The 72,089-nt window shown below is 36.8% G+C and overlaps 3 protein-coding genes and 2 long non-coding RNA genes across 5 annotated transcripts; 4 read left to right on the top strand and 1 right to left on the bottom strand.

Moving 5' to 3' along the window:
* Positions 1-2,760: 2,760 nt before the first annotated feature.
* Positions 2,761-11,813, top strand: LOC104099075 (ABC transporter B family member 9-like). The gene is made up of 12 exons (XM_009605966.4): positions 2,761-3,155; positions 3,951-4,005; positions 5,534-5,709; positions 6,466-6,687; positions 6,772-7,010; positions 7,103-7,628; positions 7,720-7,993; positions 8,133-8,811; positions 8,891-9,119; positions 9,593-9,859; positions 10,108-10,371; positions 10,908-11,813. The coding sequence occupies exons 1-12, from the start codon at positions 2,916-2,918 to the stop codon at positions 11,550-11,552; spliced, it is 3,816 nt and encodes a 1,271-aa protein (XP_009604261.1). The 5' UTR covers positions 2,761-2,915; the 3' UTR covers positions 11,553-11,813.
* A 4,409-nt stretch (positions 11,814-16,222) lies between these two features.
* LOC104099073 (eukaryotic translation initiation factor 4E-1-like) lies at positions 16,223-21,875 on the top strand. Its single transcript, XM_009605963.4, has 5 exons — positions 16,223-16,574; positions 19,200-19,365; positions 19,478-19,603; positions 21,491-21,556; positions 21,628-21,875. Exons 1-5 carry the CDS (start codon positions 16,327-16,329, stop codon positions 21,676-21,678), a joined length of 657 nt encoding a protein of 218 aa, XP_009604258.1. The 5' UTR covers positions 16,223-16,326; the 3' UTR covers positions 21,679-21,875.
* Positions 21,679-41,358, bottom strand: LOC138899443 (uncharacterized). The gene is made up of 2 exons (XR_011411070.1): positions 41,281-41,358; positions 21,679-21,797 (listed from the first exon to the last, which is right to left on the bottom strand). It is a non-coding gene; the product is annotated as an uncharacterized lncRNA (long non-coding RNA).
* LOC104099074 (eukaryotic translation initiation factor 4E-1-like) lies at positions 37,044-41,332 on the top strand. Its single transcript, XM_009605964.4, has 5 exons — positions 37,044-37,426; positions 38,897-39,062; positions 39,174-39,308; positions 40,972-41,037; positions 41,116-41,332. The coding sequence occupies exons 1-5, from the start codon at positions 37,176-37,178 to the stop codon at positions 41,164-41,166; spliced, it is 669 nt and encodes a 222-aa protein (XP_009604259.1). The 5' UTR covers positions 37,044-37,175; the 3' UTR covers positions 41,167-41,332.
* Positions 41,359-54,790: 13,432 nt separating the features above from the next.
* On the top strand, positions 54,791-58,975 carry LOC138899622 (uncharacterized). Its single transcript, XR_011411373.1, has 2 exons — positions 54,791-57,158; positions 58,695-58,975. It is a non-coding gene; the product is annotated as an uncharacterized lncRNA (long non-coding RNA).
* The last annotated feature ends 13,114 nt before the right edge of the window (positions 58,976-72,089 follow it).

The following is a 72,089-nucleotide window of genomic DNA, read 5'->3' as shown; positions in this document are numbered from 1 at the left end:
TTCAGCTCTTTTTTCCACTCCTTCCTCTTCAAGTCGCTTGAGTACCTACTCATTTGTTAATATCCTGAATTGCAAGAAAAGGATTATCTGAGGTGATGATCAAAATGATGGCTAAAGAATTCCAACTTTAAGTAATAAATTCCCTAGAAGAGAACAGAAAGGATATTGGGTAACTCTATAAACTATGCAGTAGGATTTAATCAAAGATAGCAGCTATCGCTTAAGTAGTTGTATGTTATTATAGTCCAATACTTATCTAAGTAAAGTATCTCCTAATCCAAAAAATATAACAAATAAAACTAACTTACAAAGACTGCAACAATCAATTACATACTATTTGGCTTAACAGAAATCAAGGACAATATTATCATGAATTTGACAGAAATACACAACAATTTAAATGTTAAACAACTCTGGTAAAAATTTGGTGGAGTATTGAATTTGGTGATATTGGAATCAACAATCCTAAATAGACACATTCTAGAATATGATTACATAAATATACACGGACTCTGTTGCACAACAAATTAAAAGCTATAGCTATATATAATGACATAGTAATAGGTTTTCTGGTGTAACACAAAGTGGGAAGCTTAGTCGACCAAAGGTTTGACCCAAAAATTCTCAAACGCTCTCTTTATGGCCTGAAACAAGCTCCCCGAATGTGGAATAAATGCCTCACTGATGCCTTACTTTCACTAGGATTTTTGGGATCCAAAACTGATAGTTCATTGTTTTTAAGTGTGCTGGTGAAAGAAAACTCTTATGTCTGATCTATGTTGATGATATCTTAGTTCATGCATTGCCCTTTGGATATTCACTGGACTGCTGTCAAACGTATTCTACGATACATTAAGGCAACTCCATCTCATGGCTTGTTTTTTGCTAAAGACACATCCACCTTGCTGCATGGGTACACTGATTCAGACTGGGGAGGTGATGTAAATGATCGAAAATCTACTATTGTGTTTGCTATCTTTTTGGGATCTAATCTCATTTCATGGGCATCACGTAAGCAACGAGCAATGTCACGCTCTAGTACTGAGGCAGAGTATAGAGCTCTCGACTGCCACTTCAGAAATTATTTGGACTGCGCATCTTCTTCGTGAGATTGGTTGTTTTTCTTCTTCTATTCCTACTCTATGGTGTGATAATTTAAATGCTACGTATTTGACAGCTAATCCCATCTTTCATACAAGGACAAAGCATATGGAAATTGATTTTTATTTTGTTCGCGAGCGAGTTCGAGCAAAGTCCTTATATGTTCGATATGTAAGCTCTCATGACCAGGTTGCTGATGCATTGTTAAAGCCTTTGTCAAAGAGCAGATTCTTGCAGTTGAAGACCAAGTTAGCAGTGGTTCCTACCCCTCCTCAACTTGTGGGGAGTGTAAAGGATAATCCTAGACCAACTAAAATTTTGGTTAAAGTTATCTATTTGTTGTGGGTTTAGGTTCCCTGTAGTATACAGACTTGTATTATATTGTTGTCTGTATGTCTACAGACTTAGGAGTCTTATACATTATGGAACTCCATATATATATATATATATATTCCTGTTTTTATCACACATGACAAGCAGTGAATGAAAGAACTTTTCATAGTTGTTCTTTTAAGATCTTTTTCTTCTACATTTAAAGTCCTGAAAGTGAAATTAATAATATATTTGTCTAATAAATTCGTACCAAATATAAAGAACATTTACGAATTCTTTACTTTGACACAAGCCCTATTATGATTAATTTAGCATATAACTAAATTTTCCTGCGCCGAATACTTTTCATTAACTCTCTCTCTCTAGATTCAGCAAAGTTTTATAGCTAGTGGTCCAAGAAAACAAAAGCATAAGTTTTTTGTTTACTACAAATTGAAACAATTTTAACTTATAATGTTATATGCATGGTGATTAAGTCATTTATAAGTTAATTGCATGTAATTTATACGATAAATATTACTTGATAATCGAAGAAAAATGTTAACTAACACTAACATGTTATAATATGTTAATTACACTTATCCTGTAAAAAAAATTATTTAATTTATGCGAGCGATGTATATAACTTAATTTTAATTAAAATATATGTAGGATAAAGAAAAAATTTGGCGTAAGGTCCTGATATGACTCTAATCTAGACACACATTCTTCTCTAGGCAAAGGTGTATCCACCCTATGTGTCCTGTAGCCCACAAATTGCATTTCTAGAAGGAGCTGACTGTACAAATTAAATGAGCTACTAATTATGTGCATGGAGTTAAAAAAAAGTATTTTTAACTTATGTATATAATGACGGTGTAAATAAAATACGTAATGTTACGCTAAGTCGCTAAATTATACGTGTAGTGTAAAACTACTTTTGTACTGTCAATATATAGATGTTAAACTCATATTAAAATTATTTAATCGTCATTGCGGTAGGCTACAAAAAGAAAACTTAAAATGGTTGTCATTATATATTGTCTCCGTCTCATTTTACGTGAATATATTTAACTAGACACAAGTTTAAGACAAAAAAAGAGATTTTTTAAACTTGTAGACTAAACATGCCTTGATATTTGTGTGAATATAAAAAATTAAACGAAAAGTTTAAAAATTAAATTATTTTTAAATATAAAAATGCATGCATCATTCTTTTTGGACAAACTAAAAAGAAAATAGTGTCACATAAACTGGAATGAGGCGCGCAATTTATTGGATAACAACCATTGAGTAGGCTTGTCTGTATCGTACCCTTTGGGATGCGGCTCTTCCGCGAACCTCCGTGAATACTTAGATAGTTTGAACACCGAGCACCACTGGGTGCTTATAAATGGGCTTGTAGGCATATAAGTGGATTTCCTTCTCTCACAACACTTTCTCTACATTTATATAGCTTTCAACTCAACTCATTTCATAAGCAAAACTAGAAGTAGAAAACAATGGCAGAAGGAGGAGAGCCTTCATATGCAAGGAGGAAAGAAGAAGAAGATGATCAGAGAGTTCCATTTTATATGCTTTTTGCTTTTGCAGACAGAACTGATGTAATATTGATGTTGGTGGGAACTTTGGGTGCCATTGCATCTGGAATTTCAAAGCCATTAATGTCTCTTATTTTTGGTGACCTTGTTAACTCTTATGGGAAATCAGACCAATCTAACATTCTTGATCAAGTTTCTGGGGTAATATATATATATATTCATCTTCCCTACTTCATCGGATTACTATTATTATTATTGTTGTCGTCGTTATTATTATTGTTATCTTCTTATGAAAGGGGAGCCTTGAGCGACGGTAAAGTTATCTTCCCGTGACCTATAGGTTACGGCATGGGCGAAGCTACACTCTTCTCTTGTAAGAGTGGTCGATTGATCACCCTTTGTCAGAAAATTACATTGTATATATATAGGTAAAATATTAGGTTTTAGATGTATATATAATATATATTTAACACACTTTGTCGGATTGTTTTTTGCTTCTTTCAAGTTTGAATATCCGTGGAGAAATTTCTGACTTCATCACTGGGTTAGGGGTTCGAGCCGTGAAAACAACCACTAATGCTTGAATTAGGGTAGGCTGTCTGCGTCACACTCTTAAGGTGCAACCCTTCAACGGATCTTACGTGAACGTGATATGATTTGTACACCGGGCTGCCATTTTTTATTAATACATACCACCATATCAATTAATCACTTAAATCTAGATTACTTTGGTCCAAAAGTATATACCAGATACCGAATGAAAATAAAATAATACTAATAATTATGGATGAGCATATTTATTTTTAATATTGGGGTGTAATATTTGGATGATCAATTCAGATAGGAGTAAGAGTACCTAGAACTATTGAATCAAATAAAATTTTCCGTTACTTGAAATAGTTCCTTTTTATTTTCCATAATTTTATATTTCATTTAATTTATTCCTTTATTGTAAACTTTAAGAAAACTAAATCAAATGCTCTATGTAATGTGCAGATATCCCTTAAGTTCGTCTACTTGGCCATTGGTTCAGGCATAGCTTCACTATTCCGTAAGTTTCTTCGAATTATTGTTTGAATTTTGATATTGATTTCTTTTCTTAATTCTTTTTTTAAAAGCTACATAATAATGCTACAAATTATGGTTTTATTTAATATTTTTATAACATGCCAGAAAAAACTGTAGTTAAGAAAAAAATTATGTGATTTTTCATGTAGCAATTATATGTCATATAAAATGAGGCAGAGGGGCCAAAAGAAAAAAAAAAAGAAATTAAAATCCACACTTAAACTATCTCAGCTACATGTAACAATTAAAACTAATCATGAGTTGATAACCTAAAAACTATGATAAGTTATGTTTCACAAGTGTTGCTGCACCAGTGTCAGATCCTCCAAAGTTACATTACTTTTGGATGATCCGAGACGCACCCACTAACATTTTCGGAGAGTTCGAGCAACATAAATGATAAGTACCTAACGACTTTATATTAAGCGTGGGTTGATAACCCGAAAACTATAGTAAGTAATCTAACAAGTTAAATTGCCCTAATAGTGCATGCAATAACCATTTACATTATCAATATATTTAAATTTAATCATTTCGTAAAATTATGTATTGAAAGCAATTCCACCAAAAACATAAAAAGGGCAGCCTAGTGCACGAGGCATCCCGCGTTCACGTAGGGTTCGGGTAAGGGCCGCACCCCAAGGAGTGTCTACCCTAATACAAGCATTAGTAGCTGTTTTCATTTTCCAGGGCTCGAATTCGTGGCATGTAGACCATACGAAGATAACTTACAAAAAATACAACCTTACCAAAAACCATAACACATGCACATAACTCGAAGTTCTTGACAGCATAGGAATATGTTTATTTTGATCCTGAATTATAACATTGGACATTAGTATTCTTGTAGGGCACTTTTGGTCCAAGTAGATAATGCCCACTAACTGTTTGTTGGAAGTCCTAAGTTAGTTTAAATGTTGTCCCCCTCCATTTTATGGGTAAACATTGTTGATCCAAAAGTGGGACTCAAGTTATATGCAATATATGGTGAAATCACATGTAAATTTTTTTAACATACTACCCATACATAAAGAAAAAGAGAAGCTATTTTTTTGGAATCAAAATGCTTGTGGTTTTGCACTTTCCACCAACAAAGTGTTCAAGATTTACAAACATGAAGGGATTATTGATGTTCAAGGCTATATATTACGGATCAAAATAAACCTACACCATTACTTTAATGTTTATGTTGCTTGGATCATAGAAAAATGTCACTGCAGCAGTGTCGGAACCTTCAAAAATGCATAGCTTTTGGAGGTTTCGACATGCACCCAACGACATTTTTTAATGATCAAGAACATAGCTTTAAGGACTATTTAAGCTGCTTCTTTTTTCTCCTATCGGTTGAATCAGACATGCTTTTGTTTATTATACTGATCAGATGGGGCGAAAAATGTATGGGATGCAAAGTGATTAGTAAAATAAGCTCAAGAAGAAGAAGATATAGCACCAATTTGATGAACATGCCCTGTTTAATGTTTTAACTCTTGATGTCTATTTAACCATTTCAGAGATAGCATGTTGGGTGGTAACTGGAGAAAGGCAAGCAACTAGAATAAAATGCTTATACCTGAAAACAATCCTAAGACAAGATATTGGATTCTTTGATACTCAATCGGCAACAGGGGAAGTTATTGAAAGAATATCGGGAGACACTATTCTAGTTCAAGAAGCCATGGGTGACAAGGTTAGTTCTAACTCTGTAATAGCTATTATTTTCGTTGTATTTACTAAATTCACAACTGTCTCTTACTCCCTCTGTCCCGATTTATATGACACTATCACTATTTTGTGGAGTTAAATCCTTCGGCCATATTTTTCTAGCATTTTCACAAATATATTTAAATATAAAATATGTTAATTTTAAGTTTATAACACTTCTATATGGTTTCTAAATATGTAATTTAATTTCAAAATATATTACGGAATTTGTGGTTGAATTCACATTGAAAATTAGTTGTGAGGATCCTTGTACTTTGAAACCTGTAATCCTTGTTAAAACGCATGGAAGAACTGTAAGTCATGCAGATTGGGGGAGGGCAGTGAGGGGGGAGCACCGAGTTGAAGAAATTCAACAACAAACTCCCCCCCCCCCCCCCAACTACGCCTTAATCTCAAGTTAGTTGAGGTCGGCCATATGAATCCTCAACATCCATTTTGCTCCATCATAGATTGACTAGTACTGCAACCCTCATCCTTTATCTAGATTTGAGACAACCAGTACGTGCATGCTCATACATGGGGAGTTACTCTTGCATTTTTTGTATATTTCATTCGGAAACAACCTCTTTACCTTCCAAGTAAGGGGTAAGGTTTGCGTACACACTACCCTCCCCAGACCCCACTTGTGAGATTATACTGGATTTTTTGTTGTTGTTGTTGTCGTCATTCGTAAAGACGTTGTGCTTTTGAAATAAGGTTTCTTATAGCTTGAATGTATTAGGTTGCGAATTTCATTATGAACATCTCAACTTTCATTGGAGGATTTGTAGTCGCGTTTATCAAAGGATGGCTCCTCACACTAGTGTTACTCACATCCATACCTGCAACCGCAATTAGTTTTGGATGTGTGGCATTAGTCTTGTCCAAAATGTCAGGGAGTGGACAAGTTGCTTATGCAGATGCAGGAAAGGTGGTTGAACAAACAGTGGGAGGAATCCGAACGGTAAGAATTTATCTTTTAAGTAAATCGAGTTACATATGTGCTTATGATCATTCCAGTTTATTTAACTAGTCTTCCATTCCCTAGGTTGCTTCTTTCACAGGAGAGAAGTTAGCAATAGAAGATTATAACAGTAAGCTGGAAAGTGCTTATAGTGCTACTGTCAAACAAGCGTTGGCTTCGGGACTTGGACTTGGCACAATACTAACGCTTATCTTCTTTAGTTATGGACTTGCCATATGGTATGGAGCCAAATTAATCATAGAGAAAGATTACAAAGGTGGCGATATCATAAGTGTAATTTTTGCAGTTATGTTAGGTGGAAGGTAAGAATAAAATGATTGGCTTTACGTAATCCATTTGATGTTGTCCTTGTGATTTAGTTATTGAATTACAATGATCCGCTTCTATGTTTCAGTTCACTAGGTCAAGCATCTCCAAGTTTGAATGCATTTTCGGCAGGGCAGGCAGCAGCATACAAGATATTCGAGACAATTAAACGTACACCAAAAATTGATCCATATGATCCTAGTGGGATTAAATTGGAAGATATTAAAGGAGAAATTGAGCTTAAAGATGTGTATTTTAAGTATCCAGCAAGACCAGATGTGCAAATATTTTCTGGATTCAAGTTATATATTCCAAGTGGTAAAACAGCAGCCTTAGTCGGGCAAAGTGGAAGTGGAAAATCAACTGTTATTAGTCTGCTAGAGAGATTCTATGATCCCGAAGCTGGTGAAATACTTATAGACGGAGTTGATATTAAGAAATTTCAACTCAAGTGGTTGAGACAACAAATGGGGCTAGTAAGTCAAGAACCTGTGTTATTTGCGACTACTATACGGGAAAATATACTATATGGGAAAGAAAAAGCTAGTGAAGAGGAGATCAGGAATGCGATCCAGCTCGCTAACGCAGCTAAATTTATTGACAAGCTTCCGAAGGTCGAAGCAACTTTTTTTTTAAGTAATATAAACACTTCAACATATTTTTTATTTCTTAGATTCAACTAACATTGTGTATATATATTTGCAGGGGCTGGACACGATGGTTGGTGGGCACGGTACTCAGATATCTGGTGGGCAAAAGCAAAGAATTGCCATTGCAAGGGCTATTTTGAAAGATCCAAGAATTCTTCTACTTGACGAAGCGACTAGTGCATTGGATGTGGAATCAGAACGCATTGTACAAGATGCTCTAAGTAATATAATGATAAATAGGACGACTGTGGTTGTTGCCCATCGCCTGACAACCATTAGAAATGCTGATCTCATTGCCGTTGTGCATCTTGGGAAATTGGTTGAACAAGGTAATACATGTACTACTCTCCTCGTTCTAATATTGTTGTTGGACTAATGAGTATCGGACCTAATTAGAGGTCGTTGGCGCCTATATCCTTGTTTGGTTTCCGAATGACAAGTGTTATACCCTTTTGATATTACTTCCAGGAACGCATGATGAGTTGATCAAAGATCCTGAAGGAGCATATTCTCAACTTGTTCAAATGCAGCAAAAGACTAAGCATGTCGAAAACACCAAAGGAAAAGAAATCGAGGACTTGAACGCACAAAAACGTTTGAGTTATTCGAAGAATGTTTCTAGTAGGAGTAGGAGATTCTCTCTTTCAGGTCGGAAGTCTGCGAGCAAAGGATCAAGCAGTAAATTTTCCTTTGCATATGACTTGGGAGTTTCTGGTGTCGTTGATTTCCATGAAAGTATCCGAAGGGAAGATGGAGCTGGAACCAGTGAGTATATTGCAGATACTACGAAAAAAGTCTCCACTCAAAAGCTAATGTCACTCGCATACTTAAATAAGCCTGAACTTCCCATAATGCTAGTGGGAACCGTAGCTGCTGCTATAAATGGTATGGTTTTCCCTGTATTTGGTCTTCTGGTATCAACAATTATCAAAATCTTTTACGAATCTCACCATGAACTTCGAAAGGATTCTCGATTTTGGGCTCTAATGTTTGTGGTTATTGGAATTGTTGTCATGATTGTTTCACCTTTGCAAAATTATGCATTTGGAGTTGCTGGTGCAAAACTGATCCAACGAATACGTTCCATGACATTCTCTAAGTTGGTGTACCAAGAAATTAGTTGGTTTGACGACCCTGCAAACTCATGGTAAATTTGCTAGTCGATGATATTTGAATGTTTTCTAAACTTAGCCAAATTTCTTGACTCTGAATTTTATTTTATACAGTGGTGCTATAGGTGCAAGACTATCTAGTGATGCTTCGACTATCCGGAATATGGTGGGGGATGCATTAGCAACATTAGTTCAAAATATTTCCACTATTGTAACTGGTTTAGTGATAGCTCTTATCGCGAATTGGATTCTTGCACTTATAACCATTGCTATAATGCCTCTTCTGGCTTTGCAAGGGTATATACAGATCAAACTTTTGCAAGAATCAAATGATGAAGCCAAGGTATTATATTCCTTAATAAACTAACCCTTTTCCCTATTGCGTTTTGAATTTAACTTATATACACTAAAAGGTGTAACTTCATTTTTTCACTAGTAGTGCAATTTAACCTGTTGTAATAGGTTGCCTACCTTATTTTTTAAGATAAATAGTTTCACGTATTATGGAAGTTACCGGTAGTTATATTTTAGGTGACCTCACAGTTTTAAAGAATTTACTCTTAAGAAGGGGAACCTTGGCGTAACTGCTAAAGTTGTTGCCTTGTGACTAGAAGGTCACGAGTTTGAACCGCGAAAACAGCCGCTTGCAGAAATGCAAAGTAAGGCTGCGTACAATAGACCCTTGTGGTCCGGCCTTTTCACGTACCCCACACATAGCGGGAGCTTAGTGCATCGGGCTGCCCTTTTTATAAAAGTTACTCTTAAATTTTAAGAAGCACGTCAGCGAATGTGAGTGCGTTATTGTGTGTTTGCCAGGTAATGAATGAAGAAGCAAGTCAAGTTGCAAATGATGCTATTGGGAGCATTAGAACTGTTGCATCATTTTGTGCGGAAGAAAAAGTGATGGAAATGTATCAAAAGAAATCAGAAGCTCCTTTGAAACGAGGAGTGAAAAACGGATTAGTTAGTGGAGTTGGTTTAGGCTTTAGTAATTTCGTGTTGTACTGCCTTTATGCGTTAGTATTCTACCTTGGAGCCGTTCTTGTGAAGCATGACAAAGCGAAATTCTCAGAAGTTTTTAAGGTACATATCTATAACTTTTTGAGTTTAAGTCGTATATACTGACAGTGCAAATAACTTTTATAATATAAGAGCAATTTAATCGATTATAATATGTTAGTAATCTATTCACCACGTTATTATATGATATGAAGAATTACCTATTATTGTAGCTCAACTTAATATGATAGTGTAAAAATTCTTTATATTGTCAGTGGACACAACATAAACACAACTAGCATTAGAGTTCCCTAAACAACTTTCTTTTGCAGGTCTTTTTTGCTTTAACGATGGCATCAATTGGGCTTTCTGTTCTTAGCAACCTTCCCTCTGATCTGAGTAAAGGTAAAGGAGCTGCTGCTTCAATATTCGAAATACTCGACAGCAAACCGAGAATTGATTCTAGTAGTAATGAGGGCATTACATTAGATGCTATCGAAGGCAATATTGAACTCCGGCATATTAGCTTTAGATATCCCACAAGACCAGACATGCAAATCTTCAGAGACTTGAGCTTGAGCATTCCTGCTGGAAAGGTATTTTTCCTATTTCATCAATTCTTCGTCATAACCTATTAATAGTTGTCACGTATAGTTCTGTCTACATCACACCCTTAAGGGTGCGGCCCTTCCTCAAACCATGCATGAATGCGGGATGCTTTGTGTACCGAGCTGACCCTTTTTAAAATCTAGCACTAAGAATGCTTAATAAACTTAAAGGTTTAGCTAGTTTTTGGTTTTTAAATCATTTGAAAATAAATATTACTATGAATTTGCAAACTATTTACATGAAAATAAGAAAGTCCATCTAGTTCTCCAAGTAATTAATAGCTCAAGTAAAATGAGACACTGGGAGCATTTACTATTACGATAAGGATTTATGTTATGTACGCTGACAATGTAAAGATTCTATAAATGAATTTTAACATGTGATATCAGGTTGGTCACTATTTTTAATTACAGGTTTTCAATTAATGTTTATCACATAAATTTATCTGTAATTATCTTATAAGTGGCCTGATTGTGTAAATGCATCAAACTTAAACTCGACAATGTATTAAAATTTCTTGCAGACAGTTGCGCTCGTTGGAGAAAGTGGTTCCGGGAAGTCAACAGTTATAAGCCTGCTAGAGCGATTTTATGATCCTGAGCAAGGTAGCATATATCTCGACGAAGTTGAGATAAGAAAGTTCAATTTAAGATGGTTGAGGCAACAAATGGGATTGGTAGGTCAAGAGCCAATACTATTCAATGAAACAATTAGTTCTAATATTGCTTATGGTAGAGAAGGAGAAGTGACTGAAGAGGAAATCATTTCAGTAGCAAAGTCATCAAATGCACATAACTTCATATCTTCATTGCCTAATGGCTATAATACAACAGTTGGAGAAAGAGGGGTTCAATTATCCGGTGGACAAAAGCAAAGAATCGCCATCGCGAGGGCCATATTGAAGGATCCGAAAATACTTCTACTTGATGAGGCGACTAGCGCGCTTGATACAGAGTCAGAACGTATAGTACAAGAAGCGTTAGATCGAGTGATGATGAATAGAACAACTATCGTCGTTGCACATCGTCTAACGACAGTTAAAAATGCAGATGTTATTGCTGTTGTTAAAAATGGTGTTGTTGCTGAGAAGGGAACACATGATATGCTCATGAACAATCCTCAAGGGGTATATGCATCTTTGGTTGCACTTCAGACAGGAGCAACTTAATTCAAGAACTCTAGCTTTAAGCATGGCGAAAGTTTTTGTATTTGTTGGATATTATTCTAAAGTTTTTTTTAAAAAAAAAAATGGAAATGTTTACATTATTATCTTCATATAGTTTACATTTAGCAGAATGTATAGTGAAATAAGTCATTGTTTACAATGAAATGGACTTAGCCAGGGTTAAGCATGAGAAAGTTCTTATATTTTGGTCCATACATTTCACTACTAGTATTTATCAATGAAATTAAATTAGCTGCAAGTTGACATGAAGTCCATCACTATATTTAAAAAGTCACACCATTTTGTTGCATATTGAAACACAACTAATATTGTAAAAATTGTACGGGCTAGTCACTTTTCGGGCCAGTTTTAAAAGATAGTCTGTGTTTGAAAATTTGTTAAAATGTACTCATTTTTAAAGATAAAACATTATGAGCATGTGGAACCGAATTTAAAAGAGTGAAAAATCCTGAATATTGTCCTGATTCTTAAAATATATGATATCGTCATGAATTTCAAAAAGAAAAAAGAAAAAGAAATAAAAATCATGATAGTATCTTTGATTTCATCCAAGATACTCTCGTGAAGTTTCACATTTTAATGTTCCAAATCCATAACAATGTCATGGATTCCGAAATTAGCTATTTTTGTGGCTATACTTCAACGGCAAAGGTACAAATATACCCATGTGTTTTTAAAAATGGTCTAAGAATACCCCTCGTTATACTATTGGGTTATTTATACCCCTGCAGTCATACTTTGGGTTCAAATATACCCCTCATTTAAACGGAGGGACGCGTGTCATCGTCCTGTTGGTCAATTCTAAATATCTCCTAGTTAATTAAAAAGACTCATTATTCATACCCGAAAAAAAAATTTCTAAAGCAATTTTTTTTTTGTAAAAACTGGAAAAAACTGATTTATTTTTTTACTAAAAACTGAAAAATATTTTCTAAAATAATATTTTTGTAAAAACTGGAAAAAAAATATTTTCGTTTTTTTTTCTTTCCAGTTTTTAGTAAAAAAAAATTCAGTTTTTTTTAGTTTTTACAAAAAAGATTGCTTTAGAAAATTACTTTTCGGGTATGGATAATGAGTCTTTTTAATTAATTAGGAGATTTTTAGAATTGGTCAACAGGACGATGATACGTGTCTCTTTATTTAAATGAGGGGTATCTTTGAATCCAAAGTATGACTGCAGGTGTATAGATAACCCAATAGTATAACGAGGGGTATTCTTAGACAATTTTCGAAATTAGAGGGGTATATTCAAACCTTTGCCGATCCTTCAATTACAAGTCCAAAAAATGGCTATTTTTGAACTTTAGCCACTAGTGTTCCACCGTCTTGGAAAAATATTATTTTAAGTTTAGTCCAAACTTAAGGGACTATTTTTCAATGACTTATGAGGCCATATCCAACCCTTGCCTCCATTTTCTCCTCCAAAATGGAGTAAAGTTACTCCAACCATTACTCAATTTTTTACTCCAAAAAAAAATATTCTATTTTATATTCTTCTCTCTCTTTAATATTATATTATTATCTTTTATTTAAATTTTATTTTCTTATTTTTATTAAAGAAATTTTATATTTTTTTCTTTTTTACATATTCATCACATATAATTTAATGATCGATGTGGATTCTATTGTCGATCCGACTCGTCGTGAATTTTTGCGACAAGAACAACAACGAATAATGTATAAAAGAAGTCAACAATTTTCACAGTCACAACCACAACAATCCTCGGCTCCATTCACTCAATACTATAATAATTTTGGTGTATCTGGAAACGACATAAGTCCCTACTAAGTTATTATGCTATTTACCGTAGTTTTAATTTTTATGTATTTTAATTTAATGTATTTTCAAATTTCACTTTTCAATTTTAGCAACATCTAATATTTTATATTCACACCTTTCAATTTTAGCAACGTCTAATATTTTATATTTGCACCATTCATTTTTTGAGATGATTATATATTTTTTGTACAATTGTAACTTATAATAAAGTTAACTTACAATTTTACATAAAAATAATAAATGCACAAAAATTAATTTATCAAAATTATACGCCAAAGTTAAGATATAAAATTAATATTATACAGATATTACATAAACATAATTATGTATATATAAAGAGATAAATTAAAAGAGTTAAATAATAAAAATAATAATAAAGTAAGGATAAATAGTAATTGAGGAGATGAATAGTGTCACTCTGGAGTGACACTATTCATCCCCTCAAATACTATTTATCCGAGTAACACTATTCATCCCCCATTTTGCAGCCAAAAATGGGGAGCATTGGAGCCACAATTTGGCAAAATGTGACCGCATTTTGGAGAAATGGGGGAGCATTGGAGCCTCAATTTAGCAAAATGTGACCGCATTTTGGAGAAATGGGGGAGCATTGGAGCCGCAATTTAGCAAAATGCTAAATTGCGGCTCCAGAAAATCGGTATTTTTGAAATCTAGCCACAAATATTTCACCGTCTTGGATAAATATTATTTTAAGTTACAGTCCAAACTTAAAGGACTATTTTAATAGTTTTTGAGTCCGTGACCATTTTTCAATTACAAATCCAGAAAAATGGATATTTTTGAAATTTAGCCACTGATATTCTACCATCATGGATAAATATATTATTTTAAGTTATATTCCAAACTTAGAGGATTATTTTTAATGACTTTTGAGTCCGTAATTATTTTTCTTTTACAAGTCCAGAGAATAGATATATTTGGAAACTTTAGCCACTAATATTCCAGAGTCTCGGATAAAGATTATTTTAAGTTACAATCCAAACTTAAAGGACTATTTTTAATGATTTTGAGTATGTGGCTATTTTTCTATTACAAGTCCAGAAAGTTGATATATTTGAAATTTAGCCACTAATATTCTACCGTCTTGGATAAATATATTATTTTAAGTTACGGTCCAAACTTAGAGGACTATTTTTAATGACTTTTGAGTCCGTGATTATTTTTCTGTTACAAGTAGGACTGCTTATCGGGCGGATTGGACGGTTAATTACTCTTAACGGTTTGGCTTAACGGTTATCGATTTTTAAATGTATTAATCCGCTAGCCACCCGATAAGATATCGGGCGGATTGGTATCGGTTTAGCTCTTATCGGGCGGTTTATCGGCCTAATGCAATCTATATTGCGTGCATTAACTATTTGCTGACCGCCTAGCATACAAATTCAGAATAGAAAATTACACATTGAGTCCAGACATACATGTCTGTTAACGCCTACATAAGAATGATGTAGTGTGTCATGTGTTGTAATTGTAGGCTACATTACATCTCAAAGCAGACTACATATGAGTCCAGACATACATGTCTGTTAACGCCTACCATTAAATCCCAAAGCAGACTATATTACATGAGTCCAGACATATATATGTCTGTTAACGCCTATCATATTAATTCAGAATAGGAAATTCCAGTCTATATTCAAAGTGAGTCCAGAATACATATTTCAAAATGATTAATCCATAAGTAAGCAGTCTACACAGAAATGTTTGGCCTGCAGCTAACACCTAACAATGCTTGAGTTTCTGCAACTTCAAAGTTCAAACAACAGCTTCAAATTTCTAACTTAAACTCTCAACCAGGCATTTCACGCTATATCATTAACCATACAAACAACACCGAGCAAAAGACAGTTATGTATAGAAATAGGGATGATTATAAGCAGTAAATAATTTACAGGAAACGCAAATGCGCTCTTTCCCCAGAACATAATTCAAGACAGTACTATCGTCAATATTGTGGGATAAAAGTTGTGGCACAACACTATTGTTCTTCTATTAAACATAAACAACATGCATTAGTTTAAAAAAATAAAAGCAGAGGTGAACCATAGATAGCAGCTTAAGCAATCTTGTTGTAGGGTGGGAGAATAAGCTAAGCTAATAGCTGGAAGAAGTGGAAGAAGTGGAAGGGTTTTTGATATTTAATATATATATTCTTAACGGGTTAACGGATTATCCGTTAAGAAAATTGAATAATCCGCCCCCAAACCGATAAGCCGTTAATAAAAAAATTTTAATCTGTTCCCCGTCCGTTAAACCGTTAACCCGATACCAATAAGCCATTAAGCTTCGATTTCGGTTCGGTTTTCGGTTTCGGTTCGGTTTTGAATACCCCTAGTTACAAGTCCATAGAATAGATACATTTGGAAACTTTAGCCACTAATATTCCACCGCCTTGGATAAAGATTATTTTACAGTCCAAACTTAAGGGACTATTTTTCAATGACTTTTGAGTCTGTGACTATTTTTCTATTACAAGTCCAAAAAAATCGATATTTTTGAAATTTAGGCACTAATATTCCACTGTCTCAGATAAAAATTGTTTTAAGTTACGGTCCAAACTTAAGGGACTATTTTTTACTTTTGAATTTAAAACTATTTTTTAATTACTAATTCAAAAATAGCTATTTTTTTTTAACTTTAACCACTAATATTAAATGATACTAGATAGCCACTCTAAAGACTGCTATCAATGAAAGTGTATTCGAAATTTTAATTTTTCAGGTCAAATTTTTAGAAAAAAAATGTTGAGAATTATCCTTACTTTTTAGTTTAAAATTTCAGTATAAAATAAATAATGACTAATTTCTAAATATCATCAAAAAATAATCTTGGATAAATAAGTTACACTCCAATTGAGGAACAGGAAAGTCTTGAACCAAAGAAGAACTACAAGTACCCTTTTCCTACTAAAATCTATAGCTAAAAGCAAGCAAAGTACATCGAAAACACACGAAAATGGCAGAGGAATCTGAGAAATTGCGGGTAGATGAAGTAGAAGTAGCCGACGATGGACCTGAAGAAGGAGAAATCGTGGGGGAATCAGATGATACGGCGTCGTATTTGAGCAAAGAAATCAAAGCTAAGCACCTGTTGGAGAATTCTTGGACTTTTTGGTATGATAAAAATACGAAATCTAGACAAGCTGCTTGGGGTAGCTTCCTTCGCGAAGTTTACACTTTTTCCACTATCGAAGATTTTTGGGGGTAAGCCTTTTCATATTCCCTCTGTTCCAATTTAGATAACAGTCTTTCCTTTTTAGTATCCTTAAAATTATATCTTTCTATATTTAGTAATAATTTAGTTTTAAAATATTATTTTACCCTTAATGTGATTTATAGCCACACAAATGTATCACTCATTTTAGATGAAAAAAAATCCTTTTTCCCCCTTAAAACTCCGTGCCGAATCAAACACTAGTCATGTTAATTGGGACGGAGCGAGTATTATATTTCGTGTTAGGTTGTTGTGTTCTTTGGTTGTAAGTAAATCATGGGGTTTTACTGTTCAAGAATTTTGTGGGTGCTATAGGATTTTGTTGAATTATGGTTTTGAATAGTTCCTGAATATCTGCCTTCATATAGGGGAAATTGGCTGAAATCTTCAATTTTATGTGACACTAAATCTGTTAAAAAAAAAGACACCTTTATATATTTCGAAATAATAAGTTTAAACTTCTCATTGTACTGTTCATGAGATGATTTGTAGCCACACAAATGTCTATCTTGTTTTAAAGTTTTTATTTTTCCTTATTAAACTTCATGCTCAGTCAAACAATAGGTCTATTGGAAATAATTTCTCTATTCTCACAAGGTAGAGGTAAGGTCTGCGTACACACTACTCTCCGTATACCCCACGGTGTGGGATAATACTGGGTATGTTGTTGTTGTTGTTGTTGCTCAGTCAAACAACATTACATAAATTGGGACGGAGGGACTATCTTGTTTGATTTTCAGCTTAAGGAACTTTTGTTTCACAATTATCAGATTTTTCCTGTCCTTGCATTTTTTGTTACCTTCCTTGGTGTTCAGTTAATGCAGCAACGAGGGGCAATCTTACTTTGGAGTGCCTGAATTGGTTTGAGCTTAAATTTATGCAAGTTGTATTAGTACCTACATTGCTTTGTTGATGCTGTTGTAATGTGTAACTGACTTTTCCAGTTAGTTACTTTAAAAAATGGAATTTTTTCTCTCAGTTACTTACCAATTTTAGTTTTGGTTAATGGATCGAACTCATTACATTTAACTTTCAATGAATAGATATATCCTCTTTGGTGGTTGGAAGACAGAGAATTATCTGGTGTAAAGTAGGGAAAGTGCAAATATGAAAAGAGATTGAGACATTTTGGATGGGGTAAAGAATGACCCTAGAAGTTCTAGGAAAGTAAAAGTTACTTGTTAAAAGTTCATTCTCTTCGGTTCACCACCTTGTCTAGGAATCACTTTAATTCGGTTATATTGTCGGGTAGTTCTTTTGCTTCCAATATAAGAACATCTGACCTGTTAGTCAAATATCCATATTAGCAACTAAGGATATGTTGCAGGCACTATTTTGAGCTAATAAGGTAGTGGATAATGCTTTGGTTTTAGTTTTCTCTCCTAAGCAGGATATTATAGTTACTATTTTCCAAGTACCAATTATTACTTTTCTTAAATGCACATATAAAGGGCTGTCAAATTTAGCCCAAGCCCCAATGACCCGCCCAACACGCTCAAGGTTGGGCTGTTTATTGACCCGCCCATTTGTTGAACTCAACCCAACCCATCTCAACCCTTTTAAAGTTGTACTGATATTTAGCCCAAATTGATCCATGAGTAACTTTGCCAGAATATCTTAAAAATAATTCTTTTTTGTTTGATATGTTATATATGGCCATAAGAAAAGAAAAAGTCTTATTTAGTATTATACAATTCATAAGAAAACAACACATATTAATTAAAGTTTGGTAAGAGTTGGGCGGGTTGGGCTATGACCCAAATTTTAGCCCATCTTGGCCCAACCAATCTCAGCCCAAGTAATTTTTGGGCGGATCAATGACCCGCTCATTTATTAACTCAGCCCATTTTGACCCGCCCATTTGACACCCTAAGTTCTTACCTGTGACGTCTCTATGTGCATTTGTCTTCATATACCAAGCTGATTATTCATTTAAAAAGATAAAGATATCTGCTTTTCTATTCCTTAATTAGGCTAAAATTACACTGATCTCCCCTCTAGATTGATGAGACTAAACGTAGCTGCAGACCAGTATTTCAATGTCATTCTTGGTTATTTAAGTTGTCTGGTTTGAGTTAGGTGGTGATGATTTGAAATTGGTGTCTGCCTTAGATGCATGTTGTGTTGCTCGGATGCGGGCGCGGGTATACCATAGTGGTGCAGATCTAAAGGCCGGATCTGTCATCACATAAATTTTAGGATTCGGGGATATGAATTCAAGTACGGGTACAGGTGTTGGGATACAACCAATAAATGTATATTACTACATATATAAGTATATATTTCGATTAATTAAAGTTATTAAACTAAATCTAATAATTCTTTTAATAAACTATAAACACCTAATCCGGTGTGGATTCCACACCCACACCCATGTCGTGTTGATACGGGTGCGGCAAAGATTTTGAAGAGTCCGCGCAACATAGGATGCGTGCACCTTGTTTGGTGAGTTCTTTATCAGTCTAATTTCTCAAGGCACTTGAGTTATTGTACAACTTGGACTATGTCATGCCTATTTTGATATTCTGCATCTTGGATTAGATGTTTTCAAATGCTATTATCCTGTTAGCTCTTGATGAAATCCTTGAACCATCTCGCTTAAATTCTGCAAACAGTGTTTACAATAATATCAACCACCCAAGCAAGTTAGTTACGGGAGCAGACTTTCATTGTTTTAAGCATAAAATTGAGCCAAAGTGGGAAGATCCTGTATGTGCGAATGGAGGGAAGTGGACAATGAGCTTTAGTAAGGGTAAATCTGATACCAGCTGGCTATACACGGTATGCTGAGGATATTTTAATCCAGTTCTTAATGTTAGGGCGCACTCTCGTAAAGTTATTTTCCCCTTCGATATTATTTCAACTCTTATTTTCTCATTTGGGATTATTGTAGCTGCTGGCAATGATTGGACATCAATTCGATCATGGAGATGAAATTTGTGGAGCAGTAGTTAATGTCCGAGGTAAGGAGGATAAAATAGCTTTATGGACCAAGAATGCTGCAAATGAAACAGCTCAGGTAATTTGCTTGTTACCAATGAAATAGCCTATTTATATTACTCCCTTTGTTCCAATTTATGTGATGCACTTTCTTTTTTTGTCCGTCCTCAAAAGAATGATATTTTTCTATATTTAGGAACAATTTAACTTTGAACTTTCTATTTTACCTTTAATGAGATGATTTACAGCCACACATATCTATAGCTTGTTTTACCACAAGTATCAAAAGTTATTATTTCTTTCTTAAACTCCGTGCCCAGTCAATGAGAAAAAAATGGGACGGAGGGAGTACTTTTTATTTTTGACGTCAATGACCAGGTTTGTCATTTTCGTGGACCAAGCGGGCAGACAATTTTGTTGTGTGCATATGTGGTGCTGATGTTTATTCAAGAAATACATCATCTAAACCATCTTGTGATGCCATTTAACAATAATGCATAAGATAACGAGGTTGTGGCCTAGTGATCAATGAAGTGGATTGAGAACCATGAGGTCTCAAGTTCAAATCCCAATGGAGGCAAAAGCACTAGATGATTTCTTTCTGTTTATCCAAGCCTTGGTGGGTAGAATTACCCAGTACCTGTGCTGGTGAGAGGTAGTAGGTATCCCGTGGAATAGTCGAGGTACGCTACGCACAAGCTGGAGTTGACACCCCGGTTATAAAAATATTAATAATAGTAATAATGATTATGTCGGCTACTATTAGTTTTGATGTGTGTATGTTTTTTTTCTTTTTGTGTGTGTGTATTAGTTTCATTCCTGACATAACTTCTTTTGACAACTAGAAACTGATGTATAGTACCCTATGACATACATGTAACATTGGGGATATTAGAAGTTAGAGGGGAAGTCATCAGATATATAGGCATATAGCACAGTTGTCAAACTTTTTAGCTTTTGATAGTGAATTACTTTCATGAAAAGCTGGAAGCAAAAGAAATATGCTTATGGATGAAGCAAAGTGCCAATTTGTCTGCGATAAATTATTGCTTCATTGGCAATTGAGTTATGTGAAGCTTGGATGAAGAGAACTTACAGAGGAAAAAATAATGATGCGGACTGGTCCAGGTGTAGGATGTTATTTCTGTGAAGCAGTGATATTGTTGTCAAATAGTCTGTTGCATTCCTGCTTGATATGTCGTTACTAAGTATTTAGTGTTATTAGGAGATTTTGGCATCATTCCAAGATCTGCAGCCGGTTCGAAAAGTCTTTGCAATTCTTTTATCCCAAAGGTTAAGTATTTTCTTTTTTGGTGTACCATCTGGTACCAGGTACTCACTGGCCCGACTAATCGGAATTCGTGCCGCATAGGGACTTCTTAAAGGGGAAACGCTCCCTATTATATATTTCTCCATTCATAGGGCTCGAACCCGAGACCTCTGGTTAAGGGCATAGGGAATCCCTTGGTGGTCCCAAGGGTTAAGTTTTATTTTATGTTTGATAAAATACCTTTTTCTGTCACCCCCTTCCCTTATTCTGCTAGAATATATAGTGGTCGACGTTCCCCGATTCCCCCTTTTTTGATGGCCTCATCCATTTGAAATACCAGGCCGTTTTAGTCTAATTTCGCAAGTGGATCCCCTTTTGTGCATCATTGACAATATTGAATCCTTTCAACTATTACCAGTTTGTTAATTTTTATGTTAATAGTACTTGACATCATGTTTTGGGTTTAATAAATAACCATAGTTGAAAACACCGAAAATCCTTTCACCAGAGAAAGTCTTTCAGATTTTTAACATGGAAATCAAGTTTCTGAAGTTCATTGTTAGATTAAAAATCAATAGAATTGAATACAAGAAGTGGAAAAAAACAGAGAACAAGACAACAAGTCGTGGAACTGCATTTTCGCGGGAAATAAATTAACCAATTCTCACCAGGTTCTCTTGAAACTTCTCTCTGCAGGTTAGCATTGGTAAGCAATGGAAGGAGTTTCTGGATTACAGCGACTCGATTGACTTCATATTTCATGTATGGCATCTTATTTATGGTATGCCTTGAAATCAGTTTCTCATAATTTGCTAAACTCATGTCTTTTGCAGGAAGACGCAGAGAGGCACGGCAGAGGTGCCAAGAATCGTTATACAGTGTAGTTTTCTTGCTACAATGGGGGAATGCAAGAAACAGAATCTGGACTGGAAAGGTTATAGACATTAGCTCTGTTTGTACAATCATCTATCATATGATAAGCTGCCACTTGACAGTTTTAGTCCTGCCTCTTTTTCTAACAACTTGTTTGAATAGTTGTTATGTATCGTTTTCATAATGTATCATATCGTATTGTATTGTATCGTTTTGATGTATCAAAACAAATATTGCATTTAAAGTAACAATACGATATCATACAATAGGTAACAACCATCCAAACAAGATGTAAAAGAATAAAATCTAAGTTGGCATTTTTCGTTGTTATTTTTTCTCCACAACTTATATACGAGCTTCAACTCACCAAAAAAAATCGCTTCAATTTTTATAACAATTGAAAAATGGCATCCTCGACAAACCATATTCATCAATTTGTCAAAACTTTTAACATATTATTTTTTTCACTTTAATTCACCCAACAACGTTTAAATATGTATTGATAAATATGAATGTCACTCTCAAATCAGTTCTTAACACAAATCTTTTTAATACCCTGCTAATAGGTGAAAAGATGTTTCAAATTTGACACACAATAGACTAAAGTAGATAAGCAAAAAAGTATAGGCTAATTTTATAATTATGGTATAAACAACTTTGGGATTACTAATTCAGGAATTACAAATTCTATCAAAACGTGTGATAAACTAATCCTATATTTTATTGTGGTATTATAATTCCCATCTCGGATGAAGACTAATTTAAGTTATAGTCCAAACTTAAGGGCCAAAAAAAAGAAAGAAGAAACTTAAGGGACTAATTTGGTTGTCTAAAGTTGGAAAAAAAGTCTTAGAACGAAAAAACTATTTAAATACCCATTTCCCACCAAAGCTAAGTACATAACACCAAAATGGCAGGGGAAGCGAAATCGTTGGAGGAAGCTGAAAACTTGAAGGTGAATAAAGGAGAGGTGGTGGACGATGGACCTGAGGAATGAGAAATAATGGGAAAATCCGACGATACGGCGTCGTATTTGGGAAAAGAAATCATAGCGAAACACCCATTAGAACATTCTTGGACTTTTTGGTTTGATAATCCTATGACTAAATCTAGACAGGCTGCTTGGGGAAGCTCCTTTCGTGATGTTTACACTTTTTCGACTGTCGAAGACTTTTGGGGTACGTATTTCATATTTCTCGTTGTTGTTCAGCCTTTTAGAGATTTATATGCGAGGACAAAATATGGAAAAGGCCCAAAAATGAGTTGTGGTATTCGAAATGGATCAATTATAACTTCCGTTTAAACTTGAGTTCAAAAATGATCCTGCCTTTATAGAATGAGTCTAATAATACCCTTGTGTTATTCGAAATGGATCAATTATAACCCTCGTTTAAATTTGAGCCCACCAATGACTCTGTCATTAAAGAATGGGTCTAATACTGTTATTTCTCTCAGTTAGTAATGATTAGGGGTGTAAAATGGATATTTAAAAACCGACAGAACCGTGCCGAACCAATTTTTAGGTTTCTTTTAATAAAATCGTAGGTTTTTATATAAATCTATAACCGTACCGATAATTAGGGTAGGTTTTTATTTTATAAAAATAAATCGAAAAAATATTGAACCGTACCGAATAAATTTACATGTGAATATATGTTTCACATGTAAACATATCAGACCTATTATAAGACCCAGTATAAATATATGTTTCACATGTAAATTTATTCGGTACTGTTCGATATTTATATATTAAGTTTAAAAATGATAATGGGTCTAATATTTATAAAGAATGAGTCGAATAAGTTTAAAATTTGAGCCCACTAATGACCATGTCGTTAAAGAATGAGTCTAATATTTATATTTGTAAATAATAATGTATTAATATAAATAATGTACAAATTTTAATACATTATTATTTTTAAACTTAATATATAAATATATGTTTCACATGTAAATTTATTCGGTACAGTTCGATATTTTTTCGGTTTATTTTTATAAAATAAAAAACCTACTCTAATTATCGGTACGGTTATAGATTTATATAAAAACCTACGGTTTTATTAAAAAAAATCTAAAAATTGGTTCGGCACGATTCTGTCAGTTTTTAAATATTCATTTTACACCCCTAATCATTACTAACTGAGAGAAATAACAGTATTAGACCCATTCTTTAATGGCAGGGTCATTGATGGGCTCAAATTTAAATGAGGGTTATAATTGATCCATTTCGAATAACACAAGGGCATTATTAGACCCATTCTATAATGGCAGGGTCATTTTTGGACTCAAGTTTAAACGGAGGTTATAATTGATCCATTTCGAATACCACAAGGTTATTTTTGGGCCTTTTCCCGATAAAATATTAAGAACTTCTAGTGTTTTTTATTTTTATTTCTATTGTTTTTATTATTATTTTTTATTTCATATAATATTGTCATAAGATGATTTTCTAGCGCTTCGCGTTCTTTCTATTTCATTCTGGGATATGCATCTAATATTAAAATAATAATATTAAAATAATAAGTGAAGTAGTTTTTGTCTGACCAATCGGCTCGGACACCAGATCGACCGTGCCCGCCTATTTTGTCTCGCCCTAAATGGAGGTCTAACTCTTCCTGAAATTGCGCTTAGTCTCGCTACCTCTTTAGTTGCTGTCACGACCCAAAATCCTAACCTGTCGTGATGGCGCCTAGCGTGGTACTAGGCAAGCCGATATTTATGAAATGACTCCAACACTTAACAGAAAACAGATTTTAAACAGTTTAAATGATAACAACTTCTCATAAACAGGATAGAAAATCCAAAATACGACACAAAAATTCCCAACATCGGGGTGTCACTGAGTACATGAGCATCTATACATCACCAGTCTGAAAAACACTGTCTAATATAGTCTGAAACTAAATATAATAAGCGAAAAGATAGGGAAGGAGAAACAAGATCTGTGAAACGCCGACAGCTACCTCGAATTCTCTAGAAGATCAAGCGTGCGCGAAAATCAACACCCATTGCGTCCGGGAATACCTGGATCTGCACACAAAGTACAGGGTGTAGTATGAGTACAACCAACTCAGCAAGTAACAATACTAAATAAAGAAATGAAAGTAGTGACGAGCTTCACAGTTATAGTTCAATTACAGTGATTTCAAATAAGAAAGTTGGCATGCTTTCAAGTTCGATAATTAAGGCCAAAACAGTAATTTCATGTCAAGTTCAACTGAAATAGAGTGTAATATCTTCCAGAAATTATAAAGGCAGTGATACATGGCACCTAAGTGCAAGAATAATGAGATCAAATGCATCCTCTCAGGGCCACAGTCACTCAGCCTTCCCATTCACTCAATAGGTACCTGTGCTCACTGGGTGTGTGTGCAGACTCCGGAGGGGCTTCTTCAGCCCAAGCGCTATAATCTGCACGGATAACTTACGTGCTGCACGGACAACTCACGTGATGCACGGATAACTCACGTGCTATAATATAATATCTGGATCCGCACGGACAACTCACGTGCTATAGTATAATATCTGGATCCGCACGGACAACTCACGTGTTGCACGGACAACTCACGTGCTATAGTATAATACCTCACAATCAGGCCCTCGACCTCACTCAGTCATCAACCTCTCTAGTCTCCCAGGCTCTCAAAAATCATAATCAACAGCCCAGACATCAATGATATGATGCATAAAAAATGAACAATAGAGACTGAGATGTAATATACAAATAAACTATGACTGAGTTCAAACAATAATTTAGCGGATAATTCGACATGTACACGACCTCTGTGGGTCTCTACAATGCCAACACGTAGTCTAAACATGATTTGGGGTTAAATTTCTCTAATACATGGAGAATGTACAAATAACAACATATTATATAACTACACGGTTCCACGGAATTTGACCAAGTCGCAATTCCTACGGTGCACCCTACACACCCGTCACCTAGCATGCGCGTCACCTCAAAACCAAATACATGACATGAAATACGGGGTTTCGTACCCTCAGAACCAAATTTAGAACTGTTACTTACCTGAATACGAGCAAATCTCTACTCCAACACACCCTTGCCTCACGAAGCGGCCTTTGAATGCCTCGAATCTAGCCATAAACAATGCGATATAATCAATACGGGCTAAAGGAATCAACTCCATAAGAAAATGCTAAGTTATTAATCAAAATCAAAAATTAGCTCAAAAGTCGCCCCCCGGGCCCACGTCTCGAAATTCGATAAAAGTCACAAAACCCGAAAGCCCTCTCAACCACGAGTCTAACCATACCAAATCTATCAAAATCCGACACCAAAACGTCCCCCAAATCCCCAAATCAAACTCTCAAAATTCCTAGCCTCAAACTCCCAATTTACACCTTAAATACACACCAACTAGGTGGGAAAATCAGTGGGGAAACAATATTATTGATCAAAAATAAGCACAAGGGACTTACCTCAAGAATCCCCTCGAAAACCCTCTCAACAATTGCCTAAACCGAGCTTGAAATAAAGTCAAAATCGCGAACCCTTGCTTTTAAACATTCTGCCCAGGCTTTTCGCACCTGCGGCCATGTATCCGCACATGCAAAACCACTTCTGCGGTCAATTCCCCGCTTCTGCGGAAATCACTTAAGTCCCCCAGGCCCGCATCTGCGCTCCAGGTTCCGTACTTGCGGAGGCGCTTCTGCGGCCTTCTACCCGCTTCTGCGGAAATAAGCCCCCCTCACAATTCCGCATATGCGGAGCCTTGCTCGCACCTGCGGGCTCGCAGATGCGGTTAGACCCTCGCACCTGCGCCCTGCCCAGTCCAGCCCAGCTCCGCTTCTGCGGTTCACTCCTCATTTCTGCGAGATCTCACCTGCGACCCCCACTCCGCAGGTGCTATTACACCAGAAGCTGGTGAGCTTCAACACTTCTCTCAAACTTCAAATCGTTCCGTTAACCATCTGAAATCAACCCGAGGCCCCCGGGACCTCAACCTAACATGTCAACAAATCTTAATACCTCATACGAACTTAGTCGAGCCTTCAAACCACCTCGAACAACATCAAAAACACGAATCGCACATAGATTCAAGCCTAATGAACTTTGAACTTCCAATTTCTACAAACGATGACGAAACCTATCAAATCACATCCGATTGACCCCAAAGATCAACATCCGGACAAACATTTTAACTTAAGTTTTCAACCTTGAGACTAAGTGTCTCATTTCATTCTGAAATCACACCGGACCCGAACCGACTACCCCGACAAGTCACATAACAGCTATAAAGTACAAAATGAGCAGTAAATGGGAGAACATGGCTAAGACTCTCAAAATGACCGGCCGGGTCGTTACATCCTCCCCCTTTTAAATAAATGTTAGTCCCCGAACGTGTCTAGAAACATACCTGGAGTCTCAAATAGGTGTGGATATCTGCCCCGCATCTCCCGCTTGGTCTCCCAAGTAGTCTCCTCAACTGGCTGACCTCTCCACTTCACTTTCACCAATTGGAATAAAGTACGCAGACTTGGTCAGCTGATCCACAATCACCCAAATAACATAGAACTTCCTCGAAGTCCGTGGGAACCCAACTACGAAATCCATGGTGATCCGCTCCCATTTCCACTCTGGAATCTCTAACCTCTGAAGCAATCCACCCGGTCTCTGATGCTCATACTTTACCTGCTGCCAGTTGAGGCATCGAGCTACAAACCCCACTATATCCTTCTTCATTCTCCTCCACCAATAATGCTGCCTCAAGTCCTGATATATCTTCCCGGCACCCGGATGAATGGAATACCGCGAACTGTGGGCCTCCTCATGAATCAACTCGCGTAGCCCTTCATATTAGGCACACAAATCTGACCCTGCATCCTCAATACCCCATCATCCCCAATAGTAACATCTCTAACATCACCGTGCTGAACTGTGTCCTTAAAGACAAGCAAAGGAGGGTCATCATACTGGCGTTCTCTGATGCGATCATATAAAGAAGACCGCGAAACCATACGAGCCAAAACTCTGCTCGGCTCGAAAACATCCAATCTGACAAACTGGTTGGCCAAGGCCTGCACATCCAAGGCTAAAGGCCTCTCTGTTACTGGTAGATATGCTAAACTCTCGTAACTCTCCACCTTGCGACTCAAGGCATCGACCACCACATTGGCCTTTCCGGAATGATAGAGGATGGTGATGTCATAATCCTTAAGCAGCTCCAACCATCTCCGCTGCTGCAAGTTAAGATCCTTCTGTTTAAATAGATGTTGTAGACTCTGATGATCGGTGAAAACCTCACAAGGAATACCGTACAAATAGTGCCGCCAGATCTTCAAGGCATGAACAATAGCTGCTAACTCGAGGTCGTGGACATGATAGTTCTTCTCATGCACCTTCAGCTGTCTAGACGCGTAGACAATCACCCTACCGTCCTGCATCAACACTGTGCCGAGACCAATGCGCGACGCATCATAATATACGGTATAGGACCCCGAACCAGTAGGCAACACCAACACTAGGGCTGTAGTCAAAGCAGTCTTGAGCTTTTGAAAGCTCTACTCACAATCCTCGGTCCACCTGAACGGAGCACCCTTCTGGGTCAATCTGGTCATAGGTGCCACATAAGACGAGAAACCCTCTACAAAACGACGGCAATACCCCGCCAAGCCAAGAAAACTCCGGATCTCCGTAGCTGAGGATGGTTTGGGCCAACTCTGCACTGCTTCAATCTTCTTCGGATCTACCTTGATCCCCTCACTCGATACCACATGGCCCAAAAATGCCACTGAATCTAGCCAGAAATCACACTTCGAAAATTTTGCATAAAACTTCTCGTCCCTCAGGGTCTGGAGCACAGTCCTCAGGTGTTGCTCATGATCCCCCGGCTCCGGGAGTACACCAGAATGTCATCAATAAACACAATGACGAATGAGTCAAGATAGGGCTGAAATACACTGTTCATCAAGTGCTAATGTTGCTGGGGCGTTGGTCAGCCCTGTGAGAAAGCACGGGAGAAAATATATTATTGATATTGGATGTTCAATATAATACAAGATGTCCTTATTTATAGCTATACTATACAAGGACATACTACTCCTATTCCAATGTGGGACAAGATTACACTATGTACATAGCTGTAAACTAATACTCCCCCTCAAGCCAGTGCATACAAATCATATGTACCGAGCTTGTTACATATATAACCAATACGAGGACCAGTGAGAGACTTGGTAAAAATATCTGCAAGTTGATCATTCGACCTTACAAACTTTGTAGCAATCTCTCCTGAAAGTATCTTTTCTCTGACGAAGTGACAATCAATCTCAATGTGTTTAGTTCTCTCATGGAACACCGGATTTGATGCAATATGAATGGCAGCTTGATTATCGCACACAAGTTCCATCCGACTGATTTCACCAAATTTTAACTCCTTGAGCAATTGTTTGGTCCAGACTAGCTCACATGTTGCCATAGCCATTGCTCAATATTCTGCTTCTGCACTAGACCGAGCAACTACATTCTGTTTCTTGCTCTTCCAGGACACTAAATTGCCTCATACTAAAACACAATTTCCAGATGTAGAACGTCTATTAGAAGGTGATCCTTCTCAATCAGCATCTGAGTACCCAACGATCTGCTCATGACCTCGATCCTCAAACTGTAACCCTTTGCCTGAAGCCGATTTTATATACCGAATAATGCGGACAACAGCATCCCAATGACTATCACATGGAGAATTCATAAACTGACTTACAACACTCACAGGATAAGAAATGTTGGGTCTAGTCACTGTGAGATAATTTAATTTTCCAACTAGCCGCCTATAGCTTGCAGGATCGCTAAGTGGCTCCCCCTGTCCTGGCAGAAGTTTAGAATTTGGATCCATCGGAGTGTCAACAGGTCTGCAACCTATCATCCCTGTCTCCTCAAGAATGTCTAAAGCATATTTTCTTTGAGAAATAATAATACATGAGTTAGACTGGGCAACCTCAATACCTATAAAGTACTTCAATCTGCCTAGATCCTTAGTTTGGAAGTGTTGGAAGAGATGCTGCTTCAGATTGGTAATACCATCCTGATCATTGCCAGTAATAATAATATCATCAACATAGACTACCTGATAAATACAGAGACTTGAAGCAGAGTGCCGATAAAACACAGAGTGATTAGCTTCACTATGAGTCATGCCAAACTCCTGGATAACCATGCTAAACTTACCAAACCAGGCTCGAGGAGACTGCTTTAGACCATAAAGTGACCGACACAAGTGACATACAAGGCCACGAGACTCCCCCTGAGCAACAAAATCAGGTGGTTGCTCTATATAAACCTCATCCTCAAGATCACCGTGAAGAAAGACATTCTTAATGTCCAGCTGATAGAAGGACCAATGACGAACCGCAACCATGGATAGAAAAAAGGCGGACTGAAGCCATTTTAGCCACGGGAGAGAAGGTATCACTGTAATCGAGCCCAAATATCTGAGTATATCCTTTGGCAACAAGATGGGCCTTAAGTCGATCAATCTGGCCATCGAGACCAACTTTGACTGCATAAACCCAACGACAACCAACAGTAGATTTACCTGAGGGAAGAGGAACAAGCTCCCAAGTACCACTTGTATGTAAAGCAGACATCTCGTCACTCATAGCCTGTCGCTATCCTAGATGAGACAACGCTTTACCTGTAGACTTAGGGATGGAAACCGAGGACAAAGAAGATATAAAAGTATAATGAGGAGATGACAGACGATGATAACTTAAACCGACATAATGAGGATTAGGGTTAAATGTGGTCCGTATACCTTTCTGAAGTGCAATCGGTTTATTAGGAGTAGGGCCCGCAGTAGGAGCATGGTCAAGTGCAGGACGAGAACCAGTTGGGCTTGATGTAGGGCGCGAACGACGATGATAAGTCAAGAGTGGTGTTCCTGTGGTTGGGGAACTATGAGGAAAAATACTAGACTTCTCAACGGTTGGTATGGGTGAAACCTCTGTGGTCAAAGGTGGAGGATGAGCTATAGTAAACTCCTCAAAGATCGGTATAGGTAAGACCTCAGATATATCATGGTGGTCAGCAGAAGTAAAGAAAGGTTTAGACTCAAAAAATGTGACGTCAGCTGACATAAGGTACCTACGAAGATAAGTTGAATAACAATCTGAACACGAGAATAACCAAGGAAGACACACTTGAGAGCACGAGAAGCTAACTTATCTTTCCCAGGGGCTAAGTTATGAACAAAACACGTGCTCCCAAAAACACGAGGTTGAAGAGAGTATAAGTCTGATTAGGGAAACAATACTGAATGCGGAATCTGATCCTTGATAGGAGATGAAAGTATCCGATTAATCAAATAACAAGTTGTGAGAACTGCATCGCCCCAAAAACGCAACGGAACACAAGATTCAATTAGAAGTGTGCGAGCAGTCTCAATAAGGTGCCTATTTTTTCTCTCTGCAACCCCATTTTACTGAAGGGTACAAGGACAAGATGTTTGATGAATAATTCCTTGAGAAGTCATAAACTGCTGAAACTGAGAAGATAAATCTTCTAAGGCATTATCACTGCGAAAAATGCGAATAGAAACACCAAATTGGTTTTTGATTTCAGCACAAAAACTCTAGAATATAGAGAATAACTCAGAATGATCTTTCATTAAGAAAAGCCAAGTACATCTTGAGTAATCGTCAATAAAACTAATAAAATAACGAAATTCCAAGGTTGAACTGACTCTACTAGGACCCTATATATCAGAATGAATTAAGGAGATAACAGACTCTGGATGACTCTCAACACTACGCGAAAAGGAGGCTCGGGTATGTTTCCCAAGCTAACCCGACTCACAATCTAATGTAGACAAACTAAATAAACTAGGCACCATATTCTGAAGTTTGGATAAACTCGGATGTCCTAAACGTTTGTGGATTAGGTCTTGAGGATCTGTAACTAGGCATGTTGTGGAAGGACTGAGTGAGTTAAGGTAGTAAAGGCCTTCTGATTCACGTCCTGTACCAATTGTCCGTCCCGTACTGCGGTACTGCATAATAAAGGAATCATCAGTAAAATATATACCACAATGGAGGGTACGAGTCAAATGACTAACAAATGCAAGACTAAAAGGACAGCCAGGGATATAAAGAACGAAATCTAGGGTGATAGAAGACAAGAGGTTAGCTTGACCAACTCCTTTTGCCTTAGTTTGACATCCATTGGCTAAAGTAACAGTTGGAAGAGACTGTGAATATACAATATTCGATAAAAGTGATTTATTACCAGAGATGTGATCAGAAGCGCCTGAGTCCATGACTCATGGTCCAAGAGTACTAGAGTGGGAAACACAAGCAAAAGAATTACCAACAACAGAAGTTTGGGCAACCGAGGCTACTTGTGGAGATGTCTGCTTACTTGCTCGATACTGAAGGAGCTTATTATATTCTTCTTTAGATAAAGAAAATCGCTGGTTACCTGTAGTCTCGGTCTGAGAAATGTAAGCATTTTTAGATGGACGACCATGTAAGGAATAGCAGATTTCACGAGTGTGTTCAAGTTTGTGACAATAAGAACACTTGGGTCTAGATCTTCCAAAACGACCTACTCCTCGTCTATTCTCCATAATTTGAGACGCCCGAACATCCACTGTATGGGATGCGAGAACAGAGGAATCAAGTATCTGTGATGAGATCACTCGGTGACTTGGTGCTGCAGCAAGGCGGAGTTGGTTTAGGTTTTAGTAATTTCGTGTTGTACTGCCTTTATGCGTTAGCATTCTACCTTGGAGCCGTTCTTGTGAAGCATGACAAAGCGAGATTCTCAGAAGGTTTTAAGGTATATATCTATAACTTTTTGAGTTTAAGTCGTATATACTGACCGTGCAAATAACTTTTATAATATAAGAGCAATTTAATCGATTATAACATGTTAGTAATCTATTCACCACGTTATTATATGATATGAAGAGTTACCTATTATTGTAGCTCAACTTAATCCGATAGTGTAAAAATTCTTTATATTGTCAGTGGACACAACATAAACATAACTAACATTAGAGTTCCCTAAACAACTTTCTTTTGCAGGTCATTTTTGCTTTAACGATGGCATCGATTGGGCTTTCTGTTCTTAGCAACCTTCCCTCTGATCTGAGTAAAAGTAAAGGAGCTGCTGCTTCAATATTCGAAATACTCGACAGCAAACCGAGAATTGATTCTAGTAGCAATGAGGGCATTACATTAGATGTTATCGAAGGCAATATCGAACTCCAGCATATTAGCTTTAGATATCCCACAAGACGAGACATGCAAATCTTCAGAGACTTCTTGAGCATTCCTGCTGGAAAGGTATTTTTCATATTTCATCAATTCTTCGTATAGTCCTGTCTACATCACACCCTTAAGGATGCGATCCTTCCTCAAACCATGCATGAATGCGGGATGCTTTGTACACCGAACTGACCCTTTTTAAAATCTAGCACTAAGAATGCTTAATAAATTTAAAGGTTTAGCCAGTTTTTGGTTTTTAAATCATTTGAAAATAAATATTACTATGAATTTGCAAACTATTTACATGAAAATATAGTACATGAAAATAAGAAAGTCCATCTAGTTCTCCAAGTAATTAATAGCTCAAGTAAAATGAGACACTGGGAGTATTAACTATTACGATAAGGATTTATGTTATGTACGCTGACAGCGTAAAGATTGTATAAATGAATTTCAACATATGATATCAGGTTAGTCACCATTTTTAATTATAGGTTTTCAATTAATGTTTATCACATAAATTTATCTGTAATTACCTTATAAGTGGCTTGTTTGTGTAAATGCATCAAACTTAAAATCGACAATGTATTAAAATTGCTTGCAGATAGTTGCGCTCGTTGGAGAAAGTGGTTCCGGGAAGTCAACAGTTATAAGCCTACTAGAGCGATTTTATGATCCTGAGCAAGGTAACATATATCTCGACGGAGTTGAGATAAGAAAGTTCAATTTAAGATGGTTAAGGCAACAAATGGGATTGGTAGGTCAAGAGCCAATACTATTCAATGAAACAATTAGTTCTAATATTGCTTACGGTAGAGAAGGAGAAGTGAGTGAAGAGGAAATCATTTCAGTAGCAAAGTCATCAAATGCACATAACTTCATATCTTCATTGCCTAATGGTTATAATACAACAGTTGGAGAAAGAAGGGTTCAATTATCCGGTGGACAAAAGCAAAGAATCGCCATTGCGAGGGCCATATTGAAAGATCCGAAAATACTTCTACTTGATGAGGCGACTAGCGCTCTTGATACAAAGTCAGAACGTATAGTACAAGAAACGTTAGATCGAGTGATAGTGAATAGAACAACTGTCGTCGTTGCACATCGTCTAATGACAGTTAAAAATGCAGATGTTATTGCACTAGTTAAAAATGGTGTTGTTGCTGAGAAGGGAACACATGATATGCTCATGAACAATCCTCAAGGGGTATATGCGTCTTTGGTTGCACTTCAGACCAGAGCAACTTAATTCAAGAACTCTAGCTTTAAGCATGGCAAAAGATTTTGTATTTGTTGGATATTATCATTTTTTTTAATAATATGGAAATGTTTACATTATTATCTTCCTAAAGTTTATATTTTGCAGATTGTATAGTGAAATAAGAAATGGACTTGGCCAGGGTTAAGACTAAAGCATGAGAAAGTTCTTATACTTTTTCCGTACATTTCACTCCTAGAATTTATCAATGAATTAAATTAGCTGCACGTTGACATGAAGACCATCACTAAATTTTAAAATGTCACACCATTCTTTTGCATATTGAAACACAACTAATCTTGTAAAAGTTGTACGCGTTAGTCAATCTTCGGACCGGTTTAAAAAATAGACAATTTAAAAATTTGTTAAAATTTAATCATTTTAGAAGTGAAAACACTACTATCATGTGGAATCGAACTTAAACAAGTGAAAAATCTCTGATATTGTCCTGGTTTTCAAAATCTATGATAGTGTCATGGATTTCAAACAAAAAAGAAAAGAAAAGAAATAAATTTCATGATAGTATCCTGGATTTCATCCAAGATACTCTCATGAAGTTTCACATTTTAAAGTTCCAAATCCATAACAATGTCATGAATTCCAAAATTTAGCTATTTTGTGGCTATCCTTGAATTACAAGTCCAGAAAAATGGCTATTTTTGAACTTTAGCCACTAGAATTTCACTGCCTTGGAAAAAAATTATTTTAAGTTTAGTTCAAACTTAAGAAACTATTTTTCGATGACTTTTGAGTCGGTAGCTATTTTTCTATTGCAAGTCCAGAAAATAGATATTTTTAAAATTTAGCCACTAATATTTCACCGTCTTGGATAAATATTATTTTAAGTTACAGTCCAATCTTAAAGGACTATTTTTAATAACTTTTAAGTTTGTAGTTATTTTTCAATTACAAGTCCAAAAAATGGATATTTTTGAAATTTAGCCACTAATATTCTACCGTCTTGGATAAATATAATTTCAAGTTACAGTCCAAATTTAGAGGACTATTTTTAATGACTTTTGAGTCCGTGATTATTTTTCTGTTACAAGTCCAGAGAATAGATATATTTGGAAATTTTAGCCACTAATATTCTACCGTCTTGCATAAAGATTATTTTAAGTTACGACAGTCCAAACTTAAAGGACTATTTTTAATGACTTTTGAGTCCGAGATTATTTTTCTATTACAAGTCCAGAAGATAGATATATTTGAAAACTTTATCTATTAATATTCCATAGTCTCGAATAAAGATTATTTTAAGTTATTGTCCAAACTTAAGGGATTATTTCTTGATGACTTTTGAATCAATGTCTATTTTCAATTACAAGTCCAAAGAATTGCTTTTTTTGAAATTTAGCCACTAATATTCCACCGTTTCGGGTAGAAGATTATTTTAAGTTAACAATCCAAACTAAAAGACTATTTTAACGATTTTTGAATTTGTGGCTAATTTTTAATTACTAGTTCAAAAATGGCTATTTTTGAACTTTAGGTCTCAGATAAAGATTATTTTAGGAAATTTTACCTCATATAGCAAAGGTTGATACCTTATTTATTATAAATAAATACTCTTTTAAAAAATTATCTCCTATAGCTACCTTTTAATTTTTATAACAAAATATCTATTTATGGCTACTTCCTACCTTTAAACCATTAAATACGCGTGTATTATTTTTCTATCTCGCTCTCTCCTCCTTTCTCTTTCCTCTTTCTTCTCTTTTTCGTAAGTTTTCCTCCCCTGCTTTTAGAAACCCTAGCAGGGGCTGTGTTCCGCCAATGACAGATCTGGCCAGCGACCACTTCCCCCCTTCCTTGTTGTGTCACCCCTAACCTCCTCCTCTGGCCGGCGATTTCTTTCACACAGTTGTGTTACACATTTTAATTTTTTCTTAAATTTTGCATTGATTGTTCATGTTTGCCTTGTGAGATCAGAAGAAGTTCTGTCTCTAGTTTTCGTTTGATCCTTTAAATTGGTGCTTCTTCAACAACTGTCTTCATTTAACCGGCGGCAACGCTCCACATGGCAGCGGCCTGGATATCGGTGGATTGGGGACGGAGTTTAGGGATGAGGAACTTAAAGAGTCTGTTACCTTTTTTTTTTAATTGTATTTCAATGTATCTCGTTGTATTCCATGTATTTTATTGTATTCACTGTCTTTTTTTCATTGTATTTCAATGTATCTCGCTATATTTCATGTATTTTATTGTATTCAGTGTCTCGCTGTATTCTATGAATGTATTCATATATTTTTTTAATTAATATAATTTATGTATTCATATGTATATATGTATTCAAATGTAATTGCAGTATGTATTCATATATTTTTGCACTATAGATGACCTACTATACTTCATGTATTCAATATATTTTTATGTATTTAACTGTATTCAATGTAATTATATAATTTCAATATATAAATCTATTTGTAAAGATATCACTAAAAAATATTTTAGTAAAGATACCACTAAAAAAAAGAAAGGATGAATTGAATCTCTGAAGATTGCTCTGTTTTTGGGGTGATTTTCGGTTGATGAGAATTTTTTCTATAACTGGAAATATAAATTTTATGTGTTATAATTGAGTTTGTTGAGTTATATTAGGAGTCTATCGCGTTAATTGATTCACTTACCATTTTTAAACAGATGAAAACCTTTTTTTTCTCAAATTTCGTTACTGTATTCACGAATACAGCTCGCGAATACAGCCGAATACATTCTCTGCTTAGCTGGACTCTCCTGTTTTTCGCCTGAGTTTTGCTATTGTATTCATGAATACAGTAGTAAAAATACATCGAATATAGTATATAACAACTGAAAATATAGCTATATGAAGTAATTTAATAAATAATAGCTATAACAAGCTAATAATGACATATTGGTTTTTGAAAATTTCTCATTATTTCAAGTTACCGTCCAAAATAAGGAAAAGGAAGTCTTGAACCAAAGAAGAACTACAAGTGCCCCTTTTCCTACTAAAATCTATTACTAAAAAGCAAGCTACAACCTAGAAAACACACGAAAATGGCAGAGGAATCTGAGAAATTGCGGGTAGATGAAGTAGAAGTAGCCGACGATGGACCTGAAGAAGGAGAAATCGTGGGGGAATCAGACGATACGGCGTCGTATTTGAGCAAAGAAATCAAAGCTAAGCACCCGTTAGAGAATTCTTGGACTTTTTGGTTTGATAATCCTACGGCTAAATCTAGACAAGCTGGTTGGGGCAGCTCCCTTCGCGATGTTTACACTTTTTCCACTATCGAAGATTTTTGGGGGTAAGTTTATTCATATTCCCTCTGTTCCAATTTAGGTAACATTCTTCATTTTTAGTCAGCTTTTGGTTTCCTAAAAAGAAAGAATTTTAAAATTTAGTAAAAATTTAATTTTAAAATACTCGTATAGCTACTCAAATATATCACCCATTTTAGACCAAAAAATTAAACTCCGTGGGAGTAATATATTTCGTGTTAAGTTGTTGTGTTCTTGGTTGTAAATAAATCATGGAGTTTGATTTTACTGTTCAAGAATTTTGTGGGTGCTATAGGATTTTGTTGAATTATGTTTTTGGATAGGTTCTGATTATCTGTCTTGATATAGGGGAAATTGGGTAAAATCATACTCGCTCTGTTGTCTATGTTCCATTTTAGGTGACACTAAATACAGTTAATGCGATGATTTGTAGCCACACAAATGTCTATCTTGTTTTAAAGTTTTTATTTTTCCTTATTAAATTTCGTGGTCAGTCAAACAACATTACATAAATTGGGATGGAGGGACTATTTTGTTTGATTTTTAGGTTGATGAACTTCCGTCTTATATCCGATTTTCCTGTCCTTTTTGCATTATTTATTAGCTTCCTTCGTTGTTTAGTTAATGTGGCAACTAGGTGCAATCTTACTTTGGAGTGCCCAAATTGGTTTGAGATTAAATTTATGCAAGTTGTATTAGTACCTATACGTTGCTTTGTTGGTGCTGTTGTAATGTGTAAATGACTTCAATTGGGCCATATCGTCGATTCGTGGGATAGTTTCTTTTGCTTCAAATTTAAGAACCTCACTCCTGTTAGTCAAATGGCCATATTTCCAACTACAGATATGTTACAAATACCATTTTGAGCTGATAAAGTATCGAATGATGCTTTGGTCTTACGTTTCTCTCCTAAACAGGATATTACAGTTACTATTATCAAGTACCAACTACTCCCTCTGTCCCAATTTATGTGGCGGTGTTCGGATTTTGAGAGTCAAATGAGTTGTTCTTTGACCACGGCTTTGTCATGTCTTTTAAATACTTAAATTATTATTTTTGTGACTTATAGTACTTTTTACGTAGTTTTCGTAAATTTTATTACAAAAAACTTAAAGATTCTATGTCCCAAATCACGGTCAAAATAAAGAGGTTTGGCTCTCTAAATCATCAGACCGCCACATAAATTTGGACAAAGGGAGTACTTCTTTTCTCAAATGCACATATAAGAGCAAGGTTATGTGTAATTCATACCTGTGACGTCTCTATGTGCATTTGTCTTCATATACCAAGCTGACCATTCATTTAAAAAAAATACAGACAGTTGCCTTGGATGCATGCACCTTGTTTGGTGAGTTCTTTATCGATCTATTGTACAACTTGGACTATGTCATGCCTATTTTTATATTCTGCATCTTCGATTAGATGTTTTCAAATGCTATAATCCTGTTGGCTCTTGATGAAATCCTTGAACCATGTCGCTTAAATTCTGCAAACAGTGTTTACAATAATATCAACCACCCAAGCAAGTTAGTTTCCGGAGCAGACTTGCATTGTTTTAAGCATAAAATTGAGCCGAAGTGGGAAGATCCTGTATGTGCGAATGGAGGGAAGTGGACAATGAGCTTTAGTAAGGGTAAATCTGATACCAGCTGGCTATACACGGTATGCTAAAGATATTTTAATTCAGTTCTTAATGTTAGGGCGCACTCTAGTAAAGTTATTTTCCCCTTGGTATTTTCTTAACTCTTATTTTCTCATTTGGGATTATTGTAGCTGCTGGCAATGATTGGACATCAATTCGATCATGGAGATGAAATTTGTGGAGCAGTAGTTAGTGTCCGTGCTGGCCGTGCTAAGGGAGAAAAAATAGCTTTATGGACCAAGAATGCTGTAAATGAAACAGCTCAGGTAATTTGCTTGTTACCAGTGAATTACCTATTTATAGTATTCCGTTTCTTCAACTGATGTGATGCACTTTATTTTTTAGTTTGTTACAAAAAGAGTGATACCCTTCTATATTTAGGAATAATTTAACTTTGAACTTTCCATTTTACACTTAATGAAATGATATATAGCCCACACAAATATCTATGGCTTGTTTTAGACTACAAGTTTCAAAAGTCTTTTTTTTCTTTCTTAAAATGGATGGAGGGAGTACTTTTTATTTTTGATGTCAAAGACCAGGTTTGTCGTATTCGTTGACCAAGTGGACAGACATTTTTGTTGTGTACATAATGCAGTGCCGATGTTTATTCAAGATATACATCATCTATACCATCTTGTGATTCCATTTGACAATAATGTCATAAGATAACTTGTAATATAATGTCAGCGACTATTGCACCCACGGATGTGGCCTAGTGGTCAATGAAGTAGGTTGAGAACCCTGAGGTCTAAAGTTCAGATCCCAGCGGAAGCAAAAATACTAGGTGATTTCTTCCAATATCCAAGCATTGGTGGGTAGAATTACCCGGTACCTGTACTGGTGGGAGGTAGCATATACTAGTGGAATAGTCGAGGTGCCGGCAAGCTATATATATATATATATATATAGAGTTTCATTCCTGACATAACTTCTTTTGACAACGAGAAACTGATGTATAGTACCCTATGTCATACATGTATCATTGGGGAAGTTAGAGGGGAAGTCATCAGATGTATAGCACGGTTTTGTACTTTTGTTTACATTCTAGATAATAGAGGATACCTCAAACTTCAGCACCCGGTTTATTTGTCAAACTTTTTAGCCTTTGATAGTGAATTACTATATGAAAAATATATATAGCTGGAAGCCAAAAGGAAATATGCCTATGTATGAAGCAAAGTGCTAATTTGTCTGCGATAAATTATTGCTTCTTTGGCAATTGAGTTGTGTGAAGCTTGGATAAAGAGAACTTACAGAGGAAAAGATAATGTTGCGGACTGGTCCAGGTGTAGGATGTTATTTCTGTGAAGCCGTGATATTGCTGTCAAATAGTCTGTTGCATTCCTGCTTGATATGTCGTTACCAAGTATCTAGTGTTAGGAGATTCTGGCATCATTCCAAGATCTGCAGCCGGTTCAAAAAGTCTTTGCAATTCTTTTATCCCAAAGGTTAAGTATTTTTTTTGGTGTACAATTTGGTATCCGGTACTCACTGACCCGACTAATTGGAATTCCTGCCGCGTAGGGCCTTCTAGAAGGTAAACACTCCCTATCATATATTTCTCCATTCATAGGGCTCGAACCTGAGACCTGGTTAAGGGCAGAGGGAATCCCTTGGTGGTCCCAAGGGTTAAGTATTATTTTATGCGTGATAAAATACCTTTTTCTGTCACCCTTTCCCTTAGTTTCTTTTTCTCCAGTGCACGTACTCCCTTCTGCTAGAATATATAATGGTCGACGTTCCCGATTCCCCCTTTTTTGATGGCCTCATCCATTTGAAATACCAGGCCGTTTTAGTCTAATTTCGCAAGTGGATCCCCTTTTGTGCATCATTGACAATATTGAATCCTTTCAGCTATTACCAGTTTGTTAATTTTTATGTTAATACTTGATATCAAGCTTGTTCTCTTGAAACTTCTATTTGCAGGTTAGCATTGGTAAGCAATGGAAGGAGTTTCTAGATTATAGCGACTCGATTGGCTTCATATTTCATGTATGACATCTTATTTATGGTATGCCTTGAAATCGTTTTTTCATAATTTGCAAGACTCATAATCATCTTCTTTTGCAGGACGACGCAAAGAGGCTCGACAAAGGTGCCAAGAATCGTTATACGGTATAGTTTTCTTGCTACAATGGGGGAATGTAAAAAACGGAATCTGTACTGGAAAGTTTATAGACACTAGCTTTGTTTGTACAATCATCTATACATTTGATAAGCTGCCAATTTGAGTACCTCTTGTATTAGTGTTTGTACTTTTAATTGAAGAAAGTTGTTCGGTTTTGAATTAATGCCTTCACAATAAACTTTTAAAGAATAAAATCTAGGTTGACCTTTTTAGTTTTTCTTTTTTCTCCACCATTTATATCATGGTTGAAATTAAAGTGGTTATAAGCGTTTTCTAAATTATTATGCAGATTAGTCTTAGGGTACGTGTTTTCCGCGTGTACCTATGTCAATAAATATATATTTTTAAAAAATTATGTACATATTATTATATAATGTGTTTGAGTTATTGAACAAATATTTAAAAAAATATAAGTTTTAAAAAAAAGTTTATTTTTTGTTGATATTGTGATGAAACCCAACCACATCCCCCATGTAAAAGTTTCCTTCACTGTCTTTTATGCTATATCATGATATAATTTATTAATTAATATACGAAAGTAGAACGCGTAAGTACATAGTAATTAAAAAATCTGAATAAGGTTGAGATTCTTTTTAAAAGGGTGCTAATATAAAGTTTTAAAGGATTGTTATTTTGTTTACCAATTTAGTCGTTTGTATGAATACAAACTATATTTAAAATAAAAGTTACATCTTAAATTAATTTTAATAATAAATAATTGTACTAAAATAAATGCCTTGACAAAAAATGAAAAGAAAAAAATTCACAAACAGCAGAGAGAGACGGCATAAAAGAATACAAAAGCAAAATTTCATAAAAGCTTAAGGAAAAATAAGTAAAATCCCATTTGATTTTAAATTATAAAATATTAGGAGTTTATCATAAATTCAAATAAGATAAATTTTAATAGCTAAATCTTAATTAATTTCAAAATTCTAAAGGTTAGAAGTATAGTTAAATAATAATTTTTTCAATATAAAATCTATATTTAAAGGAAAAAAGACTGATTACGTGCCGTCTCTGTGGAGCGATAATAAAATTTTGACATAATGCATCATAAAAATATTTATTTAACTTATGCAAAAACATCAAAGCTTATGTAAGTGCAAGTGCACGTTCGTGTTTTTTTATGGTTGCATTATATGTTACACCGTAATACACATGTATTGCATGTCAATCGTTATAAAATTAAAAAATTTAAAAATATACATTAAAATTATATATAAAGTCTCGATTTATATTCAAACTTTCGTCGTCCCTGATAGCTTATTTTTGTTACTTTCTTTGTGGATCCTTGGAAGGAAATATAGAGAGGATATCTTACCTCAACTTTACTCACTTATATGTCCATTAGACTGTAAAAATCCTGAATATAAGAGGATTATTAGACGATGTCATCCCAAAAGTACACAATTATGTTTCTTAACAATATAAGCTTAAATTGCTGCAAAAAGTCTTTTTGTACAAAGGTATACATGTATATATAACCAAATACAATAAAATTAAAATAAGACCAAATACCATAAATTAAAATAAGCCAATCACGTCTTATATAAGAGTGGAAAACAAAACAGTTACCATAATTGATAACTTAGATTGACTCAACTGTTCATTTAATCAACAACATAAAAAAGTTAGAACTATAAAAGCTGATATTTGACATGTAAATCTAGGAATTATTTTATAACTGAAACACTCACAAATATAATAAGAATAAAATTCAAATTCAAAGTGCATTAGAAACAAAGAAAGAAACTTACAAAGCAAGTTAAAGAAAAAAAAGAACTTGACCATTACTGTAGTTCCCTTCAACCAAATTTTTGTTTTACAGTAAGCAATAAGAATATAGACATTACAGTATAGACGTTGCATGAAGCAAAATGCAATGATCTAAAAATTATAAGAAAAATATTATAAATAAGTAATTGTAATTTGGGTTTTCTAATTTGTGTTTATATGTACAATTTTATCCAACATAAAATGCATTTACGAAGGGCAATAAAGACGAACGACATTTCGTTAAGGGCCTTCGTGCTATATTGTAACGACCCGGCCGGTCGTTTTTAGCATTATAACCCCGTTCCCCTATTTACTGCTCAAATTGTGATTTACAGTTGTTTTATGATTTACCGGGTTAGTTGGTTCCGGTCCGGAAGGAATTCGGAGTGAAATGAGACACTTCGTCTCATAATTGAAAATTTTAAGTTAGAAAAGTGACCGGATATGGACCTATGTGTAAACGACCTCGAATTTGAATTTTGATGATTCCGATAGCTTTGTATGGTGATTTTGGACTTAGGAGCGTGTCCGAAAAATTATTTGGAAGTCCGTAGAGGAATTAGGCTTGAAATGCCGAAAGTTGAATTTTTAAAAAGTTTGACCGGGGGGTTGACTTTTTGATATCGGGGTCAAAATCCGATTCTGAAAATTTTAATAGGCCTGTTATCATTTATGACTTGTGTGCAAAATTTGAGGTCAATCGGACATGGTTTGATAGGTTTCAGTGTTGTTTGTAGAAATGAAAAGTTTCAAAGTTCATTAGGCTTGAATCTATGTATGATTCATGTTTTTAGTGTTGTGTCGGAATTTGCTAGACTTTTGGTATTGTATTAAACATTATGTTTTCAAACTTAAAGGAAATCGTGGGTTATTGGTGTTGCCGGCTTGCCTAGTACTGAGATAGGTACCATCACGACATGTTAGGATTTTGGGTCGTGACAAGTTGGTATCAGAGCTCTAGGTAACATAGGTCTCACGAGTCATGAGCAGGTTTAGTAGAGTCTTGCGGATCGGTACGGAGACGTCTGCACTTATCTTCGAGAGGCTGCAGAACCCTTAGAAAAATTTTACTTTCTTGTATTCTATCGTGCGGAATTGATTCAGCTTGAAACATAACTCTTTGAATTCCTTCCACACATTCGTATGCGCACATGAGCGCTCGGTATCAGCTGTGCATTGCCGGCTTGTGATTCCATAAATGATGTTTGAGACGTGTATTCCATGTTCTGGTGATGGGCCAGTCTGGAGGACATGAGGCCAGGTTTAGATCGCAACTTAGGCTTGGTAGCTTCAGTTGTAACATGTATATTTAGACTCATATGTCCGGTAATGTCCCTACGAGTGGAATTTATGGCTCGATGAGCGGTGGAATGGCTTTGTGATGAGTATGATATAACTGCGGGATGTGTTAAGACGATTTAAATGTGACGAGAAGTGTTTTCTTGAAATGTAAAGGAAGGCCATTAGGTGCTTTATTTTCGTTTTGATGTGACGTACAGTCTCGAGTTGTGAGTATATTGAAGGATCTTTCACGTTATTAAATTGTGGGGCAAATTAAATTCTCATGTCTTGTCAATGAGTTTGGAGTCAAGAAGAGCAAGTGCTTGTGTAGTAATTGTGGTTGCGAATGGGCATTTCTAATGTTGATGGCTCAAGAAGGATGATCTTCGAAGAGGCTTAGAGTCGGTAACATTTTATTGGTTCAGGTACGACAGAGATGCATTTTGATTTGATGCAACAGTCGGACAGCAAAGTATGAGGGAAGACATGACGGGAAGTATTTCGTAATGGTTGAAGTACTAGCAGGTCAAGTAGGAGAAGTAGAGGTTGAGAAGTTGCTTAAAGGAGATGGTTTAACCGAAGTAAGAATGGCATATTAGCATATGGATTCTGTGGTAGGGTAGTCGCGCGCCTTGACAAAGTGTAGAACGGTTTGGAATTGTGATAGAATGTAATTTGGCCTACGGACTTTATTTGGAGTGATGATTATTGTACGAAGAAAGATTGAATATGGCAGAAAGGAGTTTGTTTAAAATGAAGAGGGATGTGAAGATCTGATTATCGTTTCAGGCACAATATGACTTGAGTTCAGAAGGTATTGTTGAACTTTCAGTTTATGTCAAAAGGAAAAGTGCAGACTTATACAAATGGTGGGCGAGCATGAGCTCAGGAGATTTTACTGATTACGTGGTCGTTGCACCCAGTGCAGTATCATTGGGAGATATCGGTAAGGAATTCCACAGGTGGGTTATCTCTTGTTAGCAGTTAGCGGTGGCGTGATGTTGATGAAGCTTCTACAAGGAATATTACTTGCTACCCGATAAGAGGTTGAGTGTGTGACTGTGGTTGGCAATTCAGAATGTTCATGAAAAGCTTAACAAAAGACTTCGAGAAATTTGGCGGGTTAACGGTGCAAGATCTTGATAATTGAGAAGGAAAAATCCTTATGGGTTCTAATTTTATATAATTGCAGCTTAAGGCTAAGTGGGGGAGCCTGCTATTGACAATTTGATTTCATGGTTATGTGTTAAATTTTTGTTTTGGTACGAGGCATACTTGTGGATTAGTTATGACTTGCAGAGATTGAGATCGAGGATGACTCGAGTAAAGAAATTCCCGAATACAGGTTATACTGTACTTATGAGTATATGAAAATCCTGGGATGATCGAGTTGTTATTGTTGGATGTAGTACGCATGAAGTATGAATTTGATTGGTAACGTTAAGGCAGGGTTACTTCTTTCAGTGTGGTCAAGCTAAGGGAGCACGTGTCTTTCGGCTCGTTCGGGCGGTGTAATTTAGATTTGAGTAGAGTGGAGGACTTTCTAGAAGGTTCTAATGGATTCAAAATGTATATGTAGCAATTGAAAATGTTTCGAATTTGTATATCACTAGAATTGGTTACTTACATTGGATGGTATCGGGACGTACGGTAATTCGGTATGACTATGGATTCTACATTTCAGTGTAAGAAGGGTAAGAAGAACAATTTTAAATTCACATAAGGTATTTTCAGAGTGGACGTTTCGGTTGTGTTACTTATGAAGGTGCTTAAGAAGAATATATGAATTTATGGGCATTAGGGTGAAGCGATTTTATGTTAGGACGTCTGGTAGTGAGCTTTAGGTAAGGATCGTGGAGTTCTAATAAGGAGAAGTATCAACTTGAGGATAATTCAAAAGAAACTCAAGTAAACAGGACCACTGAGTAGTAGGCGAGACCAGTATGGTAATGGCATGTTCATCTCTTTTGGGGTAATTATGATGTGGTGAGACTCTACAAATATTTTGGTAGCAATATTCTTGGGTTTGGTAACCTACGTGGCTTGGTCGAGTTAGAGGAATTCAATTTTTATAGATTGGTTATGTGCAAACAGATTTCAAAGTGTTCTTGATTGTTTCTACCATGGTTTGAACCGGATATTTTCTACTGGTATGGGAAATGTGTTGTGTATTATGAATTCCTCCTAGAAGGAAGCAAGATGGAGGCTACGTAATGACCAGGTATGTAATTTGATGGTTACCCAAAGTTGATAATGAGATTCTCGTGCTTGTCACATGATGACAGGATAGATGTGGTGTGTGGCGCGGGATTAAGATTTACATGTACAAGGTGGCAGTTCATTCTTGAAAGGAAGATCACGAATTTTGGACAGAATAGTTAATTTCAGATAATTAGATGAATGTTATAACTGCTCGGTAATCCCTGAGAAGGGTGTGCATTTCAAAAGGCGCATTGTGTTTTGACTTACATATGTTCATTGGTATTGAAGTACTCACCTGGTTGATAGACTGCTGATATTCAAATTATCGCTATATGGCACAGAAGAATTATAAAAGTATTCCTTATGGGAAAATCGTGAATGGAAGATGTGTTAGTCATTCTAGTGCTGGAGTTGGGATCAGTTACGGTGATTCATGTATTTGATGAATTTGGAGACTGAGAGTTCTCAGAAGTATATTGTTTCAGGTTGCGGCCTGTTTGAGGTGAGTATTTTATTTTAACTCAGTGGAGGAGCTAGTTGCGTTAACTATTTGTGATAGCTATGCACTATGAGTGTGCATATATGTGAGGTTTGAGCCCATGTGCGGGCATTAGAGCAAGTATTCATATCGGAAGAATGCTTAGGCTATAATATGCCTAGAGTTAACTGTTAAGCGTAAAGTTATAACATTTCCCGTATTCGTACCTTTGTTGAGAACTATCTGGGCTATACTTGAGGTTACAAAGAAGATGATTCCCTGAATAAATGGGGTAGTTACTATTTCCGCATTAACTTGCACATTTGAAGTGTGATAGGAGACTTTGCACATGCTTAGACTATGGCGTGCTATTTATACCAGTCCAGGAGCATGAGAATCTTATTTCATTATCATATACAAGTGTACTTGTTTAATTGCTCATGTATGATATGCTGGGACTGGAGGCCTGTGACCATGTCAGGCGATTCATATTATTGGCACGTGAGTTGTCCGTGCCGTGTGTGGGAATTTTATTTCTTTGATAATTTATCGGATTTCATTGCTTTCCTTCCTCTACGATAAAAATTACATGAGCAGCGTATTTGAGGAATTGTGTACATGCACCTACGGTTATCCTCTTCATGAAATTTGAGGAGTTGGTTGTAACATGGTGGTTGTGGTGGTGCTTGTTGAACTTGCAATATGGTTCTCTTCCTTGATATATCTCCTATATTTGGGTACACGGATTGCGCAGTGGTGGCTGGAGTTATATTGATGTGGCGTGTCTGTGAGATAGTTATGTTTAATAATATAAGGTCATTGGACCTAGAATGAGTACTATCAAGCTTGATTATGGTATATTCAAGAGGGTTATGGTTTTGGTTGGGGCGAGAGAGCTCCATGGCTAGTTGATCTGATGAGTGGTTATGTGTTTTTAATTGTTTCTTTCATCATTGGCAGTGTACGAAGGTTGTGGAATGAGGTTATGTTGACTGTGGGGGTTTTATACTAGTACTTGGTTGGTTTTGAGTAGTTACTGTGATCAGAGATGGTGTTACGAGTATGCGAGTTGTGTAGTATATTATACTATTGTATCTGGGATTATGGTTATTGCTGGGTACAACTTGTTTAGGCTTATACAGTGTGTAAATATAAGATTCGTGTCTTGAAAAGAAATTCTAGAGGTTGGGAATTAAATTCCAAGGTTTTTGGGCTAAGGCTAAATTAAGGATTTCCAGTTGTATTGTATTGTCAGGCCTATGTGGAATAGGGTGACGTGGGATCACCCAGGGGTACACGAGTGGTAAGGTGGAATACTGATTTGATGGCTTGGAACAACTCTTGGCACGTTCGAGGATGAACGTATGTTTAAGTGGGGGAGAATGTAACGACTCGATTGGTCGTTTTTAGTATTATAACCTCGTTCCCCCATTTACTGCTCAAATTATGATTTACAGTTATTTTGTGATTTGCCGGATTAGTTGGTTCGGGTCCGAAAAGAATTCAGAGTGAAATGAGATACTTAGTCTCATAATTGAAAATTTTAAGTTAGAAAAGTGACTGGATATGGACCTATATGTAAACGAACTCGGATTTGAATTTTGATGATTCTGATAGCTCCGTATAGTAATTTTTGGACGTAGGAGCGTGTCCGAAAAATTATTTGGAGGTCCGTAGAGGAATTAGGCTTGAAATGTCGAAAGTTAAAGTTTTGGAAAGTTTGACCGGGGGGAGGGGGATGACTTTTTGATATCGGGGTCAAAATACGATTCAGAAAATTTTAATAGGTCTGTTATGTCATTTATGACTTGTGTGCAAAATTTGAGCTCAATCGGACGTGATTTGATAGGTTTCGACGTTGTTTGTAGAAATGGAAAGTTTTAAAGTTCATTAGGCTTGAATCTATGTGTGATTCGTATTTTTAGTGTTGTGTCGGAATTTGCTAGACTTTTGGTATTGTATTAAACATTATGTTTTCAAACTTAAAGAAAATCGTGGGTTATTGGTGTTGTCGGCTTTCCTAGTACTGAGATAGGCGCCATCACGACAGGTTAAGATTTTGGGTCGTAATATTTATAACTTTAAAATTAAATTAAAAAATTATTAAATCTTTTCTTATTTGAATTAGGTAGAAATTCATAATATTTAGAATTTTAAAGTTCATTAAAATTTTACCTTATAAAAGTATTTCTTTAAAGAAATAACTATAGATTTCGGTCCTATTTCCTTGTTGGAATCCATAACTTAACGTGAAGGGAAGTTAAAAGTGAGGTGTTATTACTTGGCCTAATTTATAGAAAATTTTGAGGTAAAATCTTACTCAATCTCAAACTCTTAAATATTAGGAGTTCTACATAGATCAAATAAGGAAAAATTTAATAAGAATATATTTATTTGATTTTAAAATTCTAAATATTAGAAAAATAATTAATTACAATCTTGTCCAATGTGAACACTATTTTTAAGGGGCAAAAAATACGAACGACAATTCGCTAAGCGCCTTCGTACTTTTAATATAATACTAGCATTTGTGTACGTGCGTTGCACATGTACTTCACGTCATTATATATTAAACTTTGTGTTTGACTTATAAAGTAAATATTAAATAAGAAAGTATAAGTTCTAAGAAATATGAATGTTGATCTCATTTAGTTAGCTCAATAAGAAAAGGAATCCCGCCAAAAATAATTCTTATAAGTCTTATGTACTTTATTGTGATTTATGAGGACTTTTGCGAGAGTATTTTATGAAAATTATTTTTATTTTTATGACTTAAAATCAGAACAAACAAATATTATAAAAAATACATTTATCAACAAGTAAATAAAACAAATTAAAATTTTAATTTTTTGGTCTTTTGGAAAGAAGAGGTTTGCCTTATAGCTCATAGACAAAAATTAATAAGTGTGAGCATGTAATGTTTACCCTACCAAATATTCCTACCAAATTAATAAATAAATTATTCACATTTATTTTTTTTAATTATTCGCAATTATTTGCATTTAGTTGCATTTCTCACGCATTTTTAGCATTTCTGAAATCATAAAAAATTACAAAAAATATTTAAATCTTCATCATATAGCATTATTAGGTTTTTAATTTAATTTAGCACTTAATTACATAATTTGATCATATTATTAGAAGAAATATTTTTAGTTTTAGCGTTAGAATTAGTAATTTGTTCTTTTAATAATTGAAGATTAAATAATTATGAAAATAATACAAATAGATAGGTGGTTTAATTTTACAAATTAAGATAATTTAGCACTTAATTTAGGATTTGATTAAATTAAATAGATTTTAAAAGTTAATTAAACAAAATGGGGTTAGTTAGCCTAAAAAACCGGACTGGGCCAATCTTAATCAGCCCAATCCCCACATACACGGTCCAAAACACCCAAGCCCAATACTGTCACGACCTCAAATTCCCTCCGTAGGAGGTCGTGATGGCACCTAGTCTCTAAGACTAGGTAAGCCGATCAATGCGGAATAATCATAAATATCTAAAATAAATGAACTACAATTCAATTAATTACAACTCTCAAAATCCGGTAGAAATAAGTCAAAAGCTTCTAAAAATTTATTCTCAATGTCTCTATGTATCAAGGTTTAAAGAAAAATAAGGAAGCAACATAAAAATGATAGAAGGGGACTTCGGAGTCTGCGGACGCTGGCAGATATACCTCGAAGTTTCCATGCGGAGGTAACTCACTGACGTCTAGACTGGTAAGATGTACTTGGATCTGTACAAAAAGATGTGCAGAAGCGTAGTATGAGTACACCATAGCGGTACCCAGTAAGTGCCAAGCCTAACCTCGGTAGAGTAGTGACGAGGTCAGGTCAGGCCCTACTGGAAAATAGATAATGACATAGAGAAATGTTTAAATAATTTAATAAGATAAAATGACTATGAAAATGAATCAAATAGTATGCCACATTTAATGACACCAAGTAATTGCAAATAATATCTCGTGGAATCAAAACAGAATTCCTTTCAACTTTATGAAAATCACAATAATTAATCGAAGGCAACTATGGCCATAAATCAATATCAACAAGGGCACTATCGAGGTACCGCCTCGTAGTCCCAAATCATAAATAAATTCACAATATCTCATTTTCTTATCTCACCGCGGGAGCCTTCACAATTTATTTGAAAGAAAACATTTTTCCCGAAATAGCATCCCGCGTTTTAGCCATCCTTATTACACTGCATGACTTCTAGTAGTTTTTCCTACTAGCCACGCATATCAAGCCACCCTTATCTCACCGCATGCATTTTAATACCCAGACCTTATACCACCGCATGCGTATCAATATCACAGTATATCACAATTTGCACCTCAAGTGCCCAAATATTTCAATTTGCTAAAATAAATCAACAATATTTTTTCACAATAAAGTACTCACGGCTCATGCCAACATAAATCATCAATAATATTTTTCTATAATAAAGAGCCCACGGCTCCATCACAATGAGTACAAAAATCTTACAAAAATATTTAGGAATAAATAATTTAGCAAAATAACATTTCAAAATCTTTAATACGTTGCTTCAATACCAAATTTAAAATGTCAAATACTTCATATTAATAATATTTAATTTAAAAAAATACATTTCAAATAATGCACAGAATAAAAGAAACCATGTTTCAACCAAATAGGTAAAACAATTGGCAGGAAAAGGTCAAGCAAATTTAATGTATACAAATCAAATCAATGATGGAGAATATAACAAGATTTAATAATTTAATTAATGTGCAATAGTGATCTTCATAATTTAAACACATAATCCTTCATATTTAGTCCGTGTACACACTCGTCACCTCGTGTACACGACTTTCATCATATTACAATTAATACCAATATTAGGGGAAATTTCTCCCACGTAAGGTTAGACAAGTCACTTACTCTACTGAGGTTAGTCTTGGCACTTACTGGGTACCGCTGTGGTGTACTCATACTACGCTTCTGCACATCTTTTTATGTAGATCCAGGTACATCTTACCAGTCTAGACGTCAGTGAGTTACATGCGCACGGAGACTTCGAGGTATATCTGCCAGCGTCCGCAGACTCCGGAGTCCCCTTCTATCATTTTTATGTTGCTTCCTTATTTTTCTTTAGACCTTGATACATAGAGACATTGAGAATAAATTTTTAGAAGCTTGTGACTTATTTCTACCTGTTTTTGGGAGTTGTAATTATTTGAATTGTAGTTCATTTATTTCAGATATTTATGATTATTCCGCATTGATAGGCTTACCTAGTCTTAGAGACTAGATGCCATCACGACCTCCTACGGAGGGAATTTGGGGTCGTGACAAGTTTGTATCGGAGCAGTTAAAATTTTCAAAACTGGATTCCGACCCCGATATCAAAAAGTCAACTCCCCGGTCAAACTTCCAAACTTAAATTCCTATTTTAGCCATTTCAAACCTAATTTCACTACGGACTTCCAAATAAAATTCCGATTACGCTCCTAAGTCCAAAATTACCATACGAAGCTGTTGGAGTCATCAAAATTCTATTCCGGGGTCGTTTATAACAAGATTTAAGACTATAAATTTACAAGAATGGAATTTCACTCGCATACTATGACTCGATCACAACACATAGATGCTCGTCACCTCAACTATACATCGTATTCAACAACAAAATACGAAGCAAATACTCACACAATACCTATTCCCTCATGTCAAAGTTAGACACGATACTTACCAGTACATGGGATCGGTTGTACTGATGTTGCACTCTGGACTTTCTGTGCAGATTTTGATACCGGCTCAGGTTGATCGAGATTTGCTACTGGTCCGTTGTTCGGAGACTCAAGGTAGATCTGTCGGCGTTCACAGACCTTGAAGTCCCCGTCTATCTTTTATGTCCTACTGTTTTCTTTCATTCAGACAGTTGTATTTCTTTCAGACTATTACTTGTAGTAAATTCTAGGATGCTCGTGAATTGTGACTCCAGATCCGGGTGGTAGTAATTAATACAGTTTTATGATATTCCACACTTATTATATTTCATCTTAGTTAATTATTGTCATTTTGTCTTTTTATTTTTTTTGAGCCGAGGGTCTTTCAAAAATAGCCTCTCTACTCCTTCGGGGTAGGGGTAAGGTCTGCGTACACACTACCCTCCCCAGACCCCATTAGTGGGATTTTACTGTGTTGTTGTTGTTGTTGTTGTTAGTTAATTATTGTTATTTACTGAATGGAAATAAGGAATTGGTTTAACGATTTTTCTAACGTTGGCTTGCCTAGCAAGTGAAATGTTAGGCGCCATCACGGTCTCGTCGGTGGAAAATTTTGGGTCGTGACAAATACCCAGAACCGGTCCGCCCCATCACTAAGTGCCAGGCGATCCTGGCCGTTGGTCTTTACAAGATCCAATGGCTCGGAACTCGCCTCTCATTTAGTATATACATGTCCAAACGACTCCTACCCCCCTCATTTCGTCACATCCCCCTCTCTCACATATCTAAACCTAGAGATGACCCCGTCTCTCACCTCTCTCTAACCAAACCCTAGCCGCCCCAATACACACCTCCCACGCCGCCGTCGGAAATCGCCCTACGGCGGTGGTGTACCTCCAAAGCCACCCAAACTTACCCTATACACTCTCCTCACCCTCTAGAATCCCACCATAATAACTGATCCCCCCAAAACCCCACCAAAATCGACAGATTTTAGATCTTAGATCCCAGAAACCCTAATCCCGCCGCTGTAAATCGCCAACGGCGACGGTGGACCTCCAAAACCCCTCAAACTCATACCATACGCTCTCCTCACCTCCCTGAACCTCACCCTACCAACCAAATTCCCAAAAAACCCACCAAAAACCCTAGATCTTAGATCTAGGGTCTCCGAAACCCTAGATCTATTTTCTATTTTTCAACCTAATCCGTTTAATAATCCTCCTGCCAAGATCTCCCATCAAGGATCTCAGATCCCAGACGGGAGTCTTGGCATGAGGGTTTTTAGCGGCTAGATCTTTTTTTGGTATTTATTTATGTTATTTTCTATTTTTCATCTTTATATTTTGTGTTTATTGTCAATTACTGTTCTTCTTGTTTTTAATTTTATTTATTTATTACTGTCTCATATTTTGGTTAAATTGTTTAAATTAAACAATCTTAAATAAAAAAATATAAAATCAGTGCTTAGACATATTCTATTTTCCTTAATTTTTTATTAAGCGTTTTAATATGTGTTGTTATTTTTTATTTTATTTATCTTTTTTTTTTCTATTTTTATTTTTATGTTTTATCTTTATTAGTTATGAGTTTATTTTTATTATTACTGCTTTTTTATTTATTTTTTATTTTTTGTTAAATTAATTGCCCTTTTTTTTTACTGTTGTTTGGATTGGTTAAGAGCTGGGCCTCACTGAAATGGCCCGTTCTACTTGGCTCATAAATTGGGCCTGTCTGAATGAATAGATAGGCCCATAGCTTTGTGAAAGCTAAAAGAGCCCAAAGTCCTTAGGCCCAGAGTCACCTGACTCAGGCCCAAAATCGATCTAGTTCTGAGGTAATTCTAAGACCCTTAAGGGTCAGTTTTGAAATCCTAATTCTAAAAATTATTTAGAAAATACTAGAAACTTTTAGAATAGGGACAACTGTCCCAATGCTAAGTAGGATAATAGGGATAAGATCCAAAAATATTCAGAAATTAGATACTTGTCCCTTTTCTGAGATAAGGAAGGTACTAGAAATTGGACAACTGTCCATTTATGTTAAGAAAGATGCCATTTCCCTAATTTATAGGGAATTCTGGCAGATTCTTTTGTACCCTAATTCTCATCCCTTTTCACTCTCTCACTCTATAAATACACTCCTCCTTTTTAATTAGAGGGGGATTGATTCTAGATCGGAATACACATTACAGACACATTATAGACACATTATAGACTGCTTTGAGATTTTGCTCTCTTTCAAAGGAAAAACTTTTGAAAATCAACCTTGATCTTTCAGAATCAAAAAATATACATTCCTTTCCTATTTTTAAAATCTGGTCGTCTTCTTATTCTACTAGGTTTCATTGCTGCTGCTTTACTTCAATCTTTTAGAGACTTATTTTCTTACTTATTTGTTTCTGCTGCTATCAAGGTACTTTCTTAAACAATTTAAATGTTTAAATCTTGCTGTATCATGACTATGATTCTACTGGTTGTCAAAAATCTGTGTTCTGTTTGAATATTGCATAAAGTTATTTGGTTGAGAGTGGTTAGTTATTCATACTGCTTTAGTCATTAAGTCATGATAGTTTTCATGTTAAAATGTTCTTAAAACTATAAAAAAAACCTATTTAAAGCTTTATATATTCACAGAATCTGTATGTGCGCGTGTAATAGTAGAAACAAAAACAGCACACACACACATTTTTAGAAAATATATTAAAGTAGTAATAGATAGATTTGTTATCACTAATGTAATAATTTAGCTTTTATATTATACTATCCGGTACAATGGGCTGGTTTAATTAGTAGTTTTACCATTTCATTTGAAACAATCAAATATAGTAAATCTGATTCCATCAGTTCTAAGTCATGAAAAACTAGGTTTTACAAGCAAACTTAATAGCCATCAAGGTACATTTTCAGGCCCAAATCAATTGGGTCTATGAGATTGTACTCTAAAATTTTGGCTGATAAATTAAATTGATAATTCAAGTAAAGGCATTGATTTTTGTTTTAAATACTGTAACGACCCGACCGGTCGTTTTGAGTATTACAATCCCGTTTCCCTATTTACTGCTCAAATTGGGCTTTACAATTGTTGTGTGACTTGCCGGGGCAGTTGGTTTGGGTCCGGTGAGGTTTTGGAATGAATTGGAACACTTAGTTCCAAGCTTTAAAGCTTAAGTTAAAATAGTGATCGGATGTCGACTTATGTGTAAACGACCTCAGAATTTAATTTTATGATTCTAATAGCTCCGTATGGTGATTTTGGACTTAGGAGCATGTCCGAAAAATTATTTGGAGGTCCGTAGTGGAGTTAGGCTTGAAATGCCGAAAGTTGAATTTTTGGGAAGTTTGACCAGGGGGGTTGACTTTTTGATATCGAGATCGGAATCCAGTTCTGAAAATTTTCATAGCTCCGTTATATCGTTTATGACTGGGGTGCAAAATTTGAGATCAATCGGACGTGATTTGATAGGTTCCGGTGTCATTTGTAGAAATTGAAAGTTTCAAAGTTTATTAGGCTTGAATTGAGGTGCAATTCATGATTTTAGCATTGTTTGAGGTGATTTGATGGCTCGACTAAGTTCGTATGATATTTTAGGACTTGTTGGTATATTTGGTTGAGGTCCCGAGCGGCTCGGGTGAGTTCCGGGGGGTTAACGGATCATTTTTGGCCTTGGTGAGATTGCTGATCTGTTGCTACATTTTTCTGATTTTCTCTTTCGCATTCGCGAGTGGGCCCTCGCGTTCGCGCAGAGTGTTTTCTGAGTGTGAGGTTTTGTTCTTCGCGTTCGCGAAGGAGAGGACGTGAACGCGAACGCGAACGCGAAGGTATGGTCTGTGTGTGCATCGCGAACGCGTGAGAGGTGTCGCGTTCGCGAAGAGGAGTGAGGCGATTGGGGACCCCGGGTCCTTGTTCTATGCATTCGCGAAGGTCTGAGCTGGTAAAGCTTCGCGTTCGCGAAGCCACGGTCGCGTTCGCAAAGAGTTAAATTTGTGGGCATGTCACGTTCGCGAAGAAGAGAGGCATGGACAGAAAGTTTAAGTTCAAAAATGGGACTTCGTCCCATTTTTCAATTTTAACGATTTGGAGCTTGGATTGAGGCAAATTTTGGGCGATTTTCAGAGAAAACAACGGGGTAAGTGTTCTTAACTCAATATTGGTTAAATTACCCGAATCCATGGTTGTTTTTATCATTTAATTGGTGAATTAAGTTGGAAAAGTTTGAAAACCCTCTTAGTTTAAATTGAGGATTTGAAGGCCGAGTTGTGGTTGGATTTGAGTAATTTTTATATGGTTGGACTCGTGGTTGAATGGGGGTTCGGATTTTGTGATTTTTATCGGATTCTGAGACGTGGACCTCACGGGTGATTTTTGGGTCGCAATTTCGGATTTTTGGAAAATATTAGTATTTTGATATGGAATTAATTCCTATAATTTTTGTGGGCTGAATCAAATTATTTTGACTAGATTCGAGCCGTTTGGAAGTTGATACGCACATAATGAGATTTCTGGAGCATTGTTTAGCTTGCTCGGCATTGGATTTGGCTTGTTCGAGGTAAGTAACTCTTCTAATCTTGGAGCTGAGGGTATGAACCCTGAATGTATGTATTATGTAAATCATTGGGAGGTGACGCACATGCTAGGTGACGGGCGTGTGGGCGTGCACTATAGAAATTATGACATAATTGTTTCTGTGGAATTTTGTAGTTAAATAATCTTGACATTTTTCATGCAGTTTTATGTGTTAAAGAAAATGAACTAAAAAGTATATTAAAAATCATGTTGAGGCTATGTGCCAGTATTATTGGGACCCAAAGAGGTCATATTGATGTGAAATATTTATTTTAAATTGAAAATTCATACTCAGTCATATTCATTTCTTTGCATATTATATCTCAGTCTCTGTTATTATTTATTGATACATCATATAATCATTTTGGGTTATTCTTATGACATTGTGAGCCCATGAGAGAGAGACTGGAGAGATTGATGACTGAGGGAGGCCGAGGGCCTGATTGTGAGGATATTTTTGGGATCGGGCTGCATGCCGCAGCAGGCCATGTTGGCTTTATGTATATTATTACTATTATATGGATCGGGGCTGCCCACCTGTAGCATGCCTTATTGGCTTCTTATTGCACGTGAGTTGGCCGTGCAGCACGTGAGTTGGCCGTGCGGATCCTTGTATTATTATTGCACGTGAGTTGGCCGTGCAGCACGCGAGTTGGCTGTGCGGATCCATATATTATTATTGCACGTGAGTTGGCCGTGCAACACATGAGTTGGCCGTGCGGATCCTTATATTAATATTGCACGTGAGTTGGCCGTGCGGATCCTTATATTATTATTGCACATGAGTTTGCCGTGCATCACGTAAGTTGGCCGTGCGGATCCATATATTTATATTATGGCACGTGAGTTGTCCGTGGTCTGTACACACCCCCAGTGAGCACAGTTGACTATAAACAGGGATCGGGCTGCACGCCACAGCAGGTATTGTGTAGCGCTGAGTGATTGAGTGTGCTGAGCACAATGAGAGAGAATACGAGACAATAAGATTGAGTACTCTGAGAGAGTGTGAGTACATGAGTGCAATCTCTGAGATACATTGCATTGGCATGCACACATGACATATATGCATAGAGATGTGTTTTTCCTCATGCTGTACGGTATCACATTATTCATGATTTCTCACACATGTTGACAGATGGGCATAGTGATGCATTTGTTTTACACTGGTTATCCGGAAAGAAAATGAGATATTTTATTTATTATTGAAAGAATTTTGGAACAATTTCTGTTTTCAAACGTATTCACATTTTTGGTAACTTTGGCAAAAGATTTGGATTTTCACTGATGTACTTGAAAGGAAGAACTACTATTTCTAAAATCATAATGTGACTGAGCATTTATCTCTGAGTTACTTATGGTATTATTTGCTTTATGTCGTTATGAACTGTTGTGAATTAGTTGTTTTGGACCCGACCTTGGTAGAAGCTCGTCACTACTTTTAACCTAAGGCTAGGTTTGTTACTTACTCAGTACATGAGGTCGATTGTACTAATACTACACTTCTTCACATTGCGTGCAGATATTGACTGTTGTTGTTGCTGTGCTCGATGGTTGCGGGATTTGTAGATGTACCTGCGTTCCTGTTGTAGCTGCCTCTTGTTCATGGTAGCCTTAGATTTATAAAAGCTTTGTTTATGTACTATTCAAACAGACTATGTATTTATTTTATTTCCGCTTTGTATACTCTATTCTTAGAAGCTCATGATTTGTACTACCGGTTCTTAGGGATTGTATAAGATTAAGACCTTTATTCACTTAAATTGATTTAATAATTATTATTGAAATTAGATTAGTTGATAATTGGCTTACCTAACGGGTTGGGTTAGGTGCCATCACGACTAGTTGGATTTTGGATCGTGACAAATACACAATGAGTCTTAAACTTAGCATTTTAACATAAGTTACTAAGAGGCATAGGCAATCAGTAGGAAATTATCTAAAAATTAACCAAAATTTTAATTTATTTTATTCGTATCCCAAGACCCCTGTTAACTCTTTTTTTTAGATAAACAAAAATATAGGTAAAAATCTGATAATTTTGCTGTTACAAATTTTAATTTCAAAACTCATTCACACAAATATGCACTGGGCCAGAGTCACTTAGACTCATTATCATCAGGTCCAAATTATTTTTGAGTAATTTGTCCATAAATGGATATTGGGCCAGAGTCATCCAGACTCATAATTAGGCCCAAACCTTCCTGAATTAAATGTGTTTAATTGATTGAATTCTTAATAACATTGAGTTGGGCCAGAGTCACTTGGACTCATTATCACTAGGCCCAAATGTCTTTAGTTAATTTTATTTATTTGTTCATAAAAATGAAAATTGGGCCAGAGTCACATGGACTCATTATCACTAGGCCCAAATGTCTTTAGTTAATTTCATTTATTTGTTCATAAAAATGAAAATTGGGCCAAAGTCATTTGGACTCAATCATCAGGCCCAGATTCTTCTGAATTAAATATGTTTAGTCGATTGATTGCTTAATAACACGGTATTGGGCCAAGTCCATTTGGACTCCATGATCACTAGGCCCAGATCGTTTGGACTGAGTTCATCTAGCTGCCTTAAAATATGCATTGGGCCAGAGTCAATTAGACTCAAGCAGGCCCAAATTCTTTTGAACTGAATTCATTAGCTAGGCCCAAATATATGTCTTGGGCTAGAGTTCATCTGGACTCAGTCCTTATCAGGCCTCAAACTTTAAATTTAGTCCTGCTTGACAGATAATACATAGGCTGCCCTTATCTAATACAAACAAACATATCACCTAGTATCGAACCTTTGCATTTAGCCATATGACATAGAGTATTTAGTTTAGAGACGTAAGCATAACTTAAGATATTTATAATCAACTTAATTATTACAATTATGTACACGCACGCATGGCATAGTTGTGATGTCAAAAACAAACCAAGGTACATGTTCGTGTGACCATGGTCTGTGATGATCCAAAATGTCATCTTTAACTTTAATAATTAATTTTATATTCTAAGACCTCGAAAAATACTATTTATCATTACTCGACTTGCGTGCACAGTCCGTAAAATTTTTCAGAAAGTTTTCAGGTGAAAAATGGATTAAAATATGAATTAGAGCTTTAAAACTCAACTGAGTTGACTTTGGTCAACATTTTGAGCAAACAGACTCGGATTAGTGTTTTGATAGTTCCGATAGGTCCGTGTTGTGATTTGGGACTTAGGCGTATGCCCGGAATCAAATTCCAAGGTCCCTAGCCCGAGATGTAGAATTTTGATGAAAAATTAAAAGTTTAAGTTTAAATAGTGACCGGATGTCAAATTATATGCAAACGATAACGGAATAGAATTTTGATGATTCCAACAGCCCCGTATGGTGATTTTAGACTTAGGAGCATGATCAGAATTTTATTTTGAAGTCCGTAGTGGAATTAAGCTTGAAATGCCAAAAGTTGAATTTTTGGGAAGTTTAACCGGGGGTTGACTTTTTGATATCGAGGTCGGAATCTGATTCTGGAAATTGAAATATGTCTGTTATGTCATTTATGACTTGCGTGCAAAATTTGAAGTCATTCCGAATTGATTTGATGTGTTTCGGCACAAGATATAGGATTTGAAAGTTCAAAGTTCATAGATTTTGATTTGAGGTGCGATTCGTCGTTTTGATATTGTTTGATGTGATTTGAAGCCTCGACTAAGTTCGTATTGTATTTTGGGACATGTTGGAATAATTGGTTAAGGTCCCGAGGGTCTCGGGTGGATTTCGGAAGGTAAACGGAATGGATTTCGGACAAAGAGGGTTGCTGGAAATTTCTGTTGCATAAATTTCGCCAGAAAGTTTTGGTGCGTGGAATTTTCCTGCTAATTATTTTATCTGTTTAGTTGGAACTTGGTTACTTTTATTTTATGCATTATTTGAATGTTGATTTTCTTTAAATTAAATATTATTAATATGAAGTATTTGACATTTTTAACTTGATATTGAAGCAACGTATTAAATATTTTGAAATATTATTATCCTGAATTATTTACTCCTGAATATTTTTGTAAGATTTTCGTACTCATTGTGATCGAGCAGTGAGCTATTTATTGTGAAAAAATATTATTGTTGAATTATTTTGACATGAGCCGTGAGCTCTTTATTGTGAAAAAATATTGTTGTTGAATTATTTTGGCAAGTTAAATTATTTGAGCACCTGAGGTGCAAATTGTAATATATTATGATATTGATACGCATGCGGTGGTACAAGGTCTGGGTATTGAAACACATGCGGTGAGATAAGGGTGGCTTGATACGCGTGGCTAGTAGTGGGAACTACTAGAACTCATGCGGTGTGATAAGGATGGCTAAAACGCGGGATGCTATTTCGGAAAAAATATTTTTTTTCAAATAAATTGTGAAGGCTCCCGCGGTGAGATAACGAAATGTGATGTTGTGAATTTTTTTATAATTTGAGACTACGAGGCGGTACCTCGGGAGTGCCCTTGTTGATATTGATTTATGGCCGCAGTTGCATTTGATTATTGTTGTGATTTTCTTAAAGTTGAAAAGAATTCTGTTTTGTTTCCACGAGGTATTTATTTGCCATTATTTGATGTAATTAAATGTGACATACTACTTGATTCATTTTCATTGTCATTTTATCTTATTATATTATTTAACTATTTTTACCATGTCATTATTTATTCTCTAGTAGGGCCTGACCTGACCTGACCTCACCTCGTCACTACTTTACCGAGGTTAGGCTTGGCACTTACTGGGCACCGCTGTGGTGTACTCATACTACGCTTCTGCACATCATTTTGTGTAGATCCAGGTACATCTTATCAGACCACGCATCAGTAAACTAGCTGTACGAGGAGATTTCGAGGTATATCTGCCAGTGTCCGCAGACTCCGGAGTCCCCTTCTATCTTACTATATTGTCTTCCTTATTTGCTTTAGACTGTGATGTATAGAGACATAGAGAATAAATTCTTAGAAGCTTGTGACTTATTTATACTGAAATTTGGGAGCTGAAATTGTTTGAATTGTAGTTTATTTATTTCAGATATTTATTATTATTCTGCATTGATAGGCTTACCTAGTCTTAGAGACTAGGTGCCATCACGACATCCTACGGAGGGAATTTTTTGGGTCGTGACATGGCCAAACAATCTTAGTAAATAAAATACCTTAATTAAACACTCGTAGAAATGCTTTAGGCGCGGATTTTTATCGTGATTGCGTACATGTACGTGTGACATGATCTCGATATCCAAAATAAAATCGAGGTATGCGTTCGCACAACTTCAGCCAAACAATCTTAAATTAATAAAATATAATTAATTGTGTACACGTTCGCGTAACATAATTTTAGTGCCCTAAACAAAGCAGACTTACACATGTAATCTGTTTCAAAGATTAAATCCATAAACACCATAATTAAAAGCGGTAAAAGGTCAAATACACTTAGGTTTAAAATATGTAATTAAACAAATCGATTAAGCTAGGTATGATTAAAGCGACTATGCTAAAATCACGAAATCCGAGAGTGCCTCACACCTTCTCCCGGGTTAAAAGAATTCCTTACCCAGTTTTCTATGTTCGCAGACCACAAATAGAGTCAATTTTCTTGATTTGGAATTTTTAAATAAACTGGTGACTTGGGACACCATAAAATTATTTTAAGTGGCGACTCTGAATTAAATAAATAATCCCATTTCGATTAATGTCACTTTAATTGGAAACAATTCCCCTATTCCTCTCGAGAAGAAGGAGGTGTGACAGCTCTGGCAACTCTGGTGGGGATCGAACCCAGAATCTCTGGTTCAGGGTTCAAGAATTCGAGCTTGTTATTGTGATTTTTACTTGGCTTTATTGATTGTTGATATTACTATATTTTGTCTGCCAAATGTGCTAATTGCCGCTCATGTACCGCTTTAATATTATTTGAACTGTATTAAACTGTCTTCTTACGCCTCCCTTCCGAGTCTTCTAAAAATATGGTGCACACGTACGCGTGGCCCACTTTTTTGTTAGAGGTCATACCAAATAAAACAAGGATGGATCAGCCACTAGGCCGGGTAGACTTTCATGCTCCCGGTACGTCGCTCCCACCTCGGCTCAAGTTGTCCGCTTGGGTAAACCATGTCTAGAACACACCCCAGGTTTAAACCTAGAATAACATAGCCTCACGCTGGATCCCTAGTAGGAATGCTTATCTGCATCACGTGCATTTGACTTAGGGGATGCAACACATGGGTTGGGTCCATCTAGGACAGGTGTACCCAGAAGACCATCCTGATGCATCTTACCTACTACATGTGCCTTCATTTGTTTCGGCTTGCTTGTTGACCGACTAAGGAAAGAAAAACAACAGAAAAACCAAGAGTGAGGTAGAATAGAAAATTCACCCTGGCCTGAAAATCCCGGTATTTGAAAATGCCTCGAAACTCTGCCAAAATGTTTTGAAAAAGAAAAAGAAAATGCATTTCAAAAATAAAAGTAAATCAATATCATGCTTTTCTAATTTTGTCAAAACTGACCGAACTACGTGGGTGTGATTCTCACCGGATGTGAGATACGTAGGCAAACCTCATTGGTGCCGACCCTAATTTTTTCCATTCAAATAAATAAAGTGTGTCCATTGATCAAAAATAAAATTGACCCAGCTTCGGTTAAGTCTTGCACCGTTTTTGCCGGAATAGCCTTGGAATACCTTTAAATTATCAAAGGGCTATTTTCGCTAAGAACAGACATGTCTGTCAATAAATCATCACTTCTCCCAGAAAAGTGCCTTACTTCGACCTCAAAACTTTATTCAAAAGTATGAAGGGGCCACTATTGCAAAATGACCATTTTGGTCGAGGTTGCACAAATAGACACCTTTACTTCTGCTGGTCTTGTCTTTCAAAATTAGAGTCAACCATAACCCTACCCGCTCACAGGTACAGAATGAATACCGTCCAGAATCCACCATTGAATGCCGTAGAGCAAGCTCCGCTACAGCTCTAAATGTGGTGGTATGATTTAGACAAAGAGGGTCAAGACTGGGTAGTCGAACATCTGGGTGCTCTCACCGATATCATGAAAGTTAAGCTACAAAATGACCTAATCAAGGCTTTAGTGACCTTTTGGGATCCTGTCCGTAATGGCTTCTGCTTCTCAGACTTAGAGCTCACTCCCACCTTGGAGGAAATAGCGGGGTATACAGGTTTTGGTCGGGGTTTGAGAAATCAACAACTCATATTCCCGAGGCCCATATCAGTGCGTTGTTTCTTTGATATCATGAACATCAGTAAGCAAATAAGAAAGAACCGTGTGAATGAGGGCTGCTGCTCATTCTACTTCCTATACTCCCAGTATGGGCATCCAGAGGGATTTGAAACGCGTGAAAAAAGGTTGAACAACAAACAAAGCAAAGATACTTGGAAAGTTCACCGTCGTTTTGCCTTCATAGTGGCATTTCTGGGTGTCATGATCTTCCCAAATGTAAAGGGGACAGTTGATATTCGTATGGCCAGAATTGCACAAGTCCTAACTGACAAGAAAGATCACACACTCGCTCCACTAATATTGTCGGATATTTATCGGGCATTGACACAGTGTAAGTCGGGGGCGACATTCTTTGAAGGTTGCAACATTCTTCTACAAATGTGGTTAATTGAACATCTTTGCCATCATCCGAAATTTATGAACTACGGTCCAAGCAAGAGCAACTTCATTGACAGCTATGAAGAAAGAGTGAAAAACTACAACTCCCCGGAAGGGGTTGAAGCTTGGATCGCCCACTTGAGAGCTTTAAAGGCAAATCAGATTGAGTGGACTTTAGAATGGCTCCCGGTGAGGGAAGTTATATATATGTCAACCACAAAGAATTATTTACTATTGATAGGCTTGCGAAGTATCCAACCATATGCACCCCAAAGGGTTCTGAGGCAATTGGGAAGATATCAAGTAGTACATGAGGATGAAGACTTGAGTGTCCAAGTTATTGAGCTATATCCCGAAGCCCCACTTCCCGAAGCTTTAATTCAACAAATCTGGAATGGGTGCCAATACTTGAAAGAGGATACTCAAGTACCCGATCTTTCCAGAGGTGAAGTAGATCCGGGCTATGCCGCATGGTTTGAGAAAAGGAATTGCATTGATGAGGAACCAAAGCCCGAGCCAGAAAGGCCCACCAAAAGGCCTCATGTTCAAGCTTTTGATGACAAGATCCAAGAACGGTTGGCCTGGGGAGAAAAAGAAAAGAAATATCAAGCCACTATCCATGCCTTGGAGGAAAAAATGAGAAACAGGTAGCTGAAGGTGAAAAGAGAAAGTTAACCCGAGAGAACAATGCGCTCCGAGCCCAACTCCGGAATATGAGGATAGCTGCCGAAATGCCTGTAAGAAGCGAGAGAGATGAAAAGATCATCAACAACTTAATAATGAAGGTCCATGACTATGCAGCTGACTTGATAGAAACTGAAAAGGATTTGCTAGATGCTCAAATAAAACTAGCTAAGGGAGCAGAAGAACAGGCCCACCATTTGAGACAGACACATGGCAAAGAAATAACAATTCTAAAGGAAAAGCTGTTTGCCCTTGGGAATGAAATGGTCCAGCAAACCAAAGATTTCAAAACAGAAAAAGAGCATTGTTACACACTAATCTGCCAACTAGTAGAAAGCGTGCAACAGCTACAGGACCAAAACAACACAAGTGTACAAGTGTTGGAAGCCCGGGCACAACAGATTGGGCGTCTGCTTCAAGAGAAAGGAGTCATCAGAACTAGGATCAAGGAAATAGCTGACTATGTCGAGATGAAATGTCACGAGTGTGAAGACATGACTAGGTCCATGTTTTTCGCTTCTATGATGACCTTCGTCCACCAAGTAATGGATGACTTGGACCATCTTCAGGAATACATTGCGCGAAGGCCCGTGCAAAGACCAACTAATGCCCCACAGGCTCCAAGAAGACCAGTAGAAGCTCTCATGTACTTTTGATTAACCAATTTTTGAGTGTTTAGTTTACTGCTTTCTAGAGTTTTAAATTGTTTTGAGTATGTATTGTTGTTAGTACTTTAATTCCCTGTAATGAAAAACCCAAAATAAAGAGATATCCTTTATTAATGAAATGAAAAAATGCACTTTGTTACTTTATATCTATCCCCTGAACTACGTAATGATTTGATTCATGCGGTGTCATGATACGTAGACAATCCACGTAGGATTCGATCATAACCCTAAAAGAAAGTAATTAAGAAAGCAAAGGAGAGAGACAATAAAGCTGGGATATAACACGCAGCCGTTGCAAAATATCTTAGCAAAACGTTTAACTGTTTAGGTGCATTGCATCCCCAATATGTGATTCCCTATGTGTTAAATGTCTCAAACTAACTGGTTTGTTGTGTGTGCTTTAAAAAGAACAGGTTCTATTTTTAGGTGGTTGGTTTTGTGGTGGTAATCTGGCTTCACACCCTTATTTCACGAGATCTAAAGAAAGTATCACCATGGCCTCAGAGAGTCATCTACCTATCGTTGAGTCCGAAGATAGCCCTACATTAGTTATCCCACATCCTGAGTCAGCAACTGGTGAGGAGAATAGGCGGTTAAGATGCCGCATGCTAGAAATGTTGGATGCATGGTCCAATGGCAGGGAGCCACCCAGTACTATCCCTGGTTTCCCCGAGTTGATCTCGAGGACGGGAGGAACTACCAATGTCCCTATCTCAGTAGCCAACCCATTCATGCCATTTGGGTTCCCCACCATGTCAACAAACTTCACTAGAATGCCTTCTAAGGTTTGCCCCCAGGCACCATCTTCAGGAATACCATCTACCGTGTTCACAACACCACCAACCTAGAGCATGGCACAACCAACACTGCCTCGACAAACCTTCGAACCATCAACTTTTACTTTCCAAGCTCCCTGATTCCAATTGGACACCGCTCGGGTTACCCTAAATTCCTAACCTCAGCACCCATAATTTGAGTCTCCCATAGAACATGGGAAAGCCGTGAGAAACCCTGAACAAGAGGAGATAGCACAAAAAAGTAAAGCATCGAGTAGAGCCTCAAGAACATGCAGGGCTTGAGTGGCCAGAAGAGCGTTTCATATGCGGATCTGTGCATGTTCCCTCACGTGCATTTTCCCATTGGCTTCAAAACACCAAAGTTTGAAAGATACGACAGACATGGAGACCCGATTGCTCACTTAAAAAGGTATTGTAACCAGTTGAGGGGTGATGGTGGAAAAGAGGAGCTGTTAATGGCCTATTTTGGAGAGAGCCTCAACGGAATTGATTCTGAGTGGTATATGGACCAAGACATCTCCCATTGGCATATATGGGATAACCTGGCCAGGGATTTTGTAAGGCAATTCCAATACAACGTGGACATAGCTCCGGACAGAAATTCTTTATCCAACCTCAAAAAGAAAGCCTCAGAAAGCTTCCAAGAATACGCTATCAAATGGCGTGAACAAGCGGCCAGTGTAAAACCCCCGATGGATGAGACTGAGATGGTCAGTGTCTTCTTACAGGCCCAAGAGGCTGATTATTTCCAAAACATGATGTCTGCCATGGGAAAACCGTTCGCGGAGGCCATCAAAATTGGAGAAATGGTAGAGAACGGCCTAAAACCAGGCCGCATCTTAAGTCAATCAGCTCTAAGACCCACTTCCCAAGCCATTCAGAGCGGCTCGGGAGGTTTAGCAAGCCAGAAGAAAAAAGAAGAGGGAGCCATGGTTGTTTCGAGCTTAAGAAACTCTCGGCGACCCCAGGATTATTCTGGTCCACCTTCCAGGGCCCCGCAATATTATTATCCCCACCATGATGCAACCTATGCTATGGCCCCTCATCCTTATGCAGTAATGAACGCCCAACCATACACCAGGACACAACAACATTACAACCAAAACAGAGCTCCACCTCCAAGAAACAATCCTCCTCACCAAGCTCCGTATAATCCCCGTCTACCTCAGAACAATTACCAATATAACACCCGTCCTCGTGAACCACCCAGGAAAACTGACTTCACCCCCATTGGTGAGTCTTACTCCAGCCTTTTCCCTAAATTAGTCCAAATGGGCATGTTGTAGCCTGTACCTCCAAACAGACAGAACCCAGAATCTATAACTTATAGGTCAGGTATCAGGTGCACTTATCACTCCGGGGTGGAAGGGCATGGCACTGAAGATTGTTGGACCCTTAAGAAAGCAGTCGAGAACCTGATCGAATAGAAGAGGGTAGTGTTAAGGGATGAGAAAGTCCCCAACGTAACCAACAACCCGTTACCAGCCCATAACAACGGGTTGGTCATCAGGATAATCTGTGAAGACTAAGAATTCGACCCTGCATTAAAAGCGATTATTGCCATTGCTGATTCAGAGAAGAAACCTAAAGCAGTGGCAAAATAGGTCGGGGATGAGAAAAAGATGAATTCCACTCCCCAAAATGAAGAAAAGGACGGGGAAGCAAAGACAGGGGCAAAACCTTCCAAAGAGGCCATTCTTTACGTCCCAAGAGCCCCCAGAAAGGGACAACTCATGTTAAGCCCTCCCAAGAGATTGGAGCAGAGGAAAACCACACCAAATCTGCCAAAGATGTATATACCAAAAGGGATTTACGTGGCACGGAGGCCAGTCATTCCACCTAGGCTGGATGAGCCTTTGATCATTAGCCGCATGCCACAAAATCTCATAAAAGACACTACTATCATCCCTTGGAACTACAATCAGACAATTGTCACATATAAAGGGAAAGAAGTTAGGAAGTGAATGAAACAAACCAATCTGGGAGTATCATAACCCAAAAGAGCTGAACAAAACCAAGCAGAAGCATTTCCCCCTCAAAAAGCCTGTAAATGCTGAAGAAGCGGAGGAATTCTTTCGGAAGATGAAAACCTCGAAGTATGCTATAATTGATGAACTGCGAAAAGCCCCTTCCCAGGTTTCACTCTTGTCTCTACTGATAAGCTCAAACGAACACCAAAAGGTGCTTCTAAAGACACTGAATGAGGCATATATTCCAATTGAGACCACGATTGAACAGTTAGAAAGAATGACAGAGCGATTTTTTGAGGTCAACCGAATCTTCTTCAGCCGAAATGATTTGCCTCCCGAAGGATCCACCCACAACAAGGCCCTTCACTTGACTGTCAAGTGTGAGGGATATTATGTAAAAAGGATTATGTTGGACAGAGGATCCGGAGTCGATATTTGCCCTCTATCAACATTGTAGAGGATGGAAATTAGAACTAAAAGGATCAAACCAAACAATGTTTACGTGCGTGCTTTCGATGGTGTCAAGAGGGACACGATAGGGGAGATTGACTTAATCCTAACCATTGGCCCCGTAGATTTTGAAGTAACATTCCAAGTGTTGGACATGGACACTTCCTATAACTTTCTGTTAGGAAGACCATGGATCCATGCAGCGGGAGCCATGCCCTCTACTCTCCATCAAATAGTCAAGTTTGAACATGAGAACCAAGAAATAGTGGTCCATGGAGAAGATGAACAGTCAATCTACAGGGACCCATCAGTCCCATGTCTGGAGGCCAGAGAGGGAAGTGAACATATCGTCTACTAAGCCTTTGAAATCGTAGTCGCACACCAGTGCGAAGAAGGAACCCCATGTCCTCAACCCTGTTTATCAAGCGCATCAATCATGATCGCCGGTGAGATGATCAAACATGGGTACAAGCTCGGGAAAGGGCTAGGGGTATCCTTACAAGGCGTCACAAAACCCGTTACCTTTTCTGCCAATAAGAAGTTCTTTGGAATAGGTTTCCAAGCTACCAGTGCCGACGAAAAATGGGCCGATGAACGTAAGAAAAATAGATGGGTCCTGCCTCAGCCAGCCCCGCATCTCGCCAAGTCATTTGTTAAGCCAAGGTATATAGAAGAAGAAAAGGAGGCCTTCACAGCCAAAGCAATTGAGGACATCTGTGAGGCAATGAGGTGAATGCTCTATGAAGTCTACATGGTACAACCGGGCGAAGGCTCGAGCACTGCTAAGGTGCAATACATGGGACCCAATGCTAAATTGCAAAACTGGTAGGTTACTCCATTCCCAGTCAGGCGGGAATCCCGGTAGTTCAGTCTTGCCATCTTTTTTGTATTCCGAGTTATTTCAGGGTGTAACTCGAATGTTTTAGTTTTTGTTGTCTTTTCAAATTCCGATGTAAACCCTCCTATATTTAAATTCAATGAAATGAAATCAATATTTCATCATCTATGAATCTGTCCCTGTTATTCTTTCTGATTTTGCTATTTTTCTTATCTTTCTCTTTTCAGTTCTAATAATGCAAGCTTAAATAGCATGACATGCTTGCGGACTTCATGCACAGATCCTAAAACGTTGTCTATTTGTGAAATAATAAATCAAGAACCATAATATGATGAAGATGAGGCTATTAGGGAAACAAATCGAGAATTGAAACAATTTGAGAATAAGCCTAAGCCAAACCTAAATGAAACCAAGCCAGTTAATTTGGGCAGTTCCGAAGAGGTCAGGGAGACAATGATAAGCATTCACGCCGAGGAAAAAACTAGAGATGCATTGATCCAACTTTTGTTTGAATTTAAAGACGTGTTTGCATGGTCTTATTACGATATGCCAGGACTAAGTATCGATCTAGTGGTACACAAGTTGCCAACTTATCCCGGTTGTCCACCTATCCAACAAAAGCAAAGAAAATTCAAAACAAACATCAACAATAAGATTAAAGAAGAAGTTGCCAAACAATTAAAAGCTGGTGTGATCTGAGTAGCCTGATACACCACATGGTTGGCCAATGTAATCCCAGTACCAGTGAAGGATGGGAAGATTCGAGTATGTGTGGACTATAGAGATTTGAACAAAGCAAGCCCTAAGGACAATTTCCCATTACCCAACATCCACATCCTTGTCGATAATTGTGCCAAACATGAGATACAGTCTTCCGTGGATTGTTATGCTGGGTATCACCAAGTCCTGATGGATGAAGGAGATGCAGAAAAGACAACTTTCACCATACCATGGGGCACTTAGTGCTACAGGGTCATGCCATTCGTCCTGAAAAACGTCGGGGCAACTTACATAAGGGCTATGACTGCCATTTTCCATGACATGATGCACCAGGAAATTGAGGTGTATGTGGATGATGTGATCGTTAAGTCCAGAACGCAGGAAGACCATGTGAAGGATTTGAGAAAGTTCTTTGAGCGCCTGCGCAGGTATGATTTGAAATTGAATCCAACTAAATGTGCATTCGGAGTTCCATATGGGAAGCTTTTGGGGTTTATAGTCAGTCGGAGGGGTATTGAGTTAGATCCAACAAAGATAAAAGCTATCCGAGATCTGCCACCTCCGAAAAACAAGAAAGAGGTCATGAGCTTGCTGGGAAGATTGAATTACATCAGTAGGTTCATCGCTCAGCTTACTACCACATGTGAGCCCATATTTAAGCTGCTAAAGAAAGACGCGGCGATTAAATGGACGGATGAGTGTCAAGAAGCTTTTGACAAAATCAAAGAATATTTGTCAAATCTGCTGGTGTTGGTTCCGCCTGAGCCTGGAAGACCTTTGTTCTTGTACTTAACAGTTCTAGAGAATTCTTTTGGCTGTGTCCTCGGACAACATGATGCGACCGGGAAGAAAGATCAAGCCATATACTATTTGAGCAAGAAATTTACTGGTTATGAAGCCAAGTACACTTTGCTGGAAAGAACTTTTTGTGCCTTAACTTGGGTCACTCAAAAGCTTAGACATTATTTGTTGGCCTATACCACATACCTCATAACCAGAATGGACCCTCTAAAGTACATATTCCAAAAACTGATGCCAACGGGAAGGCTAGCCAAATGGCAAATCCTGCTCACTGAGTTTGACATTGTCTATGTCACCCGCACGGCCATGAAAGCCAAAGCCCTAACCGATCATTTAGCTGAGAACCCGATTGATGATGAATACCAACCT

Source organism: Nicotiana tomentosiformis, chromosome 9, assembly GCF_000390325.3.
Source record: "Nicotiana tomentosiformis chromosome 9, ASM39032v3, whole genome shotgun sequence".
NCBI classification, from domain to species: Eukaryota; Viridiplantae; Streptophyta; class Magnoliopsida; order Solanales; family Solanaceae; genus Nicotiana; species Nicotiana tomentosiformis.
This window is presented reverse-complemented; position numbering and strand designations above follow the sequence as displayed.

Bases quoted from the DNA above. Each gene is read 5' to 3' on its own strand.
- LOC104099075 (XM_009605966.4), top strand. From the start codon at position 2,916: ATGGCAGAAGGAGGAGAGCCTTCATATGCAAGGAGGAAAGAAGAAGAA. The intron at 6,688-6,771 runs GTAAGAATTTAT...TCCATTCCCTAG, and splicing joins CAGTGGGAGGAATCCGAACG to GTTGCTTCTTTCACAGGAGA. The intron at 7,994-8,132 runs GTAATACATGTA...TATTACTTCCAG, and splicing joins TGGGAAATTGGTTGAACAAG to GAACGCATGATGAGTTGATC.
- LOC104099074 (XM_009605964.4), top strand. From the start codon at position 37,176: ATGGCAGAGGAATCTGAGAAATTGCGGGTAGATGAAGTAGAAGTAGCC. The intron at 37,427-38,896 runs GTAAGTTTATTC...TTCTGCAAACAG, and splicing joins ACTATCGAAGATTTTTGGGG to TGTTTACAATAATATCAACC. The intron at 39,309-40,971 runs GTAATTTGCTTG...TTCTATTTGCAG, and splicing joins CTGTAAATGAAACAGCTCAG to GTTAGCATTGGTAAGCAATG.
- LOC104099073 (XM_009605963.4), top strand. From the start codon at position 16,327: ATGGCAGAGGAATCTGAGAAATTGCGGGTAGATGAAGTAGAAGTAGCC. The intron at 16,575-19,199 runs GTAAGCCTTTTC...TTCTGCAAACAG, and splicing joins ACTATCGAAGATTTTTGGGG to TGTTTACAATAATATCAACC. The intron at 19,366-19,477 runs GTATGCTGAGGA...GGATTATTGTAG, and splicing joins ATACCAGCTGGCTATACACG to CTGCTGGCAATGATTGGACA.